This window comes from Rattus norvegicus, chromosome 1, assembly GCF_021556685.1.
Source record: "Rattus norvegicus strain SHRSP/BbbUtx chromosome 1, alternate assembly SHRSP_T2T, whole genome shotgun sequence".
NCBI lineage: Eukaryota > Metazoa > Chordata > Mammalia > Rodentia > Muridae > Rattus > Rattus norvegicus.
The window spans coordinates 59,806,937-59,879,025 of record NC_141534.1 but is presented as its reverse complement, the minus strand read 5'-3'; the positions used below and the strand labels follow the sequence as shown (position 1 = coordinate 59,879,025).

Sequence of the window (72,089 nt, the reverse complement as noted above, 5' to 3'; positions counted from 1 at the left end):
CATCCATCCACCCACCCACCCACCCACCCATCTATCTATCCATCCATCCATCCATCCGCCTGCCCGCCCGCCCATCCATCCATCCATCCATCCATCCATCCATCCATCCATCCATCTATCTATCTATCTATCTATCTATCTATCTATCTATCTATCTATCTATCTATCTTTCTATCTATCTATCTATCTATTCACCCATCTATCCATCCATCCATCCATCCATCCATCCATCCATCCATCCATCCATCCATTTCCCTGAGACAAGTCTCTTTTATGTGTAAGAAGAAGGTCACAGCGGCGCTCCCTTGTGATGACAATGAGGATTGCAAGTAGTGAGATGGATTGTTTGTTTGTTTGTTTATTTCTTTGTTTGTTTATTGCATGAGCTGGGATAGAATGCCAGTAGTGGCCTGTCCCCATCAGCATCCACTGTGCTACAGACCCAGTCTCAGTGTGACACAGAAGAGGACTAACTGGAAAGTTTGTCCTATCTCTAAGGGACACTGTATTGTACAATACTCTGTACTGCAGATCAGCCAATGCCTGTGTTTAGGAGACTTGCGGATAGAATGAATGTCTGTGAGTCTGGACTTAGACTCTGTGGAGGGCTCAGGTCACCTGACTGTCCTGAAGCTTCCCACTGTGATTTATTTCCCTCGTACAGAGCCAGACACCTGAGCAACTGCATTTCCTGGTTATCCCCTAATCCTCTTACACTGTGTAGTGTGTTCAATCTCAGGGAGGGCCTGGGAATCTGAGAGACACCACTGAGCCCTCTGGGCCTGGCTGACTCAACCTGAGGCTACTCTGTGTGTCTTCATTTTGCTCACCCTCCAGAGACCTCAAAAGGCAGCAGTGAGTTTGCTGAGAGGCAAGGAGCCTCCATATTGGCCCAAAAGCAACTGTCCTCTTTTACAGGTTCATCCACAGAGCATGTAATTTTGATTGATGCAACATCGGGAAGAATGAATGACATCATCTCCCAAGGGCAAGTGCTGTGCTAGTGGACACTGAGGAGCTGCAGGGATCAGACCCCTTTTCCAGCCTCTCTTGTTCTTCCTTGTGATGGTTCATGCAGATCTGAAAGATCCAGGCAGTACATGACATGGGTTTGAATATAATCTCATTGCACTTTATTCCCTGCTCTGAATCTAAGACCAGGTAATTCCTACGTTTGTTTGTTTGTTTGTTTATTTATTTATTTATTTATTTATTTATTCATTTGATATATGTGTGTGTGTGTGTGTGTGTGTGTGTGTGTGTGTGTGTGTCTGTATACATATATACAATGTCGCTGTCTTTAGAAATACCAGAGAGGGCATCAAATCTCATCAGAGATATTTGTGAGCCACAATGTGGTTGCTGGCATTTGAACTCAGGACTTCTGGAAGAGCAATCAGTTCTCTTAACACTGAGCAATCTTTCCAATTTCCAGTCTAACTTTCTTAATTCCAGTACTGTATTCTTTATTTAGGTTACATCCTGATCCCAGCCACTCTCCCTCCTCCTTTTCCAGTGCCTCCTTACAAATCCTTCTCACCATAATGCTCTCCCTTCTCTTTGTAGAAGGGCAGACTCCCTAGGTACCACCCCGCCCTGGGGCATCTACTCCCAACAGTATGAGGCACCCCCTGTCCCACAGATTTACAATCAGGCTGCCCAGGTATGGGGAAGGGTTCCCATGGCAGGCAAGAGAGACTGAGACAGTCCTGGATCTACTTGTCAAATGACCCACATGGAGACCAACTGCAGATAGCTACACCTGGCCCTGGGGTTGGTTGCCCAGGCTCTAGCATACTCCATGTTCCAAGGTATCTGACTATAGTGGACTTCTTGTAGTGTTTTTAACCCCTCTAGTCTGCTCACCACTCTCCCCCACTCTTCCACAAGACTTCCCAAGCTCCATCTGAGGACTGACTGTGGCATTCAGCTGCTGAGTGAAGCCTCTCCAGAGACAGGTGTGCTACTTTTCTGTCTGCAAATAAATCAGAGTAACATAAGTACTGTCAGAGGTTGTCTCTGTCACATGAGATGGATCTCACTTTGGGGCAGTCATTGTTTGGTTGTTCCCTCAATATCTGCTATATCTTTATCCCTGCACACTTATTGGCAAAACAGATTTTGAGTTGAAGGTGTTGTGAGTGCATTGATGTCCTCTTCCTCTTCTAGAAGTTCTTTCTTGCTACAGGAGGTGGCCATTTCCATCTTCTGCTCCGGTAGGAATCTAAGCTAGAGTCACCCCCATAGACTCCCCCATCCTCTCACTTACCAGGCATCCAGCAAGTCACCAGAGATCCCTGGACACTCCTGCCCAGACAATTTGTAATCTCACTCCTAGCCCTCTTCCAAACCCCTCTCCCTAGACCTGATCAGCATTTCCATCGCCTTTCCTGCCTCTTCTCTTACCCTGTTCCATCATCCTTCTTAGACTATTTTGCTTCTCCTTCTTATGAGATTCACACCTCCTCACTCAGGCCCTCCTTCTTCCTTCATGCCTATCAACCTGTTATCCTGCACTTTATGGTTAATGTCCACTTATAAATGACATACATTTTTCTGTGGTTCTGGGTTACCTCACTCAGGATAACATTCTCAAGTTCATCCATTTGCCTACAAAATTCATAATGTATTTATTCTTAATAGCTGACGAGTATTCCATTGTGTAGATATACAATATTTCCTGTATCCATTCTTCAGTAGGGGGACATACAGGTTGTTTTCAGTTCTTGGACATTACAGATAAAACCACTATTAACATAGATCATCAAGCGTCCTTGTGGGATGGTGGGTCACCATTTGATTATATGTCCCAGGGTTGTTTTGCTAAGTCCAGATGAAAACTGATTCCCAGTTTTCTGAGAAACTGCCAATATGATTTCGAAAATGGATGTACAAGTTTTCAATCCAAACAGCAATGGAGGAGTGTTCCCACTATTCCACATCCTCAACAGCATGTGCTGGATGTCACTTTAGATTTTTATTTTATCCATACTGATGCACATAAGTTGGAATCCCAGGGTGCTTTTGATTTGGATATACCTGGTGACCAAGGATGGTGACCAGTTCTTTAAGTGGCTCTTGGCCCTTCAAAGTTCTGCTGATGAATTTATCTCTGCACCACATTATTAGGTTAGGATATTTGGTCTCTTGTAGTTTCACTTGTTTTTTATGTAATTTTAATATTATCCTTTTGTGCACTATAGGGTTGGTGAAGTTCCTCTTCCAACCTGTATGCAGACATTTCTATTAAGTGTTTTGTTTTACTTACAGAAGCTTTTCAGTTGCATCAAGTTTCATTTATTAATTGTTGATCTCAATATCTGAGCACCATTGGTGTTCTGCTCAGGAAGTTGTCTCCTGTACCAATGTGCTCAAGCCTATTTCTCACTTTTTCTTGTATCAGATTTGATGTGTCAGGTTTTATTTTGAGGTCTTTGATCCACTTGGACATGTGTTTTGCACAGGTTTATAGATAAGGCTCATTGCATTCTTCCCTATGCCTATATCCAATTAGACCAGCACCACCTGTTCAAGATTCTTTCTTATTTTTTGTCATATGATTTTGCCCACTTTATTGACAATAAGCATCCATACTTGTGTGGGTTTATTTCAGGGTCTTGGATTTCATTTTATTGATCAGCCTGCCTGTTCCTATACCAATACTGTAGTTTTATTGCTATAGCTCTGTAGGACAGCAGTAAATGAGAGATGGTGCCTCCTCCCGAAATTCTGTTCTTGTTCAAGAATGTTTTAGCTATCCTGGGTTTATTAAATCTTTCACTTGAAGTTGAGAATTTCACGTTAAGGTCTGTAAAGACTTGTTTTGGTATTTTAATGGGTATTGCATTCACTTTCTGATATCTTTCAATTGCTATTTTCAGAGATTTAAAATATTTGTCATACAGATCTTTCACTTTCTTAGAGTTACACTAAGACATTTATATTATTTGTTGCTATTGTAAAGAGCAATGTTTTCCTAATTTATTTGTCAGCCCCTTCATTGTTTGTTTAAAAGAATGGTACTGATTTTTTTTAGTTAATGTTGTATCCACCCACTTTACTGAAGGTATTTATCAAATGTAGGAGTTCTGTGATAGAATTTTTGGGGGCTCTTGTACATACTATGATATCATCACAAATGCCAATACGATATCTTCTTCCCTTCCAATGCATATCTCGTTTTTCACATTTAGTTGTCTTATTGCTCTAGCCTGAACTTCAAGAACTATATTGAAATGTTAGGGGGAGGGTGGCCAGCCATGCCCTGCCCCAGAGTTTATGGGAATTATTTTAAGTTTCTCTGTATTTAGTTTGACGTTGGCTAGTGGACTGCTGTATATTACTTTGTGTTCATGTATTCTTCTGTATCCTTCTCTCTCTGTAAGGTTCACATGATGGACTGCACGTTTTGCCAAAGGCCTTTTCAGAATCTACTGAAATGATCATGAGATTTTTTTAAATTAATTTATTCATTTAATTTCAAATGATATCCCCCTTCCTTGTTGCCCCTCCGCAATCACCCATTCCATCCTTCCCATGCCCCTCAGCTTGGCGTCTATGAGGGAGCTCCTCCACTCTCTCCCCTACTCCCACCTGACCACTCTAACATCCCCCTATGCTGGCACATCAAACCTCCACAGGACCAGGGGCATCCTCTCCCATTGATGTCAGTGAAAGCCATGTATCTGGAGCCATGTTTCCCTCCATGTGTATTCTTTAGTTTTTGCTTTGTTCTTCGGAGCTCTGGGTGTCCAGTAAACTGATAATGTTTTTCTTATGGGGCTGAATTCCCTCAGGTCCTTCAGTCCTTCACCTAGCTCTTCCAGTGGGGTCTCCAGGCACAGTATGATTGTTGGCTGTATCTGCAGCTGTATGGGTCAAGTGCTGGTACAACCTCTCAGGGAATAGCAATAGCAGGCTTCTGTCAGTAAGCACATCTTGACATCAGTAACAGTGTCTCAGTTTGGTATCTGCTCATGGGATGGAATCCTAGGTGGAGTAGTTTCTTTATGGCCTTTCCTTTAGTGTCTGTTCCATTTTTTATTGCTGTCTTTACTTTGGACTTGAACATATCTAGGTAAATATTTTGAGATGATTCTGTGGCCCCATCGCCGATTTGGGGCTGTGTCTATCTAGTGGAGGTGTCTATACAGGTTGTAGGTCCCCCTTGTTGCATACTTCAGATAAAGTCATCCGTTTCCATCCTGGGGGACTCTCACTTCCCTAACATCTGGGACTTTGTAGTGGCTACACCCTGTTCATCATTCCCCACTGCTACATACTTTTAATCAATTTCCTGAAACTCTAATTCTCTCATGTCTTTTCTATCACCTGATCCTGTCCTCCCCACAACTCTGCATATTTATTTATCTTCCCCTTCTCTCTTGCTCCCAGGTCCCTGCCTTTCTCTACCTCCTGTGATTATTTTGTTCCCTGTACTATGTGGGAATGAACATACACACTTTGGTCTTCCTTCTTCTTAAGCTCCATATGGTTTGTGAGCTTTATTGTGGCATATTGAGCTTTTGGGGGTAATAACAACTTATCAGTTTGTACACAGCTTGTGTGTTCTTTTGTGTCTGGGTTACCTCTCTCAAGTTGATAGATTCTAGATCTATTCATTTCCCTGAAAATTTTGTGAAGTCATTGTTTATAATAACTTGGTATACTCTAATGTGCAAATGCATCTCAATTTCTATATCCATTCTTCCATTGAGGTACATGTGGCTTAGTTACAACGTGTGGATATTATAAATAAGATTTATATAAACATAAGGGAGCATGGGGCCTTGTTATATGTTGGAGCATCTTTGAGGATTTATGTCTAGTAGTGTTATAGCTAGTTGTTCATGTAGAACTCTTTTTAATTTTCCGAGGAAGCACTGCATTGATTTCTAAAGTGATTTTACCAGCTTGCAGTTCTACCAGCAGTAGAGGAGTGTTGCTCTTTCCCCACATCTTTGCCAGCATCTCCTGTCGCCTGTGGTTTTGATCTTAGTCATTGGTGTGCTGTGGATTGTGAGGGTCATTTTGACTTACACATCCCTGATGAGGAAGGATGTTGAACACTTCTTTAAGTGCCTCTCATCCTTTCAAGGCTCCTTAGTTGAGAATTCTTTGTTTAGCTCTGTACACCATTTGAAAAATATTGTTTTTGGATTTTTGGAGACTAACTTCTGAATTTTTGTCTATTTTTTATATTAGCTCTCTATCAAATGTAGGATCAATAGAGACCTTTTTCCAATCTCAGGATTGCCATTTTCTCCTAATGTCTAAGACCTTTGCCTTACAGATACTTTTCAATTTTATGAGGTCCCATTTGTCGAATGGTGATTTTAGAACATAAGCCATTGGCATTCTAATCAAGAAATTTCCCCTGTGCCAATGTGTTTGAGTCTCTTCCCCATGGTATATTCAGCGTATCTGGTTTTGTATGGAGGTTCTTCATCAACTTGGAATTGAACATTGTACAAGGAGTGGAGAATAGGGAAATTTGCACTCTTTTCATGCTCACCGACAGTTCAACCAACACCTTTGGTTGAAAATGGTGTTTTGTTATGCTGGATGGATTTGGCTTCTTTGTCACAGATTAATTGCCCATCTGTGTGTAGGGTTATTTTCTGGGTTGTACATTGTATTACCTTGATCTACCTTCCTGTCCCTGTATAAATAACTGCGTTTTTTAAAATTATTTCTCTGTAGTACAGGTTGAAGTCAGGCATGCTGATTCTCCCAGATTTCTTTTATGGTTGAGAATATTTTCCCTATCCTGTGTTTTTTGTCATTCTAGATGAATTTGAGAATTGCTCTAATTCTATGATGAATTGAGTTGGAATTTTGATGGGGATTGCATTGAATCTATAGACTGCCTTTGGTAAGATGGCCATTTTACTATGTTTATCCTGCTGATCCAAGAGCATGGGAGATCTTTCCATCTTCTGCGGTCTTCTCCAATTTCTTTCATCAGAGACTTGTCCCTGTTGTACAGATCTTTCACTTGCTTGGTTAGAGTCACGCTGACGTATTTTATAGTATATCTGTCTAATGTGAAGGGTGCTGTTTCCCTAATTTTTCTCAGCCCATTATTTCTTTGAGTAGGGGAATACTGCTGATTTGGTAGAGTGAATTTTCTATCCAGCTACTTTGCTTAAGTTGTTTATCAGCTGGAGGAGTTCTGGTACAGTTTTTTCTGGTCACATGTTTATACTATCATTTCATCCACAAATAGTGATATCTTAACTTCCTCCTTCCCAATTTCTATCCCTTTGCTCTCTTTTTGTTATCTAATTGCTCTGTCTATAAATTCTCATAATATATTGTATAGATAGGGGCAGAGTGGGCAGGCTTGCCTTGTTCCTGATTTTATTGGGATTTCTTCAAGTTTCTCTACATTTTGTTTGGTATTGTCTGTTGGTTGTATTAGGTTACATATATACGTAAGTATAAATGTGTATGAACAAATATATATAAACATATATATATATATATATATATATATATATATATATATATTCAGTTTATATGTCCTCTGCCCTTGTAACACTGAATTACAGTAATCAGGGTTGTTCTGGTTCTCAATATTATATGGGGGAAAGTTTGTGGAAATGGTGTACTTTTAAACTACCCCCATAGTTAAGCTTGTTTACATGGCCAAAACATTTAAATTATGATGCTTAATGAAATTGAGCACCCTTGGTTTGTTATTTTCTTTCTTCCTTATAAGTGTGGGTATGTTGTACCACCATATACATCTGTGTATATAGGTGCGTGTGGAGGCTTGCCCTGATGTTGACAGAAATTATCCTCTAATTACTCTCCCTTGCTCAATGAAAGAGAGTCTCTCAATGGCTAAGCTGGCTCCCTGTTCTTCCTAGCATTTATGTAATCTTCAGTTGATCACTGAGCCATCAGTACAGCACATATTTATTTTTGAAAGTCACAGTCAAGAGTTTATTTTGCCCCTTTTCTGCATGGAATTCTTTATTGGTTTATTACTCTTTTGATATATTTTAAGTTGTACTCATACCTTTTTGGCCAGGTTGCTTATAGGGTTATGCCACAAATCCTGCCCTTTTCTTTGAACTGACATTTAGTTGATGAGCAAAGATTGGATTCTAAAGTTCTGCTCAGACCGTAGAGTAGGTATAGTTTGTTTCAGCCAGAATACATAAAATAACTGAAATAATGTGCAAAAATGAACAGCTCTCACTGAAACATTAAAATTTAGATGAAAATTTAGTTAGGCTAGTTAGTTGTATTTTTATGCATAATCTTTTGTGTTCTCCTCTTGTCCAGCCAAGATGCACACTTATCTGGCAGTTCTGGAGATCATGAAAACCTGATGTTTAAAGAGCGTCCACACAACTTCTCAAAAAGTCATGATATGTCTGACAAAGTGGAAGCTTCTCGTAAAGTAACAGAGCTTGAGAATGAATTGAACACTAAGTGAGAAGAGAGAGGTCACCTGTACTCAAGCAGGTCTGACCTTGGCAGTCGATTTGTGGGGTGGTCCTGAAGAGGAAGGAACAAATGTCCTTCTAAGTGATGTTTAATTTCTTTTTCTGAAATGGTTGCAATTGAGAGATGTTCCACATCCAAGAAATTTTGTCTTACTTTACCAAGAAAAATCCTGCCTATTTCTTAGAGATCTGACAAAGGTGAAGTTACCCGTTCTTGTTAGCATTGGCACTCTTGGACCCAGAAGGCAGAATGAAGGGCTTTAAAGATGACAGGGTGTTTCCTCTACCCTACCTTTTCCATTGTCATTCCAAGGGCAGTAGGCCTAGATATTATCTTTCTGTTCTTTCTAAAACCTCCATTTTCCTACCAGACAGTGATCGCCGAAAATTTCAGAGCACTACTGTGTCTCTGGAATGCTGATTCTCCCAGAATTTCTTTTTTTGTTGAGAATATTTTCCCTATCCTGTGTTTTTTGTCATTCTAGATGAATTTGAGAATTGCTCTTTTCTGCAGGAGACAGGCCTCTCAGCCTAGGGCATTCCTGTGTCATTGGGCACCCTGTATGCAGGAGACAGGTCTCTTAGGGCAGGTGAAATGTTGCGTGTATGTTCTTTAATTTGCATGAGTTGGCTGCAAGGAGTTGTTAATGTAAGGCGCACAACAAATCATTCGTCTAAAATGTGAGCCTCCTGATCCAATGTAAATGTTTGAGATTGAATATCTAATTCATAATTTAATTTCCAAAATTCTAGAGAAAGGTTTCAGATTTGATGCTAGGGATTTTATTTTTATCAATTCAAATCACCAGAACACTAATCATTGGTGGAAAGCAAAGGTGACAGTTCTGTTAGAGTTAACTAATACTTCAGAGGTTCCAAAGGCTGTAGAGCTCTCACAGCATTACACAGCATTCTTGCAAGCAGGAGCAAAGATGTCCGAGATAAATGGGAGCTCATGTGTGGCGGTCAAGCACAGCTATCTCAGAAGTTGTAAATTTAGTAAAGAGATTTATAAACACTGTCAGGAAAGGAAGAAGCGTGTTGCTGTGCCCCCTGTGACTTAAGTGCTATAAGAAAACTTGTGTCAGTTGAGTCTGCATCTCTTTCTCAGCATAACAGATTTATTTAATTTTAATTCCTGAATTTTGCATCCTCACTCCTCAGTTGAGCTATGGGAGAAAGGCCTGTTTGCTTATTTTGTGTGAAAGGTGACTTTATGATTTCAACACATTTTCTTTTTCAGAATCTCTAATATGGTTTCAGAAGAACTTTCTGTTCCATAGAAATCTGTGCATCAGGGAAATAATCACAATTTTAAATAAAACGGAAGCATTTGAAACCCAAAAATTATTTTTAATAAGAGCTGTACGATCAATTGTTGAAATACAACCATTAGTATTTTTTACGTTTATCAAGTTTCCTATTTGAAAGCGTGTCTTTGTTTTTTCCTCTGTAAGAGATTAGAATGTCCCAGAGAGCTGATGAAGGATTTGCACACTTGTCTTGCCCAGGAAGTGCATTCTCCTTGTGTCTGCAGCACATAGGGAGCCTTTGATAGCATAAAAAGAAGCCTTTGATACCTCCCAAAGAAAAGCAGGTACCTGCTGTCCCTAGTGCATGGGAAGACAGATGCACTCAAGAACCTGCAAGCATCTGAAAACACTGCATGTGTGTTTGTGAGACCTGGAGTGAAGTAGACTTGGCCATCCCTGAACAGTGAGGTCAGATGTGAATAAGTGTTGCAAGAGCACATTGAATAGCGTACACTACTGTTGGGAAATATTTTCCTAAGGCCTGGACTCCCCAAACTACTCACTGATAAGCCCATTGCCTTAAAGGTCTTCTGGTCATTCACGTTTCAAATGTAAGTGGCCACTCAGTACTGATGGAAGGAAGGTATGTTTCAGTATCATGGCACAGGATACACTGATCCGTTCCAGCAGGCTGAAGGGTCAGTGGGATGTTGTGTCCCCTCACCCTCATGACTACTGTGCTTTAGCACGGGGAGCAGGACAGTGTCCAAATCTCAGGGTTTGGGTGAAATGTAAGGATGGAGTTGGGAAGTTGCTGGTCAAAGGATGTAAAGTTCAGATGAACAGGGAATGACTTTGAGTACCGTTACCTGTAGCCTATGACACTCAGCAGTGTCCGATAAATAATGCAAAGGAACTTTAAGAAATGGGAAGCATGTTTGAGGGTTTAAAAAGCTTGTGGGGAACTTTTTTGGAAGAACAGAACTTATATGTTGGAATTAGTGTTTGTATTTCTATATTTTAATTTATTTTTTTTAATTCTGTAGAGACATCCCTTAGAAACTAGATTTGGTGCTGACCCAGGACCATGTCTTCTTGTGCTCCCTGTCCTGTGTGGGATTTTTGGCTCAGGCCTACTGTGGCCCCTGGTCTCTGTACCACTTCATTTTCTGCCAAATCCTACATGAGTCTTCCTTTGCCCATTCCCAGGTAATAAAGTGATTTCAGAAACAGTTATACTCATGAATTTATTATACAATTAAGCAGAATAGGGTGGTTGATTGACTTGGCAGAAGAAATTTTCATCTCCTAAAGTGTCAAGTGATTTGTTTGTATAAGAATTTTTTTCAACCTGTTCACTCACAGCGCTGGGAGGTAAGTGCCAGTCTTGAGATTGCCTAAACGTTTTAAACAGTATGTAGATAGTACTGCCCCTACTCGCCCTGTGATCCCAGGCAGTCACATACAGAACAGGATGGGGGATCAGGAGACATCAGCAGACCACAGGTGTGGATAAATGTTAAAGTGTGAGAAATGAACACAGAACCTGCGGGGCCTGATGGAAGGACCCTATAAGACATGTCTGTGTGGTAGACTCTCCTGAGATGGTAGAGTGGAAGGGGAAGGGCCTCCTCCATTACAAGTCTCAGGGGGCAGGATCGCCAGTGGGCTGGGAAAGTGATGCCTCTAGGTGAGATTGGTATTCAATGCCACAGTAAATTGATTTGTATTTTACAAGCACTGTAAATGCGAAGGATATTGAAAGGTAGCCTGGAAAACTTCAGTGTATGGGCATAGACTCATGCGCGCGAATGAGTGGCCAATGAACGATACCCGGCCCTCCTCTCTCAGACTTAGCCACGCCCTTCATTAGTTCCTGAGGGGATTTTTCAGAACAGAGGTTATGGCAGTTTCACCATCCAATTCCAGTGAGTATGAGGGGAGCCCATGGAGTTTGAAACCACTCCTTTCTGCTCTCAGGGATGTGGGGAAAATAAGAGAATTTGGGTTGGCTTAGTAGCACTATTTTGTGAGTCTTAGCTTGAGTTCCCTCGGGATGGAGACCAACTGCTTCTTTTCCGAATCTTAGGGAAGTTGACACGTTTTCTCCCAACTGTCCTTATGGCTCCTTCCTCCATCTCCCGCTTGGGGCTTCTCTGGACTCTCATTTGCTGCATCAACAAATGAAGGTTCCCTGACTTGGCACCTCCTTATGCTGAACATCAGCAGACTCCATACTGAGCAGGATTTGGGAGTACAGCTGTTAATACCAATAATTATGTAACCGTACTCGTTGCCCTCTTAGAGCACACCGCAGAAAAATAGATTGATAAAAGTGAACAAAAATATAAACATCATGTGTGGTAATGGCTCCCAAGCAGAGAATCTGAACCTTACAGCAGCCCCACCTAAGATTTATGAACAGGAAACCGGGAAGGGGAATGACATTTGAAGTGTAAGTAAAGAAATGTATCTAATAAAAAATTAAAAAAAACAAAAACAGACAAATAAACAAAGAAGTCTATGCTGTGAACATAATCAGAAAGATGATCTGATCTGCCTCTTTTGTTTCTGTGTGTGTGTGTGTTTTACCTTGACTTCCGTAGTCAATGGAGTTCAGATAACTGTAGGAATGCATTTTATGGTTTAGAGGCACTGATAGGATCATTCCTTTACTTATGCTCCCCCTACTAGTTTTCTTACAAATATCTCATCAATATTTAAGCTGTTATGCATCCATAAATCTTAATGCTTACTAAATCATTTTAACTTTCCTATTCTTTTCATCTTCTTAATATTCCTGGTACCTAAATAATACAATCCTGTAAAAGGTGTTTCAAATTTAGCTGGTAGACTGATAAGCCTCTTAAAACACATGACTTAGGAAACAAGCTAACCTACATTATGGCTGATTGGTGCATGGAAAAACAGATTAATTCTAAATTAAATATATTAGACTATTTAAAATAGTCCTGCTTTAATATTTGTAATCATATCAAACTTTAAATATAGGATTATAAAGCCTGTGATTTGACTGTACTATACTGCATTCTCCATATAGATTTCTACATAAATTACTGAAAATTTCTTGGCAAAAACTTATTATGTGAGCACCTTTAAAACTAATACCACTGGGGCTTTTCCATTTAATGGGGATATGAACCGTATGTTTAAATACAGGTAAAAGTAGATTTACACTTAGCAGCCAACTAAGTAAACTGGATGTAGTCACTTATATTCAATTGAGTAGTTGCTTGTAGAAGGGAGCGCAAACTGCAGATCAGGTATTTCAAGGAGCTCTCTTGGTATAAACTTAGCCCTAGCTAATTTGGCCATAGGGAATTCATGGTCCTTCTGATACTTGATCAGTCCAAGCCAAACTTCCTACACAAAAGGTCAGGATGCAGTTCCTCCTGTCTCTATGTCTTTTTTTATTAACTTGAGTATTTCTTATTTACATTTCGATTGTTATTCCCTTTCCCGGTTTCCAAGCCAACATCCCCCCAAGCCCTCCCACTCCCCTTATCTATGGGTGTTCCCCTCCCCATCCTCCACCATTACCACCCTCCCCACAACAATCACATTCACTGGGGGGTTTAGTCTTGGCAGGACCAAGGGCTTCCCTTTCCACTGGTGCTCTTACTAGGCTATTCATTGCTACCTATGAGGTTGGAGCCCAGGGTCAGTCCATTTATAGTCTTTGGGAAGTGGCTTAGTCCCTGGAAGCTCTGGTTGCTTGGCATTGTTGTTCATATGGGGTCTCGAGCCCCTTCGAGCTCTTTTAGTCCTTTCTCTGATCTTATCTGCCTCTTAAAATTCAGTTTTTATCTGGTGTGCTTCCTGGCCAAAGAAGTCAGATGAGTGCATGAGCAGCCCCTTTGAGGACAAGGCTTGGATTCCCAGGAGCAGACAAGGAACTCTGTGGGCATACTCCAAGGAAACTGGTGAGAACCACAGCCAGCATTTTGGATCTTTCCAAATTTGCCTAAGTGTACATTGAAAGAAGAAACCTCTATTCTGGCAACTAGTGCTACATTCCTTAAGGAGAGCACAGCTCTGCCTGCTTCAAGCTCAAGCTTAGCTATCTGGAAGCTTCCCCCTGGGACTGGACCTTGGCACCTAACTCAGGACCACTTTACCTCACCTTGAGAGATAGACTTCCATCCACCCCAAGATAGACAAGACTTCCATCCACCCCACGACAGAGCTGGGGTTAGAGCAGCCACTTTCAGGCTCTGGAGCACACCAAGAATGCACACTCTAGTGTTTGTGGGCTGCAGGCAGAACTGAGCAGAGGTTTCTGTTGGCTTCCGTTTGGAGGACTGGGGTCCAAGAGTTGGCTCCAGTTCTCCTCTGTTTGTAGGTAGCTGGTTCCTCTTGGTGCCCTGTGGTCTCTCTCTGCACCCTTCAAGTGTCTGTGACTTTAAGGTCCCTTTCATAAAGACAGCAATGTCATTACAAGAGAGCCCACCTTTCAGGTTTCCTTGAATGGATCACGTGGAAGGCATTGTCACCTACTAAGTGTCAGGGACTTCATCCTTCACCATATTAATTGGGTTACAACTTGTCCAAGTGAAGGTAGTGAAGAGAGACTCATAGGGTCAGAGCAAACATAACAGAACTATCTCACCATGCCCCATTCTAATTGGACCAGACTTTGTAAATGTGTCCCAGGTCTTTCTGGCACTGCTGTCCATCATTGTTCTCACAGTATAGCTCTGTCATTTACGGGGGAAAACTGAAAAAAAGGCATCTCATCAGAAAGGAAGAACAAGGCAGTAGACTTGTAGATGGAATCCTGTTATAAATGGCAGAGACCCTAAGGAATCTGCTAAAGTTTAGCACTGAACAGTGAATTATACAAGACCAATGAATATAAGCTCTGTCAGCAGAAATAAAGCATTTTTATATCCTAGCAGTAAACAAAACAAAATAGGGGAAAATTTTTATGTCGTACACCAACTTTTATAAAAACCAAAAATATTTTGTAAATAATTTGGCCAAACACACTCTAAACTTTTAACTATAGCTTCTATTTTTGTTTGAAATCTAGGAAGTAAGTAAATTTCATCAAAATATTGCAGAATAATTCATAATCAACTGAATACATTTAGAAATCAACAGTATATAACTTGTAGGTTTTCATTACTCAGTATATAACTCAGAGGTTTTCAAACTCATATCGTGGGTTCTCTTTACCAATCAGAGTTTAGAAGTGCAGATAATGCTGTCTCCAGGTAGTCACACATACTCTGTGAGAAGATTTAGAGAGTTAATTCTCTAACAGGAGGGTCCGCATCCCAATCTGGAGACAGAATTCCCTTCAAGAGCATCTAATTCACCTGCAGGTATGAGTAGCCCCCTCAGAGGAAGGACTGGATCTCCTGCAGGAGAGAATGACAAAAATGAGAGGATCCATAGGAGGAGGGACTTAATTTCTTCTCTGATGGGACTGGAGCATCAGCAGGAATTTGACTCTGTAGTCTGTGAGATTATTTTCAGTATGATGTTCTGAGTTCCCTGAATCCACAGCTGGAGCACTGAGCCACCACCAGGAACACTGCACCTGGACCAGTTGTCAAAGGGAATTAAATACGAATTTCACTTCTTTGGCTTATAAAATCCCACCATGCTCTAGCTTCCTTCCAACATCCACCCTTCACTGACCACCATCTCAGCTTCTCAATAAATCCTTCCTCTCCTTGATTTTCCAAGACTACCTACGTCTTATGAGCACCTACACACACACACACACACACACACACACACACACACACACACACACACACACACACGGCTTTGAAGGGATCAGATTTTTATTTTTAAGGCTGAAATGTTTCTATGACTTTCTCTGTAAACCCTCCTTACCAGGTACTTTCCACGGCACCTTACTGACTGAAAGATAAAAGAGTCTCGAGTGTCAAGCTTGCATCCCTGGTAGTCCTCAGGTCTGTTGCTGATGGGCTCAGAGCCATGGGGTGTGTGTGGGTAGCCGGCCATGCCTTGCTGAGGCTGACTTGTCTTGGCTCTGCAGTATGTGAAGGAGTCTTCACAACCTGACTGTTGACTTTCTCCTTGCTGAGACTGTTTCTACCATTTCTTGTTCTCTGTTCATTAATGGTGTTTCAGTGTGGGCAGGTAAATGCTGTTTTGAGGCAATTTTTTGGATCCTGGCTGCAGGTTAAAGAAAAAAAGGTAGTTGAATTGGAAACAGAAAATGCTGTTCTGTCCCTGAGATTGGCATAGGTAATCTCTGTCCTGTAGACTGATTGACTGATGAGACACATGTGAGTGTTTGCTTTGCATAGGCTACTGCAGTTGCAAAAGATTAAAAGAAAGGTAGCTTTCCTTTAATGGTTGGTCCCCGCCAGTGTGGTGCACACTTAGTGAGTCATCCACTAGTGGAACAGAGATTAATACTAAATTTTTCATCCTCGTGATCAGAAGTATTTAAGGAATAATCCATTAATGATACATCCAACAGTTGGGTCTGGACAACTTTGTTGTACTGTTTATGCATGATGAACTCATCCATATTAATTTTAATTAATCTATAGATATAGTAGTCACCTCCAACACCCAAAGACTTGGTCTAAATATGTGCAAACTCAGGTGATGAGATATGGTTTCTCAGACACCCCCACAGCACGCCACACTGCAGTGTGGATGCTGCACAGTTCAGGTGCAGACGTTTCCAGTTTGGCTGGGTGTTCAGTATACCCTTCATCTTCTCACAGGCTCTTCTGACACTCTTCTTACACAACCTCCACTGACACTCCAGTTGTTTATTTTCCTTGTATTTTTGTTTGAAGTGTAGTGCTCTTTTTACAGGGTCCCAATTCTTGAAGGCATTGGATCCCCTGCAGATAAACAGTCTGCCTTGTCTTAAATTGTTACGTGTGTGTGTGTGTGTGTGTGTGTGTGTGTGTGTGTGTGTGTGTGTGTGTGTACAGCCACATATTTCGTGATCCTACCCATAGCTGACCCACTCAGAACACATGCAGGAGGTGGGAACAAGAAATAAAAATAAAGGAGTAAAATGCTGGGTGCAAGGCAGTTGGGAGCAGAGCATCAGGAGGAAGAGTCCAGAGTCCAGGGAGGCAGGGTGTGAAAGTACAGCAGCAGCTTAAAGGGGCTGCCAGTTCTTAGGGTGTGGGGACCAGGTGTGTTAGGAGCACAGGGAGAAGTTGAATGTGATGAGCTTTCAAGTTTAACTACTGTCTGATCTCTGCAGTGCCATCCCTGGAAAAGTGATATAAGTAGTCCCTCGTGCCCTAGTCAAATCACAGACACTTTCACTGTCAGATCCCAGTGTGTTGGGGACCCCTACCCTGGGAAGTCCTCAGGGGTGTAAGGAGCATGCACTGGTTTCCTTTGTGGTGTACTCACCATGAGTGAGGAAATATTTGTCTGCACCTCTTCTGGAAGCAGAGATAGTAAACATGGGTGACACTCCTGATAGCCTGTCTGTATAAAGTTTTGGCTACAGTGGTGTTAGCTCTCTGGCTAAAAGATCTAATCTAACAAGTCCTAAGATTTCACAGATGAGGGAATTATGAAAGCAGTTAACTGAAATACATACTCTGCTATTCTGAATTTGAAACAGGCTTCAACCTGACACTCTTCCTCCTTATCCTCCCCAGACTTCTTACTTTTGTCTACATACATTCCTAGTGGCGTCTCTGAGGACCCAATTCTGACTTGTGACTGGGCCTGGGTCATGCTCATGGGTTGGGGAAGTAACAGATGACTACACTGGGGCCCTTTTATCCATTTAGCAAATGAAGTTCCACAGGTCATGATTATAACTCAGGATACATAACCTATTGCAAGAGATCCTCAGCTGAAATCACAGAACTCAGGAGGGACTAAAGACCACTGACTTGCAACATGATGTTCATCTTTCTAAACCCCTCAACATTTCACCAAATAACCGGTAATCTAGAGTACCCCAGCACACACTGAGAAGTGTAGAGAGAAAGACTTTCATGTCTATGTTCCTCTGCACATGAGAAAGAAGTTTCAGGACAGTAAATAGGTTTTGAGGGTAAGTTTCTCTTTTATAAACACCATTCTCTCTCTCTCTCTCTCTCTCTCTCTCTCTCTCTCTCTCTCTCTCTCTCCCTCTCTCTCTCTCCAGTTAAAATTATTTATTTTTATTTCACATGCATTTGTGTTTTACCTGCATGTGCATCTCTGTGTGGCTGTCAGATATCTTAGGAGTTTTGCGTGTGGGGGCAATTCCAGTTAAAACCGTCAGAACAAAGAGGAAATGCAGCATCAACAGTAGCAATCAGGTCCCTCTCCTTAGTACCCTGTGGATGTACCTGCCCTTGTGGCTACAGTCTTCTTTGTGAATGCATGCCATGCATGCACTGCACTACAGCTGTGATGCTGGTGTCCTATGGCTACCAGAGTACCTGCATCTTGCCTTGTCTACAGAATACTGGCATCCAGCCCTGTCTCCAGGCAAGCATGCTGAGGACGAAACATTAGCCACATGTAAACAACATGGGATTTGTAAGTACACAAAGAATATGATTTCCTATGAAATCTGCATTATAAAAGGAGGGTAGCATGAAGTAGAGAGATGCTATAGACTAGGACTCCAGTTACACAGTGGTTTCCATATGGATTTGTCAGACATGACTAGGAAGGGTGCTGGGAACCTGTGCAGACTTGGACAAACACAAATGCTTTTCTGTAATGGGATCCAAGAGGAAAACAGTATCAGATGAAAGTTCCTTACCCAAGGATGACCTCTCTTCAGTGAGAAGGCCAGAGTTATGTGTGGCTTCCATCTCAAGACCTCGGGTGGAATGTGTGAGTCAGGTGTCCTTGTGCCTGCTGTTCTCCAGTGCTTTTAACAAGAAGGCTCCCTCCTTCAAATTGGCAAGCTTGAGGGTGGCGAGGTCTGTCCCTGCTGTGGTTGGATTATGGTCATCCAACAAGGGTGTACATGAGTATATGTGCACTGTGTGTATTATGCAGTGACAACAAAACACGAAGAGGGTAAGATATTCTAGATCTTGAGTTGCACATGACTGTGAGCTGACTTGGAAGTGTTGAAAAACAAGTGAAGGTCCTCTGCAAAGGCAGCCAGTGCTCTGAAATCCTGAGCTTTCTCTCTAGTTCCTGCTCTGTAGGTTTCTCGTGTCCTGTTGATTACTGTCTTCTCCACTAGCCTGTTCCACAGGGATCAGTCTTATGATTGTGTAGCATCACAACACCAAAAATACTTAAATCTCTGACTGGATGCCCTGACTGATTTTTCCACAGGATAAAAGTCGGCTACATTTGTGTTTGATTATTAACAGTGCCTCTGGAACTAAACTCAGATCATCACCTATTCCTTTCACCTCTGAACCATCTCAAAAGCTCACACTATATATTCTGTTCTGTCCTCAGTGTACCATGTATTGCTATAATCACCAGCATTGTTAAAGCAAGCCAAAGGAGATTTATAAAATCTTCAGATTTTGAAATTTACATTCACACAAAGCTTGTGCTACACATCATTAATCCCACCTTTCATGAGAGAGAAGGTCTCTTTACTGTCCAAACCACCCTTGTGTACAGGGTGAGTTTTAGGACAGCTTCAGTTTGTGGTAACACTCTGTCTCAAATTAAGCACACAACAGCAACAACCCAACCACACTCACACAGAAACACATTCATGGAACACACACACACACACACACACACACACACACACACACACACACACAGAGCACTTTCCAGTTGCTACCCTTCCGATTCCTCAAGTGAGCATTCAGTGTAACTGTACTTTAATCTCACCTACCTCAGTCCTTCCAGTCTGTAGGCATCTCTGAAACCCTCAGGAATTGGCAACTGACATCAGGCCGGTTTCTGCTTGCTGGTGGGGAAATTGGGTTGTGTTGCTTTGTTAATCTGCACTCCCTTAGCCAACCTCCCCAGGCCCTGAGAAGTTTCCATTAACCTCCTTCAGAGTACTTCAGTGTTTTTAAGTCATACTCAACAAAGTAAGAAACCATTTGGTTTGATTGCAGCATTTAGGATTGTGTTGAGTAGGTACCAGCAGAATGTACACTGTTTATGAAGTAGGTCTGTGAGTAAGGGCTAGGTGTAATTTTATCTGCTGAGTGAGTGAGCGTTTGCTCCATATCGTTACCCATTTTGGCTTCTGTGGTATTTTTATTCCTATAGACTAAACGGTTTGAGTTTGTGTTGGCTTCTTCTGTGATTTCAGTATCCAGCACCTCTGGACTTATCCTATAAGTATTACCAGATTAACAGGGCTGTTGATTTTCCATGGAGATGCTTGTTTACATTTTTACTTAATCCACATCTTATGTTCAAGAGGAGGGAGAGCAGCTTTCTGGCTTTGCAGCAACACACATTGACCCAGAGTGAAGGTTCTCTCTGTTACTGATTCGAATTCCTGAATCATCATGACATTTTGCATGATCTATCCTCCACTGTCTCTGGCATTTGAGTACTCCTTTCCCAGTTGCTGACTCTGTTTGGGAAGACTCAGGAGGTGTGCCCTTGCTGGAGAAAGAATGCCAGTGGGGCTGGGCTTTGAGGTTTTAGTGCTCCGCACCACTCCCTGTGCACTCACTGCTTTGTACTTGTGATTCCAGATGTGAGTCCTCTGCTTCTTGCTCCTTCCATCGTGCCCTGTAGTCATGGAACTTAACCTATGGTAACAGGTAGTCTGTGAAATAGGATCACTAATCGCCTACATGTTTTATAGTTTGCTGTGCTCACGGCATTTCTGTCACAGAAATACAAAGGTAACTAATGCAGAAGGGGATGTAATAGAGCAGACTCTTGCTCTGTGATACCTGACCATGCCAGTTTATACTTGTTACTTGTTTTTGAAAATATGCAAGAATTCAGAACTTTGAACTAGAAGTGGCCCAGTGCTCTAAGAAGAGTTTAATGGGGTATACTGGCAGGAGCTTGGGAGTCAGGAGTGCCAAGACCTATCCAGAATGTGGAAGCCCAGGACAAGGGGATTCAGAAGGCAATAATATTTGTAACTGGCCTGGGATAATTTGTATGATGCTTTTACAAAAATGTGGCTTCCTTCAGCCCACATCGTAAAAACCACCTGAGGCTAAATTAAAAAGTAATAAACAAATTTCTTCGATGAAAATTTGAAGAGAGCCCAGTATGGCCTCTGTTATACTGAGGTATAGGACTTCAATGAAAAAGAGCAAATGGGGCAAATAGAAATGTAAAATGTATAGTTTCCAGAGAAAAAGACACTGGGAAGATTAATATTATAGCCAATGCCTAGGCCAGAAGAGAGCCTGCAATTACTTAGGAGATTAGAACCTTAATAAGAGGCCATGTCTCCTCAGGTGATGACATCACTCAATTAACCTCGTAATCTGTGGTAGAAAGTGACTTACTTAGTGTTTTCCTGCTATTAACAGACACCATGACCAATGCAAATCTTATAAGTAGAACACTGCTTTGGATTTGGTTTACAAGTTCAGCAGTTTGGTTCATTATCATCAAGGTGGGAGCATGGCAGCATCTAGGCAGACATGGTACAGGAGGAGCTGGGTGTTCTACATCATCATCTGAAGGCCGCTACTAGAAAACTGATTTTCATGCAGCTAGGACAAGGAACATAAGGGTCAAATCTACAGTGACACACTTCCTCAATCAAGGCTACACCTATCCAATGAGGGCTCATCTGCAAATAGTCCCACTCCCTGGGCTGAGCATATTCAAGTCAACACAGGAACATTAGGCATTTTCAGTTCCTGAAATCACCTGTGATCAGAAGCTGCTGCTACTGTGGGTCATGGGGCCCAGCGCTTTCCAGAAATCAGGCATCTTCTCATGTACTCTCATCAGTCACTGGGAGTAAGGAAGCTCAGCAAAGGACTGCTGTGTGGGCTGAGAAAACTGAGAAAGTCTGCTTGGGAAGGTGTTTCAATCTTCATCTCCACATGGAGATAGCATGGGGGTTACCTGACCTTACCTGACCAGTTTCCATGTTTGGTACCCCTGGATCATATTCATTGTCAGGTAGGAAAGTGTTATTGGCACCCAATGTCATGTTGTGCTTATCATGTACCCAAAGTTGATAGATGACTTAAGAATGTAGGCTTGAAAGTTATCCAGTTTCTAATCTGGGAAGGAGAACAGCAGGCCTGAGAGGAACAGGCCTCATGTGCAGAGGGATGTACCATCTGTACATGTTTGGGAGAAGCTCAGAGAATGTAAGTCAAAGCTGTCTATCCAGTAGAGGTTAGTTAACTGTGGAAACTATCACTAACAATAAAGGTAACTTTGAACTCAGAGGAAGAGAAGGTTTGTTGCCATTGTTTGTGGACCATGCTTCAGAGGTGATGAGACACAGAGAAGCTGTGTCTTGGGTTCATGCCAGGAAGCATGCTAGCTGAGCACTTCACATCTTAAGTTGTGTATGTCCTCAGGGCCCTTACACAAAGGTGATCTAGTGACAGTGTCTTGCTTTGTTTGTAGCAATCACATGAATTTAAATTTCCTACTTGTTTTTGTTCTTAAAATCTCACTGATTAGTTTATCTGAGACTCCTGGGAGACTTTTCTCTCATATGCTGTAAGTTTTAAAGATTTGGTGATTAACATAAATTACTATTCATAGGTGAACACAGGGTCCACACTGACCTCACCTTGCTATCTGGAACTGTTACTCCTGAGCCAAGGGTCTCAAGGGTCTCTGCCTCAGAAAGAAATGTGGTAAAGTGATCTCATAATCTATTCACATTCCTTGTGTCATCCAGAATACCTGCTAGAATGAGAGGATCCTTCCCTGCTCAGGACAATGTAGATACTGCTTCCCCAGGAGGAAAGAAAGGGCCACGTCCTCCCTCCATGGGACAGCCCCTGATGTTCACTGTAATGTCACCCAACAGTCCCACCTTGAATCTGCTGTTCCACTTGAGCCTGGAGCCTCCCTTTTATTCTGGGAGATAAACAGGAATCTCCAGCTAGGAACAGTGGTCCAAACATGAGGTTAAGAGAAGGCAGTGAGAATGATGTATACACACTAAGGGTTTCTGATTGAATGATTCTGAACTTAATGTACTTCCTACTAGAGTCATCTGTAAGTGACATGTAAGCTTTGTATTAAAATGTACCTTTAGGTCCAAGATTTCATGGTAGGACAATGCCCTACTTGCTTTTAAAGATATCCTAAAAACTGGATAGAAAAGAGAAAATACAGAACAGAAAATGTTCCTAGGTGTACAAGACTGGTTTACATGTGCAAGTCTCTGTGCTCAACGCGAAGGGCACACAATATGCCTTAGAAAGTAGATGATAAGCACTCCCTTCTCTCTCTCTCTCTCTCTCTCTCTCTCTCTCTCTCTCTCTCTCTCTCTCTGTTTCTAACTCTCCCCCTCTCATGGGTGGTTGTGTCTCTGTGTGTGTGTGTGTGTGTGTGTGTGTGTGTGCATGTGTGTGTGTTTCTGTGTCTGTGTGTCTGTCTGTCTATCTCTCTCTCTCTGTATGTGTTGTGTGTGTGTGCGTGTGTGTGTGTGTGTGTGTGTGTGTGTGTGTGTATGTGTGTGTGAGAAACAGAAGGTAAGCTCAGGGTCTGCATGACCCAGTTGAAACTAGAATCCCATGTTGATTGACTCCCACCTTGACAAGTATCATGTTGTTGGGATGACCAGCATGTGACTATTGGGACAAGATAGAAGTATTTACAAACCAACAGTTTTGACCAATTGATGTGAATTAGGGCTGATTTGAGAGTACACTTAAGAGTTTTAAACTTTGTTTGAAAAAACAAAAAACAGTGTTCTTGGAATAGTTTCTTTGGAGTAGAGGGCATAAGGCCAAATTTTATCTTATTGTTGGTGAGCACCTGTGGGTTTTTGTGTTCCTTATGTAGTATCCCTTAGGTTTGGGTCAGACAATGTAAACCTTATCATTTCCACTGTTTTTAACATCTCAAATGATGTCCCACGTCCTAGGTGCCAATCCACAAATGCCCACTCCTACATCTTCTCCCTCCTCCCTCCATTTTGCCACTATGATGCTGCTCCTAAACTCACCCAACTTTTCGAAACCCACCACTCCAGCCTCCTCCTATGTTCGAGCATCACATCTCTACAGGACCAAGGGCCTTCCATCCCATTGGTTTCAAATAATGCCATCCTCTGATATATATTGGTTGGTGGTCTATTTTCTGGAAGCTCTGGGTCATCAGCCAGCATATATTGTTCTTCCTCTATTGCAGGACCTCCTCCTACAGGACATCCACTGTTTAAGCACCACCACTACCTCAGGAAGTCAACTGTCTGTGTGTCAACTGTTACACAATCATAAGTGTCTCAGCACTTCAACTATCACAGCACTTCTACTGTTCAGGAGCTCCAGAATCTCAGCATCTCAAGTGTCACAGGACCTCCTTTGTCCAAGAACTGGACTGTCCAAGCAACACTACTATTGCGGGACCTCAACTGTCACAGGACTTCCACTGTAGGAGCACTACAACTGTCTCAGGACACCCACTGTCCTATAACCTCCACTATCCCAGGAATTCCTCTGTCGTAGCACCACCTGTAGCAACTAAAGTGTTTCAGGACATCAACTGAAGCAAGATCTCCCATGATTCTGCAACTTCACTGCCACAGGATCTCTACAGTGACAGGAATACCCCTGTATCATCAATTCCAATTTTGCAGGACCTCCACTGTAGCAGAACCTTCAATTGCGCAGCAGATCCCCTGTAGGTAGATTGACCTCCACGATCTCAGTGCAACCACTTTCAAAGGACCTTCACTGTCACAGAACCGGCGCTATTTCAGTGCCTCCACTCTCGCAGGACCTACCTCTTCACAGGATCTGCACTGTTGCAGCAACTGTAATTTCAATTTTTCAAAGTCATTGCTGGTTATTATATTTGAGGCTGAATGAAATGTGATTCTACTTTTGAAAGCCTACGAATTTGTTCTATAGCTCTTGTGATAAATTCCGTGTGTGCTAGGACCAGTAACCTATGGAAGACTTCATGAGCTCATACCACTCTCCACCTCACTTTGTGGAAGCTGGTGTTTTTAGAGTGTGATAAACGTCAGTTGAATGGATGCATTCAGCTGCACCACGCTCTAGAGTGGGCTACACAGCAATCATATTGAGTCCTTGCTGCGAAGAGAAGAAATCCAGAAGAGGGAGAAGGCTTGGGTTGGGGGAAGAATCATAAAATACTTAGAGGATATTAGAAGGTAAGAATTATGGGGCAATGGAAAACAGAGCCAGAGGAAGAATGAGCACAGAGCAAACTGGGAAGGACAAAGTACAAAGGCACTTGGGTTTTGCCATCTGCGTGTTCTCTGGAGAATCTCCCTGGGCCACAGTTCTGGGAGAAAACTCTTCCCCCACCCCCTTGTAAGGTTTCATTCTTGAAGGAAAGCAGCAACACAACTTCATCAGTGAATTTCCCCATTGAAATTGGTTCATCCTTTAATGCCTCTGGGAAATCCCCAGCTGGGGAATGTCCTGCTCTCTGCTGAGAGACAGCAGGAAAGTAGGTCGTCCTCTGTTTTCTCGTTGCTACAGCTCTTCTAAGTATGGCTGATTGTTGAGTGAAGACACAGGATACTTCTGGTGTGTATGTATGCTTTGTTCACTGTGGGTGTTGTCGGGAGTGTCCTGAAAAGAAGGGCATGCCCAATGGCACTTCTGCTTCCTCTTTGACTAGCCTTATGATCATAGGGAGACACTAGGCCATTGGAAGATGAGGAGAGTAATGTGTCTAAGTTGTGTTCACTTCTATTCCTATTTAGTCCTAGAGGGAAATCAGCAAGGGTGTGAGGAATGCTGATGTGCACTGACTGTGTGGTGTGAGTAATGCTGCTTTGCACTGACTGTGTGGTGTGAGGAATGCTGCTGTGCACTGACTGCGTGGTGTGAGGAATGCTGCTGTGCACTGACTGTGTGGTGTGAGGAATGCTGCTGTGCACTGACTGTGTGGTGTGAGGAATGCTGCTGTGCACTGACCGTGTGGTGTGAGGAATGCTGGTGTGCATTGAAGCTGCCTTTTTTCTTTTCTCCCTACACCTGCATCCTTCTGGTGGCTAAGGTTGGACAACTAGGTGCCCATGACCAACTCCTCATTGTGGATGGATTTAGTCTGGTTGGACTTTCTCGGGAAACGTATGACTAATTGGTTACTTTAAAGCTGATTGGTTAGTCTTACTGTATTGAAGTGATATTTTGCTTTTAATTTTGAAATTTGAATTCAAAAAGAAGTGATGTAAAAGTTCTTTGTGTTTACTCATCTTCCCCTATAATCCTAGTTGTTAGAGCACATGAATCTCATTTGTGTTCACTCATAAGAATGTATATTCTTTAGAGTATTTCCTTAAATAATTATATAAATATGTACACTTATACTTAGAGCTTGTAAAATGTTTAAATATCTTAATGTTAATGTTATAGAATAGAATATATTTACCTGTTTTATAATTAATTATCATAAGTGATGTGGACAGGACATAATCTTCTGAAAGCCTAGTTTATTTCCCACACAGCAACTGGGTTGAGGTACCTAAGCACAAGTATTCTGAACATAGACTCTACTGTGACAGTGACCGCTGTTTCTTTTCTACCTAAGGCAGCTGAACTCATGACTAGTACCAGTTCCATGGTTACCCTGGAAGTTGCAAATCAAGACATCCTCTCTCACTGCCTGTCCACCTTTCTTACCCAACCATTGTCCTCCATGGTGCAGAGAGGTAAGAGCTAGTGACTCAAGCCAGGTTAGGCAACATATAGTAATCCTGTATTGAGATATGGCTCCTCGTAAAAGTTATCAAAATCTGGGGCTGGAAAGATGGTTCAGTATTTTACAACACCAGTGTTAGCTCACAATTGCCCCTAATTTCAGGGGATTTGAAACCTTCTTCTAAGTTCTTTGGACACCAGTCAAACATTCATGTGCACACATGCTGGGCAAACACTCATACACATAAATTATATTTATAACGAGAGGCCCTAAAAGTCCCATGTAGTAGCTCCTACCACAGCTCTTGCTCAGCTCTTCAAGGAAGAAGTTAGTTGAGACTGAGTGCATGATGCTGAGAAATACTTCTGGATCATGATCCAGATCAGATCTGATGGTACAGTTTCCTAGATACATTCAGAGTCTGTTAAGTGCAGTATTGTGAACTCTCCTCTGACACTGACTCAGCTGTGGAACCTGCACACCCTAGTCCTGATCTTTGTAGCTGGAGTATCAACAACAGTATCAGCATCTTACAGCCTAGAATCCTGTTTACTAAAGCGTAGGACAGGAAACAATCCTGGCTAGACCATGTGTTGGCATGTTAAAGCAGAACACCATTTACTAACTCAAAGAGGGACGTGGGTAACAAATGAGTCCCAGGTGAGCAGACAGGAAGACTAAACTGTGAACAGGTGTGGATAATCACACCAGGTGACAGCACCATGTGATGCTGTGATTCTGATGGATAATAACATGTGTGTTATCAGGTGAGAGAAGAGAAGTTGAGTGCTTTTTTAAAAAATACTCTAAAAAAGGTTACTTTGTTATTTACAAATTACAATTCAGGTGTTGAGAAAAAAAAAAAAAAGGTCAGTTTCCCCCATAGATACGTATTAAGTAAATGAAATGTTTTTCTAGACACAATATATGTAAAACCTTTTGAAAATGTTCATATAAAGCTATTTGTTGTGGCATGTACCTTTAATGCCAGCTCTAAGAATGCAGAAAGAGGCAGATTTCTGTTAGTTTCCAGTGCCCCTGTCTGTGTAGTGAATTCCAGGCCAGCCTCAAATATATAGTGAGACCCTAGGCTATGGTTTCTTCTGATTGCTTGGTTGGTTTTGCATTTTTACGCTAGTCAAAGAATGCATATAAAGATCACCCTATTGTACCAAGAGCAGTTATTAAATATAAGAGTTTTAGACGCATACTTTGAAGCTCTTCAAGTCTTAGAACCAGTAAGAGGGAGAGAATGAATGAATTGCCTTTGGTTTCAGTTTCAGATCGTTATGGCTCAGGTAAACACAGAGCACAGAGTGAAGTTTTTATGAGTTTTATTTTTCCTGGATATTTTATGTATTCACATTTCAAACGTTATCCCCTTCCCATGCTCTCCCAACCCCCTGCCTCTGCTTCTATGTGGATGCTCCCGCTCCCACACACCCATTCCCATCTCAGTGCTCTGGAATGAGGATGCTTGCATGTAACCATTGCACTGAATAGGGGGACCACAATGGAGGAGTTAGAGAAAGGACTGAAGGTGCTGAAGGGGTTTGCAACCCCACAGGAAGAACAACAAAATCAACCAACCACAACCCACCAGAACTACCAGGTAGCAAACTATCAACTAATGAGTTCACATGGAGGGATCCATGGCTCCAGCCACATGTGTAGCAGACGATGGCATTGTCCATCATCGATAGGTGGAAGAGTAAAGGTTTTGAGCTCTATAATAATTCAGCTCAAAACGGCTCCCCAGAGAGTCCTCAAACACCTTGAACAGAGCACAATGATCCAACGAAACTGCCTGGTAAAGACAGGCTGATGAAAAACAGAGCAGATCACCTTTTCAGCCCCAATGTGACAAGAGGAGGCACTCTCTAAGTCACCTTGTAACCCAGAAGCCAGTGAGGCACATTGTACTTCGATCATTGTTGTTTTCATAGATTTCTCAAATTAGTCCAAAATTAGGATTTTACTTGAAAAACCCTTGACCTTATAGATCAAAATGCACTGTAAATGTGTCTTCAAAAAAGTGTCAGGTTTCCACGGTAGTGGAGATCATTTTTACACTTAAAAGGCTGGCTAACAAAGAAGTGAGGATGGAGTATCCTGAATAGGGACCCCAACCTCCAAAAGGCTTCAACCTCCAAAAGGCTTCACGTATTTACTCTCATGTCTCTAGCACATATCTCATCTGGTCCTGGAGAAAGTCCTTATCCTGGTCTGTGGTGTCAGGAGACTTGTAGGGGTGCGTGAAGCCGACTTCTGGTACATCTTTGTCTCTGGCTCAGTGCTAAACATCCTGCCCTCAGTGTAGGATGGGTATGACATGGCTCCTGCATTTAAAGGAACATTGTTATGTTTATCTTACTTGTCATTTAATGTGACACTTGGGTTTTTAACACTATTTCTAATAGATCAGCCTCCTATTCCTGGAGAGAAGTGTGCATATACCACTAGAACAGCAGCTAACATCTGTCTCCACTGGAGACCTCTGCACTGAGGTCTGAGATGAGCTGGAACACTTTCTTACTTGTGAAATATCTGACTTCTTTGATACAGTTCTCAACATATTACATTAAGTATCATTCCTGAATTTTGTTCACTGAAGTTTTATTTTTATTACACTGCTCAAGTAAACTAATACTAAATTTTTGAATCTGGGAAAATGAGAATTAGTGTAAATGAGTAAATAAGAAAATGTGAAATGTTTTTTATTGAAAGCATAGGGTCAACATTACATTTTTAGCACAGCATTTAAAATACATGCTTTTTAGAAAACCATTTATTTATTTCCTTTATAATCCAATATTAGCCCTTCCTGTCTTCCCAGTAACCCACCATACAAATCTTCCCTCCATCGCCCTTTCCTGAAATGGCAAAGCTCCTTTCGGGGTTTCAACCCCCTTGAATGCTTTTTAAAAGATTGTAAAACTGATCCCTGAGGAAAAAGTACGCCTTTTATGCAGGTTTAAGCATCTGATTGTTTATTTCTTTACATTTCACAAGAGCAGACCCCTCAACCTAGACCTGGTTAGGAGCTAAATTGCAGGAGTGACAATGCCACAAACAGCATGCATCAGTGTATAGAAAAATCTTTTTATTCCTTCATAGACACAGGAACAGCTGGCTACTTGGCGGATGAGCCATAAAGCAGTGTCAGGTCTGGTTATTCACCCATTCCCCAGTTTTTGTTACCTCTTCTGTGAGGAAGAAACATGCATGAAATTTTGCTAAAATCTCTGGTGAGTCCCTGAAGTAGTAGAGCTTCCTCTTTTCTTTTCTCAGCCTCTTACCACTTCCAAGGAAGAACTTCAGGAAGAGTTTTACCTACTTGAGCTCCATTGAGTAGAGGCTGGCAAGGGTCTCTAGTGTGACAGTAATATGTGGATCCAGAGCTCCTCATTGGAATCTATGACATCCATACAGGAGCACCTGAACCCTTCCTCCAAGTTAGTTACCCCTGCTTCCACTCTGACTAAGAGTGTTCCTGGCCATTGGGAAACCCCAGCAGAGGTGCTGCCCACCACTGTCACTGTCTCCCAGCCCATATGAACAGAACTCCCTCCACCACCTCCTCTACCACAGGTCCACTACACCAGATTATGGCGGCATTTTAGTGGATTTGCCCCTCCCACCACCTTCTGCAAACAAGGCAGGATCCCAGTCTGTTCAGGTGGCTGCTGGCTAGCAAAGAGAGTGAGGAGCAGCAGCGGTGGTCTGAGATATAGAAGGCCTGCCTGGACAAGGAAGCAGAGAGGAAGCACAGGGAGCAGGAGAGGAATGGGTGACAGATGCACTCTCATTCCCTGAACCTGCTTCCTTCTCTTCTTTGACCACACCGACCAAACCAGGAAAACCTTCCACACTGCAGAGGCCCCAAGAAACAGTCATTCTGGTGTTGTAGTCCCCGCAGCAGCCCCCCACTATTGAGCACAGGGATCTGCAGTTCATAACTATCAGTAAAGAGGAGTTGTCCTCTGGGGAGTCTGTCTCCAGACCCATGGAAACAAGATGTCAGGGAGAAGCTGGAGAAGCAACAGCAAATGCACCTTGTGGATATGCTAAGCAAGGAGATCCATGAGCTGCAAAACAAGGGGGACGGTAGTGCAGAGGAGACTGACTGCCTGTGGACGCTTATGCTGGAGTGGCAGTTCCAGAAGAGACTTCAGACCATATTTCTTGTGTTTCTCCCAGGTTCATTTCAGAATACTGTTCAAGAAGCTCAACATTTGACGTTTACATAGTAGAAATTTATAACAACAATGTTTTTGCCCTTCTGGCCTTAGACAGTTCTACAGTGGTGTATATGGTTAAGTGCCAGGCAGTGAGAACCCAGGAGTGACATTCAGAGGTACAAAGGATGACCTGCAGGTAAGGTGCTCCTGGGGCCCAGTGTCCTGAATGCAGGTCCTCAACCTTACAGCTGCCCACTCCAGCTGTGCCTGGGATGGAGCCAGTGCTACCAACCTAGGAAGCAGCTCAGGGAGTGTGCTTAGTATGTGCCCCATTGCTTCAGTGCATGACAAGGTTAATCTGCAAGAGCAGCAAGGATTTTAGCCAGCTCGCATTCTGTATCTGAGAAAGAACATGTCTTTAAGAACATCAATATGGTCACCTCTAGCACATATCAGCTTTATATGTCAAAGATATCATAATAAAGCTGTTTAAAACATAAAAAGTTATAGGGTAGCTCAAGTGTAGGATGTACTGACCCTGAGTATTATATCTAATTACACACACAAACCCACAGAGAGAGAGAGAGAGAGAGAGAGAGAGAGAGAGAGAGAGAGCGCTAAAAAAAGTTGGAAAAATAAACAAATCTTAAAAATATATAAATAACTGTGTAATTATTAAAAGTCTGTATGAGAGTCAATGTTTTTCGCCTCGCATTGAGGAAGGGGCTTAGAGAAATGAATTATCCCCCTCCAACCTCCAAAAACATACGCACACACACAATCAATGACATGTGTAATTGTACCAGGAAATACCCGTATTTTATAGAATGCCATAATCGAAAGTAAGAACCATCTTTTTCGTTAAGGGTTGCCAATATATTCTTTTTTCAAGGTGTGTGCAGCCGTGCCAGTCTTGTTCACCATGGGATGGAAGAGGTCCCTGACCTGTGAGCCTAGATATGACCAGGTGCTCCATTCTGAGACTGAGAGAGGCAGGATGCCCACTCAAGGATCCATAGCAGGGAAGGTTTTCAAGCTATGTACAGTGCTGGAAAAGCCTACACAGGGCATACAGTTAGCAGTGATGTGTTTGCAGGGAGTCCAAGGAACCAGCTTTGTACTGATGCAGGTGGGCAAGCATTTATCATCCACCTGCCACTCCGACAGCAATAAGAGTATTGCTTAAGTTTTATTTCATAGATTTGATCCCTGACCAAAATACCAAAAACTGCACCCTTAACGATGTAGCAAATAGAATAGTGGATACTAGGCCAAGAACCTTTGACTCTTCTAATACCATTGTGTATTTCAGAGGAAGGAAGGAGAGGTATCAATGGACAGCAGTCTGCTTTCCCCACGAGTGCTCTACCACTGAGTTAGTAGCCTTAGCCCTCCTCACCTTTAGAAAAAGGGTGTGACTAAGTTGTCCATGGTGACCTTGAACTCATGCTGTAGACCAGGCTAGCCTTGAACTTCTGATCCCCCTTCATACTGTGTGTCTTGATTGTCTGGTATTACAGGCCCATTTCTCTACAGCTGACCAGCTTGCTTGCTTCCTCCTTTCTTTTCTTCTCCTTTCTATCTCTCTCTTTGTTTCGTTCTTCCTTCCTTTATCTCTGTCTCTGTCTCTGTCTCTGTCTCTCTCTCTCTCTCTCTCTCTCTCTCTTTCTCTCTCTCTCTGCCTTTCTTGATTTTTCATTCTTTCTTTCGTTCGTTCTTTCATACTTTCCTTCCTTTCCTTCATTCTTTAACTTTCTTTTCTTCCTTCGTTCATTCCTTTGTTCCTTTCTTTTAAGATTCAATTATTTGAGTGGTCTATCTGCATGTACATCTGTGTGTCCCAAGAGGGCATCAAATCTGATTATAGTTAGTTAGTATCCATAATATGGTGACTGGAATCAAACTCAGGACCTTTGAAAGTGCAGCCAGGCTCTGAACCACTGAGCCTGCTCTCCAGCCCCAGCCCATTTTCTTAAATTTAGCACACTTGGTTCACATGAGAATTGTCTGTCCATGAGCAAGATAAGGTTAATCATAGCAAAGAGTGCTTATCCCTTGCCAGATCAACATGGGGTCTCCTGTGACTTATGCTGTCCTTTTCCAGGCCTGTCACCAGTGCCTTGGCGTTTGTGGGACTCATCCACAGAGGCATGCAACTCAGAGAACTGCACCCCAACTTGGTGCACAGGAACTCTTTCAGGTGTCACTTGATTGTCACAGGTTTCTGCTCTGTCAGCAAGGAAGGGAAGCCTAGCCCTGTGCCAGGTCAGTTCCCAGTACAGAAGTTCATTCATGGCAAACCCAAGTGACCATTGCAGTGAGCGTTGGCAGTCTAGAGCCCACATCAAGGATTCTTTCCAGACTTTGGAAGTGGAGAGGGAGGGAAGAAAACAAAAGTATGGTACACTCACACTTTGGAAGGACACACATCCATCCTAAGTGAAACACAAGTTCTGTTTTCCAGTTGACAAGTATATAACATGGCTCTTAAGGCTACACCCACATTGTAAAAGCCGGTGATGTCAATCACAGCAGGTAAGATGTCAGCCACCTGAGTCATGCAGAGTTTGACCACATGAGACTCACCCCAGGACTTAAATGCAGTGAGTTCAAGGTCTCACATGCTATGCTGCGTGGGCTCCTCCTTATGCCACACCTTGACCCCATTGCACCCTGGGCCTCCACACCATAAGCCAGAGTGCAGATCCCTGGGCACAGTAGGACACACCTAGGCTAGTTTCCACTCCCATGGATGTTCTTGTGGCCTTGTCAGAGCACTGTGACCATATCCCACATCTGAACAGCAAGCTAATCAACAGGATGCTCTAGGAGTCCATCCGTTTGTCTTCTTCAGAGACCCCATAATAGAGGGGGCAGAAATCCAGGCTTTAGGGAGCTACCTCAGCCATGATTGTTCATTTGTCCCAGCCACTCCACCTTTGGCCAAGTTACAGCTCTGCCAGGCCCTGCCATGTTGTCTTCAACATATTTGTGTGTCAGTGATACTTGTATGAACTATGCTACACGTTGGCCTAGAGGCTGGGCTTTCCTCTTGCATTGCCAGCAAGACTACAGAGTTCCCGGGGGAGACTCTCATGGCTCTTCATGTTCTGGCAGCACAGTCTGCAGATGTCTCTAAGGTATTGGACATCAGACCCCACTGAGGAGTGAGAGGCTTTCAGTGCCTTATAGACCCAGGGCCTGGGCATGATGGCCTTTATTGTGTGTGTGATAGCATGTATGCTCTGCTCCAAGTGTAGACAGACACTCCCCATGCCTGTAGTCTGTGCTTGGAGTGTGGGTACACACTCTCCATGCAAACAGCTGTCTACGCACACACAGATGCCATTTTCATGATTTACACCTGTTATCTTTGATGTTTCTTTTAAAAGACAATCATATAAAGTTACTGTGATTTTGTGCTGGCTTTCTTTACCCAGCCCACCGATGAATATTGGAAGGAGACTCGAATCTGCGTGTGGTCCTCCTTATGCCCATACCCTGACAGGAAAAATAGAGCCCATCCAAAGCCCTATGATTAAGTCAGAGCTAGTCCCATCTCCTACAAGTGGGCAGGGAAAGGCGACTGATGTGGTGGGCAGAAGTGGTAAGGGCCAGCAACTGACTTGCTTGGAAAAGGCTGGAGACTGGTCATGCTGGAATGATCTCAAGCAACCTTCAAGGCTGGCTGGCACAGAAAGGGCTGCTGTATATCTCTTGCCCAGACCACAATGTCCTCCAGGGTTCTGTCTTCACCAGGCCAGTATAGGAAGAGGTAGCGCCTGAACTTCATGCCATTGAGAGAGCTAACCTCTTGAGGAACCAACTGGTCCACCAGTGTGCAGTCTCAAGTTTCGCTGGGTGAGAGAGTCGTGGGCTGTCTGTATGATTGAGCAGACACTTGTTGTCCAGGCTGAGGACATACTGGGCACCTCTGCGGTTGTTCTCTGCCTCTTCAACCTACAGGGAGATAGAAAACATGGAGGTAGTCTGCACCCTGACTTTTGGCACTTTCTATGCTCCTACAATCCCAGGACTGAAGGTCTACATAGACCATCTAATTCTGGCAGAGTCGATCTGTCATGGGCCAGATAAGCCATATTGTTGGTTGCTCTGTCTTAGCTTTCATGACACACTGCCCTCTATTTTACCTCAGGCTGTCTCCTCCAAGCATCCCAGCATGCATCAGCTCCATATCCTGTCCAACATACCTTAGGGTCCCTGATAATTCCAGATACTTTAATGTTCTCCCAGGCTGCACTGTGGGCTCTTGTGTGCCTCACATTCATCCTAGAAGTTCTTGGGAGCCTCCATGCCATGGCATAGGATATCTTTGTGTCCACACAGAGCCGAGTGATTCCATCCAGTACAGGATTCTCTCCCTATTGTTGAATTTTGGCACTTATGTCTTTAGGAATGGCTCTGCGTGTGGTCAACACACACTACCCTGGAAGACCCGAGAGTTCAAGGACGGCCAACTCTCACTTAAGCAAACTTGTCCACAGACTGCGTGGGTCCCATCAGCTGAGAGTAGCCTCCACATTGCAGTGATGTGCAAACTTCTGCTTTTAAGTCATGATGGACTTTAGGATCTAACCTGAGGACCCTACACAAGGCACAGGTAGGTGATGTGTAAATGAGGCATGTTACTGGGTCAGGTCTTCAGTGCAGTGTCTTAAGCTGACAGGCTTTTGGGAGGGCATATGCTTCTCTATTAAATGAGCTGGCTCCTCTGAAGGCCTCAACTCTGCTGTGTCTGCGGCTCATGCTCCCTCCTCCAAGAATCTAACTGTCCCTAGCTCTCTGTGACTGGCTGGTCAGTCAGCCTTCATGCCACTCCACAGCCACTCTACAACACAGAGCCCACACTGTCGTCTGCAGAAGTTTCACAGGGCTGCTGCTTTAGTCTCTCTGTTGCGCTATGGGGGCCCAAAGTCAAGTTTCTTAGGTCCCTAGGGGTCCCTGAAAAGGCTTTAGAACAAGATAGAGGTGAAGAAATCAGGAAATAAACTCCTGCAGTACTTCATGACTTTCACTGGAGGGCTCTACACCTTTCTGGTCCTAGTGTGCCACTCAGCAAGCCCTCTCACTCACTCTAAGGTTCTGAGCCTGATGGAGAGGACTCCTGCTAAACCCAGTGTTCCCAAGAAACTGGCTGTATCAGCAGGGCTAAGTGTAGAGGATTCTCCACGACCCTGAGAACACAATTTGGAAATCTCAGGTAGGCAGGGTGTGTGGGGGAGCAACCAGGGCTGGATGGAGCCTTACCCAGAATTTGATCTCCAGCCCTGCATTCTGATTAGCATGAACTACACTCCTTTGAAGGTCTCTGGGTGGTTCCTGAAATTAGGTGGAGGAAGAGGAGGAGAAGGAGGAGGAGGAGGAGGAGAAGGAGAAGGAGGAAGAAGAGGAGGAGAAGAAGGAGGGGGAGGAGGAGGAGGAAGAGGAAAAAACAAGTAAGCAAGGACAAGACAGGCACATGGCCCGTACTCACTGCAGTGGCCCAGTGTATCCTAGGTGTTTTCCTGCCCTAACTGTGAAGCAGGAACCAAACACCACTCCTCATGGGACTGTCTGAGATGAGGCCAGCTGTGGGTCTGAACTGTCAGCAAGGAAAGGAGCTGTCTGTGCCATACATCGAAGCATAGTGTCCCACATAAGCCCATCTCACAAATGATGCCATCTCCTCCCCAGAGTGGCTCAAGTAAGGGTTAGGAGTGCCTCATGAATGCCAAGACCTCCCCTACTCCTGCAGACCCATGAATGGTGCCTTCTCAGGGCCCATCTATCCTGAGCCCAGGGAGCAGCCAGAGGGCATATTCATGCGATTTCATACTCAGGACAATCTGCTATCCTGTACCCCATGAGTAGGGACTGAAACTCAGTGCTCAAGACCACTTGTTTTTTTCTGGACAAGACTTTCAGAATGTGGTCACACACAGTGTTAGTGACACATTGCATGCCCATGACTGGCATTCTTTGTAGCCCTGAGCACCCAGGGATTCAGATCAGCATTGGCCAGATCAGACTCTTTGCTACCTGGTCCTATAGCTCACCTCCACTGTAGTTCCATGTGTCCTGACTGCTGCAGCTGCACCAGAAGCTACCAGATGTCTTCCCACAGAATCGTACTGTAATGTGGGCTCATCCACAGACATCTCACACTCTCCCTGCTGGGAGTTAGGTTGGATGCCTCCTTGTGAGAGCTGCCTTGCCTTGTGGAGCAGAGAGAGAAGCAGTGGAGGAGATGTTGTCTGCTGCTCTTATTGTCCTCAGTGCCCAGGGCTTCCCTGTGGTTTGGGTTCAGATCCAGCTCCAGTGAATCACTGATTAAATTCAGCCCATAGAAGCTGCAAACACCAAGGGGCACAGGGTAGACCAGGAATGAGGGGCAACCAAGCAATCCAGGACCCTGTGTGGACCAGGGAAGCCAATAATCCAGGTCACCTCTCAGGCAGGATGCAAGGCCAGGAGCTCTGTGTGCCCAGACAGAGGTAGATGGGACCCTGACTCCCACAAAATGCTCCTTCAGAACTATTACATCCTCAGCTTTGAGAAAGTCGTCCTCATTAAGGACTTTCTGCACAGCTTGCACTGCCATCTAACTCTGTCTTCCAGGGGTGATCCTCTTCAGGAATATTGACATGTCTTCTATGAATGGTTAATATTCTGATAATTTGTTTCATAAACATTGCTCAGCATAGTATCTGTCTCCAAAAGAAGTCATTCAGCAATTATCCCAGGACAGGGAAGCAAAGTCCTCCTCCTCTTCCTCCTCCTCCTACCCCTCCTCCTCCTTCTCCTCCTCCTTCTTCTCCTCCTATTCCACTTTTCCTATTCCTTCTCCTCCAGATTTTTCTCCTCCTCCTCCTGCTCTGCCTCCTCCTCCTGCTCTGCCTCCTCCTCCTCCTTTTCCTCCTCTTCCTCCTCTTCCTCCTTCTGCTACTGCTAATGCTGCTGGTGCTATTGCTGTTACTCCTGTTGGTGCTGTAGCTTCTGCTGGTGTCTTTTCATTGGCCATGTGTCTGAAATCACCAACTGTTTATACACAGGATATGACAGAATTTCAAGATGGCACTGTGAAAGAAAAAAAGAATTTATTCTAAGCAAAAAAAATATGAGGTAGAATACTTAGATTACCATTTGGAGCTTTGATTGCTTTATTATTTTATTACTTCTTCTCTTCTACTTCTCAGTTAAGATTTTTGAAAGAAATCATTTAGAAATGTTACCAATCAGTAGGCCTTAGGAACAAAAAAAATCAGTATGCAAAAAACTATGCATGCATGCAGGATTCTGACCATCAACAATAACCCACAAACTAGGTTGTTGATACTTATTCAATGACAAACCTTGTTATTAATTTTAAGGCTTAATGGAATGGGACGTCACGTTTGAAAAGATAAGACTCTTTTCTGCAGCACTTGGAATTGATGACCACATGTGCTAGGACCAGTAGCCCATAGAAGAGTCCAAGATCCCATGAACCTCTAGTCCTCACCTTGTGGGAGCTATTGGCCTAAGGGGGGATGGAGTCCATCTGAAGGGATGGGTCAACAAGACAACTCTGTAGAGTGGGGAACTCATCATTCATATTGGGTCCCTGCTGGGAAGAGGAGAAATCAAGAAGAGGCAGGAGGCTTGGTGTTGGGGAAACGTCATAAAGAACTTAGAGAAGATACAAGGTAAGAATTGTGGCGAAAATGGAAACCAGAGACAAGAGGAAGGAGGAGCATAGAGCAAACTGGAAAGGACAAAGCACAAAGGTACCTGGGCTATGCCTGCTGCTTGTTCTCTGGACTCTCCCTGTGGCTCATTTCTCAGGTGAGATGCTGTTCTGCCCCAGGCGAGGTTTCTTTCTCCTTGGCAAGCAGCAACAAAGATTAATCAGGGCATTTGCTATATTCATGGTCCACACCTTAAAACCTCTGTGCCGGACCGTGCTGGAGATGGGCTTATCCTCTAATGGGGCTCTGTGGGAGAGTAGATTATCTTCTTTTATTTCCTTTTTGCTACTCTTCTCACTAAAGATGTTTGTTGTTTGAATGCATGGGACACTCACGGCACATTTGTGATAGTGGTAGTGCCCTGAGAGGACCAGGCACAGTTGACCTTCTTCCTCCTTTTGGATGAGCCTTCTGGCCATACTAAGATACTTGACCATGGGAGAATGACACCTGCAAGGTGCCAAGGACTGGCAGGCTTCCACTCCTATTTCTTTGTAATCTAAAAGCACCTGCAGGATCAAGGCTAGGAAATGGGGCTGCAATGGGACGCACTTGCTGTGCCTGGGCTGTGCAGCCATACCCCAGGAGAGCCTGCTGTTGTAGGAAGTAATAAGTTGCCATTTCCTCATTATATTTTCTTTTTATTAGGGAGTATTTTATTACAGAGGCTTGAAATCCCATGCATTTCATCGCACCCAAAATTTCAGGGTCTGGCCTGAGGGGAAGCAGTTCTTCACAACGAACTGTGAACCCCTTCCCGTGTTCTTTGAACCAGGCATGTTTCATCACCTCGCTGGCTGTTGGTCTATACATTGGATTTACTGTTAGTAATTGACTAAGGAGGTTCTCCAGTTCTTCTGAAACTCCACAGGGGGCAGGATACACCCCTGCAACAACTTGTATTTGTAATTCTTGGATGATCACTGAATCAAATGGGAGCTTTCCCACTACCATATAATACAAGACCACTCCTATTGTCCACATGTCATTCTTCATCCCGTCATACAGAAGTCCAAGGAAGAGTTCCGGGGAACCAAAAGAGTACTCACCGCAGTGCTGGTTTAGCATATGTCCAGGTTGTGTTTCGGTGCTAAGCCGAAAGTAGATGACTTTGACCTCTTTGTTTTTATCGATCATTATATTGTCCAGTTTCAGGTCTCGGTGAATAATACCGTTTCCATGGCAGTAGCTCACAGCTGACAATATCTGTTCAAATATTTGCCGGGCCTCATCCTCCTCTATGTGCCCTGACTCTCTGATGTACTGGTGGAGTTTTTGGCCTTCCACCAGCTCCATTATGAGGTATATTCTAGTTTTGTTTTCAATGACTTGTAAGAGAGAAACAATGTTGGGGTGGTTGATCTTTCTCATTATGTTTGCTTCTGTCATGGCTGGCCGGAACCACTGCTTGTTCTTTCGGAGAACTTTGACCGCCACTGGGGTTCCTGTGAGCTGGTGGTGGGCCAGGAGGACCTTGGCATGGCTTCCTTTTCCAATAGTCTTCAGTAATTTATATTGGGAATGAAAGGTTCCCTCCTGAGAGATACTGGGATCGGGCCTAGGAGGGGGTAAAACCTTCTCAATCTCTGTAGGCATTTTATCAGTACTAATGCTAACTAAAAATAACAAAAAAAATGGAATCAAATAATGAAAAAGATGGAGCAATTCAGGAACTAAAATTACACATGTGGAACCTGAAAGAAACAAACGAAACAAAAAGAAAAAAAATAAATACAAAGAAAAGACAAGACTAGAAAAATAGAATAAAATTATGAAAAGGGGGAAAATATGAAGAATCATAAGTAAAAGCCACCCAAATAACCAACCCCAAAAGAGAAAGCCAAGAGCACACACATACTAAATGCAATGATGAAAATAAAAATCGTCATACTACAATAGGATTGGGCAGCCAAAGCTGATCAATACTGTGAATGGATGTAGTTTGAAGAAAAAGGTCAGATGAAAGAAACGAGAGGAGAAACAATTAGTATAAGACAAAACAAAGAAATGTAAAAAGCCAACACTTAAGGGAAACTACATTGAATTTCAGGACCTAGTGATCCACAAAACTCCACAACTCTCCAGAGCAAAATACTGAAAATTAAAATTAACCAACCACAAGGAATATGGCAGTTTAATATCAGTGAACAGTAAACCTTAAACAAAGGCCGAAGAGTCAAAGTGTCACAAAGGGCAAATTTGTATCAAGACTAAGCCAATGATTGCTTGTACTCAATAAATAGAGAAACAGGAATAATGTAAAAGGATGAAACCGCAGGACATTGAAAATGGAGATAGAGTGAATCATCCAAATGCACAAATGTATATAATCAAAGCAATAATATAGCATGTGAGAACATAAAAACCACCACCAAAAAATGAAACCAGCAATCCATAAGAAAGAAAGAAAGAAAGAAAGAAAGAAAGAAGGAAAGAAAGAAAGAAAAATCAAAACCACAATAAGGAAATAGCCAGTGGTCTTGAGAATATATGGCCTAATTCTATCTCATAAACACAGAAAAAAAAATCAAACCATAAATGAGCAGGCAGCCGTCTACGTAGGCCTTTAATCTGATATTATGGGGTTGGCATATCAAAATCCTGGGAGACACTGGTCAGCCAACACAGGTACTTGGGCAGCTGCAGGCCAGTGAGAGAGCCTGTCTTGAAAATGAGGTTGATGACCTACCTTAGGAACAGGAGCCCGGGCTGACTTTTGGCCTCTAAACTCTCTTGCACTGAGGTGAAGGTAATATAGATACAAGAAGGGGCAAAAGGGGATGGGAACGTGTGTGTACACACACACACACACACACACACACACACACACACACACACATACACACACACACAGAAGCACACACAGAAATACACAAAAGTGTACTTATATTCACACAGACAAACTCTTACAAACACCGAGATTCACACAAAACCCAATCACATATGAACAGGTACACACATACTTACACACATGCACACCAATAAAAACGCACATCACAGACACACACAAACGTACACACAGGGACACACACATGCACAAGAAAACGTACACACATACAAACACATACACACAAACAAACCTGTAACCTCACACACTCCTACATATACTGACAAACACGGGCGAAAGTGTACACACAGTCACACACAAGCAAATCTGTCAACACACATCATCCTACACACATAGACACATACAAATATACACAGTACAGTAAAATCCGATACAACCACACACAGCTCACTAGATACAACCAAGTCGCAGAGGGCTCTACTCCACACCTCCTCTCAAAGCACTCAAAGAAATCCAGGCCTGGCTATAGCTTAACATCTGTTGGCTGGACCTCCTCACAGTCGCTCCTCATGAGGTCACAATAGGACCTGTCATGACATGGTTGGGAAGGGCTTCAAGGCTCTGGCTTCTGTGGGCTATGGAGAGACTTTAGGCTTTTAGAAATCAAAGCCTGTAAGATGTTTACCTCTCCTCAGTTCTCTGTTTTGAATATTTGCTGTGCCTCCTGCTTTAAAGTCCTCATGTCTATGCTCGCTGTGTCACTTTTTCTTTGAATTCTGAATGATTAGCCTCAAACTGATGGTACAGATTTTAAAAAATGAAAAAAGACAAAGCTGTGTTTCTAAACTGACCCATCAAGAGGACACTGTTCTCATAAATCCTCAGAAAGGCTCTAGGTTATCATCAAACACCTGAGACAAAGCTGCAGGGATAGGCAGAGCACTTGCCTCCCACGGGTGAGGACTTTAGTTTGAATCCCCAAAACCCCCATCAATGTTGGATGCATCAGCAAAGCCCACAAGCTCAGCATCTGTGCAGTGGGGAGGGGTTGGGGCTTGAAGACAGGTGCTCTGACATGCAGGCGTGAGGACCTGTCCAGAGGATTGCCCCTGACAGGACATGGGGTAGTGGTATGCATGGACACCTAGGCTCATAAGGGGGTATGCATACACATGCAGACACTTCCTCTCACACAGAGGTTGGCATGATGTATAGAAAACCAAGTCCATCCTGAGAGTAGGGCTCACTTTAAATATTAAGGTCCAGTGATGGAACAGGCGTGTATGAGGACAAGGAGCTCTGTGCAACCTGGGAACAGAAGGAACAGAGTGGCTGTGCTGACACAGTTGAAATAAATTCTCAATCACAGTCTGTGAGAGCCAGGTCACAGAACCCAAGCAGCTGTATTATTTGTGAGCAGCCAGTGCAGCCAGAAGCTAACTATTGAGCACTGACTGGCCCAAGCCCAGAAAGGGTCTCTGTTTTTCAGAGTGCTGGGGGCAGAGCAATGTGTAGCGCTTTCCTTCTGAAGACTCTTCTGGGGTTTTGAATCCCCTGGAGATGACCCTCATGGCTGCAGACACTCAGCCTGGGAGGAAAGATCCTCATCTGTGGAGTTCATTGAAAGACCTGAGAGCAGAAAAGGAAAGAAACAGGAAAATGTGCCACCTCTGCTCACTGTGGTTCAGCTTCTGCCTTTGCAGCTGAGCTCAGGTGCCCTGGAGTCCTCCCTAGCCTGAGTCAGTGATCTAAAGTTCAAGTCCCTACTTCCTGGTATGTAGTATCAAACACATCACAGTTTCAGGCAAGAAAAGCTGTGAACACCATCTAGACATTGCTGTCTACATTTGAGGGGGACTGTTGAGCCCCAAAGGGAGCAAGGGTTACAAGGTCAGGTATTACAATAATGGCCAAGGTTGGAATCCAAGTCCCAATCTCCCTTTGCTCTGGGCAGAGGGTAGGCCTGGCAATTGGTTCTTGCTGTGTACATGGGGAGAATCAAAGGGTCTTATGGGATCGCTGGCACAGACTGGCCCAAGCATGGCTTAGGGACCCTCACACCAACTCAATATTTGATGTGTTCCCAGCTTTGTCTACCACCCTCAGCTGTGTGCCATTTTCCCTGCCTCGTGCAAGGGACTCTAAATATCTTCCTATAGAAGGCGATCAAGGAGGAGTTGCACAAGGAGAGGTGGCACTCTGTGGGGAGGTTCACGTGGGCTAACATATTAGAGGGCCACAGTCCCAGGACTGATACTGGGTGGACACTCTCCTCTGACATCCAACACAGATCTTTGACAGAGATCAAGAGAAGGCTTCTCTGAATAGCTGTGCAGAGCACCTCCGATTCATGGACTCAGGACTGACACCCATAGGATGCTTTTGAGGAGCCGATTGTGATTCAAGGGCTCATCTGCCTGGGTCCCTGTGCCTCTAGAGATGAGCCCAGGACTTGGCTGTGGCTGGTTATGGGGTCAGATCAGAGGATGGGAGGGGGCTTGTCCTTGGCTCCTGGAGTAGTGCAATTTTTCTTTCCGTGCTCCTGCTTTTTTTTTGATTTTCTTTCCCTTGGCATAAGGAGGGACTGGAAGAAGTCTGTCTATGGGGAGTGAGGCTGTCTGGGAAACTGCTCGCTATTCTACATTGTCATGCAGCTGGGGGCTTGGGGTTGTTTGCAGGATAACCTCTGCACCATTCCAGTCTGCTTCTCTCCACTTTATCCATGCATCCCTGTCCCAGGGCTGGGAGACCTGGATACAAAAGTCCCACCTGTAGCTTCCAGTCCAGGGATGGAGTCCCTCAGTGAATGGATTACAGATGGTTCTGTGTAAAGCAGCATCGAACAGGGTAGTTACTGAACATATAGGTACATGCAGGAGGATACTGCACTGCACCCACCCACATTTCATATAAAACCAATCCTCATGCTCAGGTACTAATTGGTTCTATTTACACCTTTCACCATTTTTGCTATTCACTGTTCTGTGAAGGGTGAATTTTTATTGTTTCACTTCTGCAAAGATACAGAGTTTAGCATTGGAGACTCCCTACAGCCTGGCTGGAAGGGAGGCCTTAACACCCATGTGTCCTTCAAGGAAAAAGCTCTTTCATAGGATGCCTCCCTGAGTCCCAGGATGTGTGGAGGGCTCTGGGCCCTACCCAGGGTTGACCTCAGTATATTAACGGGAGCAGAGGCTTCTCTGATAGAACAGTACCACCCTCCTGCAAGATGTCTATGATGGTTTGTATATGCTTAGCTCAGGGAGTGGAAATATTAGGAGGCGTGGTCTTCTTAAAGTAGGTGTGTCACTGTGGGCATGGGCTTTAAAACCCTTTTCCTATCCACATGCATGCCAATCTTCCCCAAGCAGCCTTCAGATGAATATGTAGACCTCTCACTTACTCTGGCACCATGACTGCCTGGATGCTGCCATGCTCCCAGCTTGATGATACTGGACTGAGTCTCTGAACCTGCAATCCTGTGTCCATTAATATTGTCCTCATAAGAGCTGCATTGGTCATGGTGTGACTGTTCTCAGCAGTAAACCCCTAACTGAGACAATGTCAATGTTCCCTGCTCCAGCTTCCTGGCTATAGAAGCTTCACACATGACCGGTATTCTCTTGGGATATGGGCCTAATAGGCTCTAGGCTGTCTGCTTGATCTGAGAGTGTTAGGACATCCTGCTCCTAAGGGCATTGTTACTGTTCCCATGCAATACTGTGAAAACATCAGCAGGCTCATGCTTTCTTACCCCCCTGAACACAATGCTGCCTTTTCCAGGAGTGGATCCAACAGCTCTCAGAACCTCCTCAGGAACTATGTGTTACCCAAGGCTTACCTGCACTTGCTTACACACCCATATCCTGTGTTCTGAAAACTTTTCAAAGCCCATTCACCTGAGACTGGTGAGTTCAGGACAGTAGTCCCAAGTGTCTTGTCCTACCCTGACAGTTCATTCTCATGAGGCATCACTTACCCTTGACAGAGGATTTTTCCAAGGGGCATTGGATGTGCAGGAGAATTGTGTGTGCTGACTCCTGTCAGATCAGCACAGGATACCATCAAGGCCCCATTTGCTCTTGATTTTGGAACTCATGGTCCTGGCACTGTCTTGTTGGTATTTAGGTCCCTGTCCGTCCCTAATTGAATTTTAGCATGGGAACCAGGGCAGTTGTCTACAAAGATATTCCTAGTATGGCCACATCTTCACCGTGCCAGACGTAAAGCACAACAAAACACCAGGCAGGCAGAGAACCCTCAGGGGCTGGAACTGGCATGTTCAAACACTCTGACTTGACCTTGGCCAGCACAGATTCAGAGGACAGCTTCTATGTAGGAAGATCTCCTTCCTCCTCTCAGAGTTTAGGACATCTAGAGTTAGGCTAAGGTGCTGGCACACATGTGAGCAGAGGCAACACCCTGGGCTTGTTCAGTGTCAAAGCCTACCTGCCACCACTGTATCACATGTCAGAGCAGTCCATCTCATGAGAATTCTAGGGGTGCTGATATCCTGGATGAATAATCCATGTTCTGCTGCTAGTTTCTTTGCTTCCACATGGACAACTGAGAGAAGGGATTGATTAAGTGTAGGTGAGGAAGCCCAGCTAATATCTACTTGGTGTTACCATAGACAATGGGTTCTGACTGGCAAGATCTTTGAATTAGATTTTGAAAAATGCCACCTAGGAACAGTTAGTAGGTACTCTCAGGAAGGTGCAGCATGGCGGGTACAATGGGACAGGATCCCTGAGGCTGGTGCAGTGGGCCAGGGTCGTTGGGGCAGGTAAAACTGAGTAGGAACCCTGAGCCAGGAACAACAGGGCAGGAACCCTGGTTCAGTTACAACAGAGAAGGGATCCTGGGGGAGATGCAATGGGGCAGGAGTCCTGGGGAAGGGATCTTGTAGTAGTGGCCCTGTGGCATGTGCAACTGGCAGGGACCCTGGGGCAGGTGCACTGTGACGTGCCCCCAAGCTGGAATGTTCAGACAGGTGTGTGTTTGCTTCATGCAGCTGCTGTCTGAAGTAGAGAACACTGGCAACTGCCCCAAAGGGGATGTTGGGAACTCCTTCCAAGAATGCCTCAGCTCCTAACTGAGAAGCTATACATTCCACAGATGGGCCTTTATTGAGATGAGCAGATTCTAAGGGGGCTCCCTTCAATGAACAGCCAAAGAAAGCAGAAATGAAGAACAAGCAATTGCAGCAGCCATGTCCAAGATGTTTAGCTCAGAAAAGTAGGACTGGAAGAAGCAGATTAAGTCAAATCACTTCTCTATCCATCCATCCATCCATCCATCCATCCATCCATCCATCCATCCATCCATCCATCCATTTCCCTGAGGGAAGTCAGCTTTTCTTTCTGAGAAGGTCAAAGCAGCGCTCCCTTGTGGTGACAATGAGGATTGCAGGCAGTGAGATAAGTGGGTATTTATTTATTTATTTATTTATTTATTTATTTATTTATTTAATGATCTGCGATAGACTGCCACTTGTGCCAGTCCCCATCTGCATCGGCTGTACCACAAACCCAGTCTCAGTGTTACACAGAAAAGGCCTAATTGGAAAGTATGTCCTCTCTCTAAGCGACACTGTATAATAACATACTCTGGACTGCAGGTCAGTCAAGGCCTGTGTTTAGGAGACTTGTGGACAGATGAATGTCTGTGAGTCTGGACTTAGACTCTGTGGAGGGCTCAGGTCACCTGACTCTCCTGAAGCTTCCCACTGTGATTTATTTCCCTCCTACAGAGTCAGCCACCTGAGCAACTGCATTTCCTGGTTATCCCCTAATCCTCTTACACTGTGTAGAGTGTTCAATCTCAGGGAGGGCCTGGGAATCTGAGAGACACCACTGAGCCCCGTGGGCCTGGCTGACTCAACCTGAGGCTACTCTGTGTGTCTTCATTTTGCTCACCCTCCAGAGACCTCAAAAGTCAGCAGTGAGCTTGCTGAGAGGTCAGGAACCTCCATATTGGCCCAAGAGCAACTGTCCTCTTTTACAGGTTAATCCACAGAGCTTGTAATTCTGATTGGTGAGACAGTCTGGAAGAGTGAAAGATGTCACCTCCCAAGGACAAGTGCTGTGCTAGTGGACACTGAGGAATTTCAGGGATCAAACCCTTCCCCATTCTTCTCCAGGCTCTCTTGTTCTTCCTCGAGATGTTTCCTGCAGATCTAAAAGATCCAGGCAATGCATGACATGGGTTTGAACATTTTCTCGACATTTTATTCATTGCCTGATAACTAAGACAGGGTAAAATTTATTTATTCATTTATTTATTTATTTATTTATTTATTTATTTATTTATTTATTTATTCATTCATTCATTCGTTATACATACGTACAGGGTAGCTGTATATAGAAAGACCAGAGAGGGCATCAGATGTCATTAGAGACATTTGTGAGCCTCCATGTGTTTGCTGGGATTTGAACTCAGGACCTCTGGAAGAGCATTCAGTGCTCTTAGCCACTTACCAATCTTTCCATTTTCCAGGCTAACTTTTTTACTTCCAATAATGTCTTCTTTATTCAGGATACATCCTGATCCCAGTCACTCTCCCTCTTCCCTTCCCAGTCCCACCTTACAAATCCTTTCTACCATAATGCTCTCCCTTCTCTTAAGACAAGGGGAGAGTCCCTTGGGTACCACACCACCCCGGGACATCTAGTCCCAGGTGGACCGAGCACATTCTGCCCCACAGATTGACAATCAGGCAGTCCGGGTTTGGGGAACAGATCCAATGGCAGGCAACACAGACTGAGACAGTCCTGGATCTACTTGTCAGATGACCCACGTGGAGAATAACGGCAGATAGCTATCCCGGCTCTGGGGTTGGTTGCACAGGCTCTAGCATACTCCATGGTCCAAGGTATCTGACGGTAGGGGGCTTCTTGTAGTGTTTTAACCCAACCAGTTTGCTTGGCACTCTCCCCCACTCTTCCACAAGACTTCCCGAGCTCCATCTGAGGATTGGCTGTGGCTTTCAGCTGCTGAGTGAAGCCTCTGGAGACAGGTGTGCTACTTTTCTGTCTGCAAGTAAATCAGAAAGAATATCATAAATAGCATCAGAGGTTGTGTCTGTCACATGAGACAGATCTCACTTTGTGTCAGTCATTGACTGGTTGTTCCCTCAATATCTGCTTTACCTTTATCCCTGCACACTTATTGGCAAGACAGATTTCGAGTTGAAGGTTTTGTGAATGTATTGATGTCTCCTTCCTCTTCTAGAAGTCTTTCTTGTTACAGGAGGTGGCCATTTCATTTTCATGCTCTGGTAAGCCTGCAAGGGAGGCTTTGTGTTGGGTCCAGTTGTTAAAAGCAAGACCTGGGAAGAGGAACTGCAGAGTTGTGATCTAGGACTTCCTGCAGCAGCCAGCTCTGGGTCCTTGTAGCCTAGGCAGGCTTTGCAGTCATAGAGCTCCATCCACTGCCCAAGTCCCATCCTGACACCTTCTCCATCTCTATTACAGACCATTGTAATGCTGGCATAGTCGCTCTGTCCTGGGCACGATAGGCCATCCTACCCTGGAAGAACAGAGAGTTCAAGGACGGCCAAATTTCACTTAAGCAAACTTGTTCTCAGACTGTGTGGTTGCTCTGCCTTAGCTCTCATAACACACTTTCCTCTACGTTGCCTTAGGCTGTATCCTCCAAGCATCCCACCATGCATCAGCTCCATATCCTGATGAACCGACCTTAGGGTCCCTGATAATTACAGATAATTTATGTTCTCCCAGGATGGACTGTGGGCACTTGTGTGGCTCACATTGATCCTAGAAGTCCTTGGGAGCCTCCATGCCATGGCATAGGATGTCTCTGAACCCGCACTGGCCTGAGGGATTCCATCTGGCACAGGATTCACTCCCTATTGTTGTATTTTGGCACTTATGTTTTTCAGGAATGGCTCTGCATGTGGTCAACAGACACTACCCTGGAAGTCCAGAGAGTTCAAGGACGGCCAACTTTCACTTAAGCAAACTTTTTCACACACTGTGTGGGTCCCATCAGCAGAGAGTAGCCTCCACATTGCAATGATGTGCAAACTTCTGCCTTTCAGCCATGATGGACTTTAGGATCTACCCTGAGGACCCTCCACAAGCCACAGGTGGGTGATGTGTAAATTGGGCATGTTATTGGGTCAGGTCTTCAGTGCAGTGCCTAAAGCTGACAGACTTTTGGGAAGGCATATGCGTCTCTATTAAATGAACTGGTTCCACTGTTGGCCTGGACTCTGCTGTGTCTGCCGCTCATGCTCTCCTCCAAGTCTCTAACTGTCCCTAACTCTCCTTGACTGGCTGGTCAATCAGTCTTCATACCAGTCTAGAGCCATTCTATGAACACAGAGCCCAGACTGTCCTCTGCCGACGTTTAACAGGGCTGCTGGTTTAGTGTCCTGGGTTCCATATGGGGGTGCAAGCTCAAGTTTCTTAGGTCCCTATGTGTCTGACAAAAAGCCTTTAGAAAAGGTAGATGTGAAGAAATCAGGAAATAAACTCCTGCAGTACTTCATGTCTACCACTGGAGGGCTATACACTTTTCTGGTCCTGGTGTGCTACTCAGCAAACCCTCTCACTGGAAGGCTCTGTGCCTGAAGCAGAGAACCTCTGCTAAACACAATGTTACCAAGAAACTGGCTGTATCTTCACGGCAGCCTGTAGAAGATTCTCCACGACCCTGAGGACCCAATTGGGAAAACTTAGGTAGGCAGGGTGTGGGAGCCACCAGGGCTGTATGGAGACCTTACCCAGAATTTAATCTCCAGCTGTGCATTCCGATTAACATGACCCACACTCCTATGAAGGTCTCTGGGTGGCTCCTGATATGAGTTGGGGGAGGGGGGAGGACAAGGAAGCTGGGTCAAGACAGAAGCACTGTCCTTACTCACTGCGTCTGGGCTTGTTCCTGCCCTAACTGGGAAGCAGGAAACAAACACCCCCTCCTCATGGGACTGTCCGTGATGAGGCCAGCTGAGGATCTGAACTGTCAGCAAGAAAGACAGGAGCTGTATGTGCCAAAAACCAGAGCACAGTGTCCCGCATAAGCCCATCTCTCAAATGATGCCATCTCCTCCCCAGAGTGGCTCCAGTCTGGGTTAGGAGCGGATCATGTATTCCGAGCTCTCTGCTACTCCTGCAAACACAGCAATGGTGCCTTCTCATGCTCATCTATACTGAGCCTAGGGAGCAGCCAGAGGTCATACTCATGTGAATTCAGACTCAGTTCAATCTGCTATCCTGTAGCCCATGAGTCTGGACTCAATTTTAGTGGTCAAGGCCAGTGGTTTTTTTCCTGGACAAGACTTTGAGAATGTTAGTGACACATTGTATGCCCTTGGCTGGCCTTCACTCTAATAGCCCTGAGTGACCATTCCAGCCTGCACTCAGGGATTCAGATCAGCATTGGCCAGATCAGGCTCTTTGCTACCTGTTCCTATAGCTCACCTCCACTGTAGTTCATGTGTCCTGGCTGTTGCAGCTGCTCCAGAAGCTACCAGATGTCTTCCCACAGAATCCTGTAGTCCCTGTGGGCTCATCCACAGACATCTCACACTCTCCCTGCTGGGAGTTAGGCTGGATGCCTGCTGTGTGGGAGCTGCCTTGGCTTGTGGAGCAGAGTCAGAAGCAGTGGAGGAGATGTTGTTTGCTGCTCTTAATGTCCTCAGTGCCCAGGGCTTGCCTGTGGTGTGGTTGTGGTCCAGCTCCAGTTAATCACTGATATAAATTCAGCCCGTAGAAACTGCGTATCCCATGAGGCACAGGGAGGAGCATGACTGAGGGGGAACCATGCAATCCAGGACCCTGTGGGGATCAGGGAATATTCCAGGTCCCCTCTCACGCAGGATGCAAGGCTAGGAGCTCTATGTGCCCTGACACAGGGGCATGGGACCGTGACTCCCATGAAATGCTCCTTCATACCTATTACATCATCAGCTTTGAGAAGGTCTTCCTCAGTAAGAACATTCCACACTGCTTGCCTCTGCCATCTGGCTCTCTTTTCCAGGGCTGCATGCCCTCAGGAACATTGACATGTCTTCTATGAAAATTAATATTCTGTTAAATCATTTTGATAAACAGTTCTCAGCATGATATCTGTGTCCAGAAGTAGTCATCAGCAATTCTCACTGGGACAGGGAAGCAAAATCTTCCCCCTGCTCTTCCTCCTCCTCTTTCTCCTCCTCTTCCTTCTCTTCCTCCTCCTCCTCTTTTTTCTCCTCCTCTCTTCCTCTTCCTCCTCCTCCTCCTCCTCATACCCTCCTCGTTCTCCTCCTCCTGCTGCTAATGTGCCTAATTCTGCTTCTGCTATTGTTGCTACTCCTGTTGCTGCTGTAGTTTCTGCTGGTGTCTTTTCCATTGCCATGTGTCTGAAATCACCTACTGTTTATACTGAGGACATGAAAGAATTTCCAGATGACACTGTGAAATAGACAAGACAATTTATTCCAAGCAAAAAAGACAGTGAGGTAGAATTCTTAGCTTACCATTTGGGGCTTTGATTTGCCTTACTATATTATAACTTCTTTTTTCTACTTCTCAGTTGAGATCTTTGAAAGAAACCATTTAGAACTACTACCTATAAAATTCAATAGATCACTAGGTCTTAGGAACAAAAAAAAAACCAGTATGCAAAACAATATGCATGCATGCAGGATTCTGACAATCAACAATAACCCACAAACTAGGTTGTTGATAATTATTCAATGACAAACCTTGTTAATTAGTTTTGAGGCTTAATGGAATGGGATGTTACATTAGAAAACATCAGACTCTGTTCTGCAGCACTTGTGATTGATGTCCACATGTGAAAAGATCAGTAGCCCCTGGAGGAGTCCATGAGCCCATGAACCTCTAGTCCTCACCCTGTGGGTGCTATTGGCCTAAGGGGGAGCTGGAGTCCATCTGAAGGGATGGGCCAACTAGAAAACTCTGTAGAGTGTGGAACTCATCAATCCTATTGGGTCCCTGCTGGGAAGAGGAGAAATCAAGATGAGGGAGAAGGCTTGGTGTTGGGGAAACCTCATAAAGAACTTAGAGCAGATACAAGGTAAGAATTGTGGGGAAAATGGAAACCAGAGACAGAGGAAGGAGCAGCATATAGCAAACTGAAAAGGACAAAGCACAAAGGTACCTGGGCTATGCCTGCTGCTTGTTCTCTGGACTCTCCCTGTGGCTCATTTCTGGGGGGAGATTCTGTTCTGCCCCAGGCGAGGTTTCTTTCTCCTTGGCAAGCAGCAACACAGCTTTATCAGGGCATTTGCTATATTCCTGGTCCACCCCTTAAAACCTCTGTGCAGGACCCTGCTGGGGATGGGCTTATCCTCTAATGGGGCTTGTGGGAGAGTGGGTTGTCTTCTTTGATTCCCTTATTGCTACTCTTCTCACTGAAGATGCTTGTTGTTTGAATGCATGGGACACTCACGGCACATTTGTGATAGTGGTCCTGTGTAGGTGTCATCGGTAGTGGCCTGAGACGACCAGCCACAGTCGATCTTTTGCCTCCTTTTGGATGAGCATTCTGGCCATAGTGAGATACGTGACCATGGGAGGATGACACCCGCAAGGTGCCAAGGACTGGCAGGCTTCCACTCCTCTTTGGTTCTAATCTAAAAGCAGCAGCAGGATCAAGGCTAGGGAATGGGGCTGCAACGGGACTCACATGCTGTGCCTGGGCTGTGCAGCCATCCCCCTGGAGAGCCTGCTTTTGTAGAAAGAAATAAGTTGCCATTTCCTCATTATATTTTCTTTGTTTTAAAGAGTGTTTTACTACAGAGGCTTGGAATCCAATGCTTTTCATGGCATCCAAAATGGCCGGGTCTGGTGTGAGGGGAAGCAGTTCTTCATAGGGACCTATCAATCCGTTCCAGTGTTCTTTGAACCAAGGGTGTTTCATCGCCTTTCTTGCTGTTGGTCTATAGTTGGGATTTACTTTCAGTAATTTACTAAGTAGGTCCTCCAGTTCTTTTGAAACCCCACAGGGAGCAGGATATACCCCTGCCACTACTTGTCTTTGCAGTTCTTGGATGATCACTGAATCAAATGGGAGCTTTCCCACTACCATACAGTACAAGACCACTCCTATAATCCACATATCATTCTTCGGCCCGTCATACCGATGGCCAAGGAGGAGTTCAGGGGAACCAAAAGAGTACGTGCCACAGTGGTGGTTTAGCATTTTTCCAGGTTGAAATTGGGTGCTAAGCCCAAAGTCGATGACTTTGACCTTTTTGTTTTTATCAATCATTATATTGTCCACTTTCAGGTCTCGGTGAACAATCCCCTTTCCATGGCAGTAGCTCACTGCTGACAATATCTGTTCTAATATTTGCCGGGCCTCATCCTCCTCTATGTGCCCTGACTCTCTGATGTACTGGTAGAGTTCTTGGCCTTCCACCAGCTCCATTATGAGGTATATTCTCGTTTCCTTTTCAATAACTTGTATGAGAGACACTATGTTGGGGTGGTTGTTCTTTCTCATTATGTTTGCTTCCATCATGGCTGGCTGGAACCAATGCTTGTCCTTTCGCAGAACGTTGACAGCCACCGGGGTTCCTGTGAGCTGGTGGTGGGCCAGGAGGACTTTGGCGTTGCCCCCTTGCCCAATTGCCCCCAATACTTGGTATTGGGAATGGAAGTTGCCCTCCTCAGAGATACTGGGCTCGGGTGTAGGGGTTGGTAACTCCTCCTCAGTCTCAGTAGGCATTTTATCAGTACTAATGCTACCTAAAAATAACAAAAATGGAATCAAATAATGAAAAAGATGGAGCAATATAGGAGCTAAAATTACACTTGTGGTACCTAAAAGAAACAAACAAAAGAAAAAGAAAAAAAAACAAACAAAGACAAAGTAAAAACTTGACTAGAAAAATAGAGTAAAATTATGAAAAAGTTAAGGGGAAAATATGAAGAGTCATAAGTAAAAGCCACCCAAATAACCAACCCCAAAAGAGAAAGCCAAGAGCACACACATACTAAATGCAATGATGAAAATAAAAATCGTCATACTACAATAGGATTGGGCAGCCAAAGATGGTCAATACTATGAATAGATGTTCATTGAAGAAAAAAAAAACTGATGAAAGAAATGAGAGGAGAAAGACTGAGTATAAGACAAAACAAACAAATATAAAAAGCCAACACTTAAGGGGAAACTCCATTGAGTTTCAGGACCTAGTGATCCACAAAAATCCACAACTCTCCAGAGCAAAATACTGAAAATTAAAATTAACCAACCACAAGGAATAAGGCAGTTAAATATCAGTGAACAGTAAACCTTAAACAAAGGCCGAAGAGTCAAAGTGTCACAAAGGGCAAATTTCTATCAAGTCTAAGCCAATGATTGCTTGTACTCAATAAATAGAGAAACAGGAATAAGGTAAAAGGATGAAAACGCAGGACATTGAAAATGGAGATAGAGTGAATCATGCGACTGCAGACCCGTAAATAGTCAAAGCAGTAATATAGCATGTGAGAACATAAAAACCACCAAAAAATGAAAGCAGCAATCCATAATAAATAAATAAATAAATAAATAAATAAATAAATAAAACAAAAAACAAAATCCCAATAAGGAAATAGCCAGTGGCGTGGCAATATGTGACCTAATTCTTTCTCTTGAAGTCATCCAAAAATCAATCAATCAAGAAATAGGCAGCCAGTCATCTACATAGGCCTTTAAACTGATATTATGGGGTTGGCATACCAAATGCCTGGGAGCGACTGGACAACCAGCCCAGATACTTGGGCAGCTGCAGGCCAGTGAGAGAGCCTGTCTTGAAAATAAGGTTGAGAACCTACCTCAGGAACAGCAGCCGGGGTGACTTCTGGCCTCTACACTCTCTTGCACTGAGGTAATATAGATACAAGGGGAAAAGGGGGATGGGCACGTGCACACACAGACACAGACACACACACACACAGACACACACAGGCACACACACAGGCACACACACAGAAATACACAGAAGTGAACTTATACTCACACAAACTCTTACAAACACCCAGATTCACACAAAAACGCATACTTACACACAAGCAAACCTGGAAAAACACACGTCAGACACATACACACATACACACAGGGATACACATACGCACAAGAAGACATACACACATACAAACACATACACACATACAAACCTGTAAACTCACACACTCCTACATATACTTATAAACACACAAGCAAAAGTGTACACGCACTCACACACAGGACAATCTGTCAACACACACTCTCTTACACACACTGATACATACACATATACACAGTACAGTAAAATACGATACAACCACGCACAGCTCACTAGATACAACCAAGTCGCAGAGGGCTCCACTCCACACCTCCTCTCAAAGCACTCAAAGAATTCCAGGCCTGGCAACAGCTTAATATGTGTTTGCTGGGCCGCCTCACAATCGCTCCTCATGAGGTTACATTAGGACCTTTCATGAAATGGTTCGGAAGGATTTTGAGACTGTGGCTTCTATGGGCTATGGAACGACTTTAGGCTGTTAGAAATAAAACCCTGTAAGATGTTTAGCTGTCCATAGTTCTCTGTTTTGAATGTTTACTCTGCATCCTGCTTTAAAGTCCTCATGTCTACACTCAGGGTGTCACGTTTTCTTTGAATTCTGAAGGATTAGCATCAAACTGATGGTATAGTTTTCTTTTTTTAAAGACAAAGCTGTTTCTAAACTGAACCATCAAGAGGACACTGTTCTCATAAGTCCTCAGAAAGGCTCTAGGTTATCATCAAACACTTGAGACAAAGCTGCAGGACTAGGCAGAGACTTGAGTTTGAATCCCCCAAACGCCTAATGGATGCATCAGCAAAGCTCATAAGCTTTCTCTGTGGAGAAGTTAACATGGACCACAGATTAGAGGGCCAGAGCACCAACCCCTGCTGGGTGGACACTCTCCTCTGACGTCCAACACAGAGATCTTTGTACAGAGATCAGGAGAAGGCTTCTCTTAATAGCTTTGCAGAGCACCTCAGGCTCAGGGACTCAGGACTGACACCCATAGAATGCTGTAGAGGAACCCTTTGTGATTCAAGGGCTCATCTGCCTGGGTCCCTGAGCCTCTAGAGATGATCCCAGGACTGGGCTGTCTCTGCTTATGGGCTCAGACAGGGAGGTGCCAGGGGGTTTGCCCTTGGCTCCTGGGAGTAGAGCAGTTTTTTTTTTCCCTGTCCCTGTTTTTTGAACTTTTCTTCCTTGGGAAAATGGAAGGACTGGAAGAAGTCTGTCTATGGAGAGTGAGGCTGGCTGGGAAACTGCTCGCTGTTCTCCATTGTCATCCTGCTGGGGGTTTGGAGTTGTTGGCAGGTTAGCCTCTCCACCATTCCAATCTGCTTCTCTCCATTTAATCCATGCATCTCTGTCTCTTCGATTCGTGACATGGTTGCACAAGTCCTACCTGTAGCTGCCACTCCAGGGCATAAGTCCCTCAGGGAGTGAATTCCAGATGGTTCTGTCTAGAGAGAAATTGTACAGGGTCGTTACTCAGTATGTAGGTACATGGAAGAGGATACTGCACGGAATCACACACATTTCATATAACATCAATCCACATACTCTGGTACTAATCGGTTCTATTTACACCTTTCGCGATTACTGCTATTCACTGTACTGTGAAGTGTGAATTTTTATTATGTTTCACTTCTGCAAAGGAAGAGACAGTGTTTAGCACTGGAGATTCCAAAGGCCTAGCTGGAAGGGAGGCCTTGACACACAGGTGTGCTCCTGGGAAATAGCTCTTTCATAAAACGCCCCGTTGAATCCCATGATGTGTGGATTGCTCTATGCCCTATCTAGGGATGATCTCAGTATGTATATATATATATATATATATATATATATATATATATATATATATAAACTTGAGTATTTGAGTATTTTTTATATACATTTCCAGTGTTCCCTTTCCAGGTTTCCATGCAAACATCCCCTTCCCTCCTCCCCATCCTCCCCCCCTTGTCGCCCTCCTCCCAACAATCTAGTTCACTGGGCGTTCAGTCTTAGCAGGACCCAGGGCTTCCCCTTCCACTGGTGCTCTTACTAGGATATTCATTTTCCATGATCCCTTCCCCAGCTTCCAGACTTTAGATGACTGGATGCCCTGACTGATTTTTACACAGGATAAAAGTCAGCTACATTTGTGTTTGATTATTAACAGTGCCTCTGGAACTAAACTCAGATCATCAGCTATTCCTTTCACCTCTGAACCATCTCAAAAGCTCACACTATATATTCTGTTCTGTCCTCAGTGTACCATGTATTGCTATAATCACCAGTATTGTTAAAGCAAGCCAAAGGAGATTTATAAAATCTCCAGATTTTGAAATTTACATTCACACATAGCTTGTGCTACACATCATTAATCCCACCTTTCAGGAGAGAGAAGGTCTCTTTACTGTCCAAACAACCCTTGTGTACAGGGTGAGTTTTAGGACAGCTTCAGTTTGTGGTAACACTCTGTCTCAAATTAAGCACACAACAGCAACAACCCAACCACACTCACACAGAAACACATGCATGGAACACACACACACACACACACACACACACACGCACACACACACACACACACACACACACACACACACACACACACACACACACACACACACACACACCGAGCACTTTCCAGTTTCTACCCTTCCCATTCCTCAAGTGAGCATTCAGTGTAACTGTACTTTAACCTCACCTACCTCAGTCCTTCCAGTCTGTAGGCTTCTCTTAAACCCTCAGGAATTGGCAACTGACATCAGGCCGGTTTCTGCTTGCTGGTGGGGAAATTGGGTTGTGTTGCTTTGTTAATCTGCACTCCCTTAGCCAACCTCCCCAGGCCCTGAGAAGTTTCCATTAACCTCCTTCAGAGTACTTCAGTGTTTTTAAGTCATACTCAACAAAATAAGAAACCATTTGGTTTGATTGCAGCATTTAGGATTGTGTTGAGTAGGTACCAGCAGAATGTACACTGTTTATGTAGTAGGTCTGTGAGTAAGGGCTAGGTGTAATTTTATCTGCTGAGTGAGTGAGCGTTTGCTCCATATCGTTACCCATTTTGGCTTCTGTGGTATTTTTATTCCTATAGACTAAACGGTTTGAGTTTGTGTTGGCTTCTTCTGTGATTTCAGTATCCAGCACCTCTGGACTTATCCTATAAGTATTACCAGATTAACAGGGCTGTTGATTTTCCATGGAGATGCTTGTTTACATTTTTACTTAATCCACATCTTATGTTCAAGAGGAGGGAGAGCAGCTTGCTGGCTTTGCAGCAACACACATTGACCCAGAGTGAAGGTTCTCTCTGTTACTGATTCGAATTCCTGAATCACCATGACATTTTGCATGAGCTATCCTCCACTGTCTCGGGCATTTGAGTACTCCTTTCCCAGTTGCTGACTCTGTTTGGGAAGACTCAGGAGGTGTGCCCTTGCTGGAGAAAGAATGCCAGTGGGGCTGGGCTTTGAGGTTTTAGTGCTCTGCACCACTCCCTGTGCACTCTCTGCTTTGTACTTGTGATTCCAGATGTGAGTCCTCTGCTTCCTGCTCCTTCCACTGTGCCCTGTAGTCATGGAACTTAACCTGTGGTAACAGGTGGTCTGTGAAATAGGATCACTAATCGCCTACATGTTTTATAGTTTGCTGTGCTCATGGCATTTCTGTCACAGAAATACAAAGGTAACTAATGCAGAAGGGGATGTAATGGAGCGGACTCTTGCTGTATGATACCTGACCATGTCAGTTTGTGCTTGTTACTTGATTTGGAAAATATGCAAGAATTCAGAACTTTGAACTAGAAGTGGCCCAGTGCTCTAAGAAGAGTTTAATGGGGTATACTGGCAGGAGCTTGGGAGTCAGGAGTGCCAAGACCTATTCAGAATGTGGAAGCCCAGGACAAGGGGATTCAGAAGGCAATAATATTTGTAACTGGTCTGGGATAATTTTATGATGCTTTTACAAAAATGTGGCTTCCTTCAGCCCACATCGTAAAAACCTACCTGAGGCTAAATTAAAAAGTAATAAACAAATTTCTTCGATGAAAATTTGAAGAGAGCCCAGTATGGCCATGTTATACTGAGGTATAGGACTTCAATGAAAAAGAGCAAATGGGGCAAATAGAAATGCAAAATGTATAGTTTACAGAGAAAAAGACACTAGGAAGATTAATATTATAGCCAATGCCTAGGCCAGAAGAGAGCCTGCAATTACTTAGGACATTAGAACCTTAATAAGAGGCCATGTCTCCTCAGGTGATGACATCACTCAATTAACCTCGTAATCTGTGGTAGAAAGTGACTTACTTAGGGTTTTCCTGCTATTAACAGACACCATGACCAATGCAAATCTTATAAGAAAAACAGTGCTTTGGGTTTGGCTTACAAGTTCAGCAGTTTGGTTCATTATCATCAAGGTGGGAGCATGGCAGCATCTAGGCAGACATGGTACAGGAGTAGCTGGGTGTTCTACATATTCATCTGAAGGCCGCTACTAGAAAACTGATTTTCATGCAGCTAGGACAAGAAACATAAGGGTCACATCAACCGTGACACACTTCCTCAATCAAGGCTACACCTATCCAATGAGGGCTCATCTGCAAATAGTCCCACTCCCTGGGCTGAGCATATTCAAATCAACACAGGAACATTAGGCATTTTCAGTTCCTGAAATCACCTGTGATCAGAAGCTGCTGCTCCTGTGGGTCATGGGGCCCAGGGCTTTCCAGAAATCAGGCATCTTCTCATGTACTCTCATCGGTCACTGGGAGTAAGGAAGCTCAGCAAAGGACTGCTGTGTGGGCTGAGAAAACTGAGAAAGTCTGCTTGGGAAGGTGTGTCTATCTTCATCTCCACATGGAGATAGCATGGGGGTTACCTGACCTTACCTGACCAGTTTCCTTGTTTGGTACCCCTGGATCATATTCATTGTCAGGTAGGAAAGTGTTATTGGCACCCAATGTCATGTTGTGCTTATCATGTACCCAAAGTTGATAGATGACTTAAGAATGTAGGCTTGAAAGTTATCCAGTTTCTAATCTGGGAAGGAGAACAGCAGGCCTGAGAGGAACAGGCCTCATGTGCAGAGGGATGTACCATCTGTACATGGTTGGGAGAAGCTCAGAGAAGGTTAATCAAAGCTGTCTATCCAATAGAGGTTAGTTAACTGTGAAACTATCACTAACAGTAAAGGTAACTTTGAACTCAGAGGAAGAGAAGGTTTGTTGCCATTGTTTGTGGACCATGCTTCAGAGGTGATGAGACACGGAGAAACTGTGTCTTGGGTTCATGCCACGAAGCGTGCTAGCTGAGCACTTCACATCTTAAGTTGTGTATGTCTTCAGGGCCCTTACACAAAGGTGATCTAGTGACAGTGTCTTGCTTTATTTGTAGCAATCACATGAATTTAAATTTCCTACTTGTTCTTGTTCTTAAAAACTCACTGATTAGTTTTAGCTGAGACTCCTGGGAGACTTTTCTCTCACATGCTGTAAGTTTTAAAGATTGGTGATTAACATAAATAACTATTCATAGGTGAACAAAGGGCCCACACTGACCTCACCTTGCTATCTGGAACTGTTACTCCTTTGCCAAGGGTCTCAAGGGTCTCTGCCTCAGAAAGAAATGTGGTAAAGTGATTTCATAATCTATTCACATTCCTTGTGTCATCCAGAACATCTGCTAGAATGAGAGGATCCTTCTCTGCTCAGGACAATGTATCTAATGATTCCCCAGGAGGAAAGAAAGGGCCACTACCTGCCTCTGTGGTGCAGTCCCTGGTGTTCACGGTAATGTCACCCAACAGTCCCACCTTGAATCTGCTGTTCCACTTGAGCATGGAGCCTCCCTTTTATTCTGGGAGATAAACAGGAATCTCCAGCTAGGAACAGTGGTCCAAATATGAGGTTAAGTGAAGGCAGTTAGAATGGGGTATATACATTAAGGGTTTCTGATTGAATGATTCTGAACTTAATGTACTTCCTACTAGAGTCATCTGTAAGTGATATGTAAGCTTTGTATTAAAATGTACCTTTAGGTCCAAGATTTCATGGTAGGTCAATGCCCTACACTCTCTTAAAGATAATTTAAGAACTGCATAAAGAAGAGTAAATACTGATCAGAAAATGTTCCTAGGTGTACAGGACTGGTTTACATGTGCAAGTCTCTGTGCTCAACTCCGAGAGCACACAATATGCATTAAAAGTAGATGATAAGAACTCTCTTTCTTTTTCTCTCTCTCTCTCTCTCTCTCTCTCACTCTCTCTCTCTCTCTCTCTCTCTCTCTCTCTCTCTACCTCACTTTCGATCTATCACTCTCTCATGGGTGTGTGTGTCTGTGTGTGTGTGTGTGCATGTGTTTGTGAATCTGTGTCTGTGTGTCTGTGTGTCTGTGTGTCTGTCTGTCTGTCTGTCTCTCTTTCTCTCACTCTCTCTCTCTCTCTCTCTCTCTGTGTGTGTGTGTGTGTGTGTGTGTGTGTGTGTGTGTGTGTGTGTGTGTGAAGGTGAGCTGAGGGTCTGCATGCCGAGTTGGAAAAAGGATCCCATGTTGATTGACTCCCACCTTGACAAGTATCTTGTTGTTGGGATGACCAGCATGTGAGCATGTGACTATTGGGACAAGATAGAAGTGTTTACAAAGCCAACAGTTTTGACCGATTTATGCAAATTAGGGCAGATTTGAGAGTACACTTAAGAGTTTTAAACTTTGTTTGAAAAAACTAAACAGTGTTCTTGGAAGCATTTCTTTGGAGTAGACCGCCAAAGGCCAAATTTTATCTGATTGTTGGTGAGCACCTGTGGGTTTTTGTGTTCCTTATGTAGTACCCCTTAGGTTTTGGTCAGACAATGTAAACCTTATCATTTCCACTGTTTTTAACATCTCAAATGATGTCCAACTTCGTATGTGCTAATCCACAAATGCCCACTCCTACATCTTCTCCCTCCTCCCTCCATTTTGCCATTATGATGCTGCTCCTAAACTCACCCAACTTTTCGAAACCCACCACTCCAGCCTCCTCCTATGTTCGAGCATCACATCTACACAGGACCAAGGGCCTTCCATCCCATTGGTTTCAAATAATGCCATCCACTGATATATATTGGTTGGTGGTCTATTTTCTGGAAGCTCTGGGTCATCAGCCAGCATATATTGTTCTTCCTCTATTGCAGGACCTCCTCTGTCACAGGACATCCACTGTTTAAGCACCACCACTACCTCAGGAAGTCCACTGTCTGTGTGTCAACTCCACTGTTACAGGACCACAAGTGTCTCAGCACTTCAACTATCACAGCACTTCTACTGTTCAGGAGCTCAAGAGTCTCAGCATCTCAAGTGCCACAGGACCTCCTTTGTCCAAGAACTGGACTGTCCAAGCAACACTACTATTGCAGGACTTCCACTGTAGGAGCACTACAACTGTCTCAGGACACCCACTGTCCTATAACCTCCACTATCCCAGGAATTCTACTGTCGTAGCACCACCTGTAGCAACTAAAGTGTTTCAGGACATCAACTGAAGCAAGATCTCCCATGATTCTGCAACTTCACTGCCACAGGATCTCTACAGTGACAGGAATACCCCTGTATCAGCAATTCCAATTTTGCAGGACCTCCACTGTAGCAGAACCTTCAATTGTGCAGCAGCTCCCCTGTAAGTAGATTGACCGCCACGATCTCAGTGCCTCCACTTTCAAAGGACCTTCACTGTCACAGAACCGGCGCTATTTCAGTGCCTCCACTGTCGCAGGACCTACCTCTTCACAGAATCTGCACTGTTGCAGCAACTGTAATTTCAATTTTTCAAAGTCATTGCTGGTTATTAGATTTAAGGCTGAATGAAATGTGATGCTACTTTTGACAGCATAATAATTTGTTCTATAGCTCTTGTGATAAATGCCGTGTGTGCTAGGACCAGTAACCTATGGAAGACTTCATGAGCTCATACCACTCTCCACCTCACTTTGTGGAAGGTGGTGTTTTTAGAGTGTGATAAACTTCAGGTGAATGGATGCATTCAGCTGCACCACGCTCTAGAGTGGGCTACACAGCAGTCATATTGAGTCCTTGCTGGGAAGAGAAGAAATCCAGAAGAGGGAGATGGTTGGGTTGGGGGAAGAATCATAAAATACTTAGAGGATATAAGAAGGTAAGAATTATGGGGCACTGGAAAACAGAGCCAGAGGAAGAATGAGCACAGAGCAAACTGGGAAGGACAAAGTACAAAGGCACGTGGGTTTTGCCATCTGCGTGTTCTCTGGACAATCTCCCTTGGCCTTATTTCTGGGAGAAAACTCTTCCTCCACCCCCTTGTAATGTTTCATTCTTGAAGGAAAGCAGCAACACAACTTCATCAGTGAATTTCCCCATTGGAATTGGTTCATCCTTTAATGCCTCTGGGAAATCCCCAGCTGGGGAATGTCCTGCTCTCTGCTGAGAGACAGCAGGAAAGTAGGTTGTCCTCTGTTTTCTCGTTGCTACAGCTCTTTTAAGTGTGGCTGATTGTTGAGTGAAGACACAGGACACTTCTGGTGTGTATGTATGCTTTGTTCACTGTGGGTGTTGTCGGGAGTGTCCTGAAAAGAAGAAGGGCATGCCCAATGGCTCTTTGCTTCCTCTTTGACTAGCCTTATGATCATAGAGATACACTAGGCCATTGGAAGATGAGGAGAACAATGTGTCTATGTTGTGTTCACTTCTATTCCTATTTAGTCCTAGAGGGAAATCAGCAAGGGTAGAGAATGGGACCGTAACTGGACAAAGCTGCTGAGCCTGTGTTGTGAAGCAATTCCTGTGTATAACTTGCTGTTACATTAAGCAATAGGATGCCATGTTCTGGTTATACCTTTTTGATGCAATGAATCTATAATATTTTACCTCAAACCTCAATATATTACGTTTCTTCCTCTTTTGGAGTATCTGGCATGGGAGGGATCACTTCTTCATAAGGATTTGTGAACCTCTTCCAGTTTTCATTGACCAGGGGTACATCATCACCTCTGAGACTGTCAGCCCATAGTTCGGATTGACTTTTATTAAGAGGCTAAGCTGCCTCTTCTGACATCCCACAGTGAGCAGGGTACACACCTGCTACAACCTGTCTTCTGAACTGTTGTATGACAACAGAGTCAAATACAACAGTGAAATATAAGCCTACTCCTAAGATCCATACGTTGTTGTTTTTTTTTTTTTTTTTTTTTTGCACCATCATAAAGTTGTCCTAGGAAGAGATCAGGTGCACCAATAGGGTAAGCACCATGCTGCCAGTTCAGCATTTGCCCAGGTTTGTCTTGAGTTGAAGGCCAAAGTCGATGCTTTTGACTTTTCCGTTCTTCTCTAACAAAATATAATCTGGTTTCGGGTCACTGTGAACTTATACAGTGCCCATAGCCATAGATAAAGCCTGCTAATATTTGCCTAAATATTTCCTTGGCTCCTTCCTCCTCTCAGTGGAAAGACTTTCAGATGTATTTGTAAAGCTGTAAAATTTCAACCAGTTTCACGATAAGTTATTAGAATTGTCTCAGACTCAATTGGAGAAGCAAGATGATGTTGGGGTGGATGAAAAACTTCATTATATTTGCCATGGTCATGTTTGGCTGGCACCATTGCTTCTTCTTTGCATGCACTTTGATAACCCCTGTAGCAGAACTTCCACTGTCCCAGCACCTGAACTATCCCAAGACCTCCACAGTCAAAGGACCAATATTGTGGTAGGGCGTCTGTGGTCAGGCAACTCCTCTGTCTCAACCCTCCAAATTGCAAGACCTTTACGGGCACTGGAAGTCACTGTCCCTAAACTTCCACTGTTGGAACACCTCAGCTATAACAAGGACCTCTACTATTGTACAACCCCCTTGTCATAGCACGTCTATTGTTACAAAGTAGTCCACTGTCAAAGGACCTCCAGGGTCTCAGCCTCTCCACTGTTACAGGATCTCTACTGTCTTAGGACCACTGCTGTTGGAGGACCTCCTGTCTCTCAGCAACTTCAGTTTGTTGGAGCTCTCCTATCAGAGGACATTTACATTTGCTGTACTTCCAGTGTCACAGCTGTTATAAGAACCTCCATTCTCACAGGACCTCCAGTGCGTCAGTACCTCCACTGTCCAAGGACTTTTATATTGTAGGACCTCTACTGTCCTACAGAATGTCCACTGTCGCTAGATTTCCACTGTCACAACACCGCAACCATTACAAGAACTGCAATTTTGGCATGACCTCCAGTGTTCCAGCCGCTCCAGTGTCATAGGACCTCCACTATCCCAGGACGTCCACTGTCTCACCAAGGCCAATTTAAAGGACCTCTACTATAACAGGATATCCACTGTAGCTGGACTTACACTGTTGCAGTACCTCAACTGTTGCAGGACCAACAAGGTTGCAGGACATAGACCCTCTCAGCAGCTAGAATTTGCAGGACCTCTACTGGCACAAAAATTCCACAGTTGCTGGAGCTCCACTGTCACTGCAAATGCACTGTCTCATGATATTCACTGATGCTGGACCAGTAGTGTGGCAGCACATCCATTTTTGCCAAGCCCCTCCACTGACGCAAGACTTCCACTTTTGTAGCACCTTCACTGTCCAAGCAAACCAACTCCTGCAGGATCTCCATTGTCTCAGGGCATTCACTAATGCCAGCTCTCCAATGTTGTAGGATATCCACTTTCACAACAGCTAGAATCTTGCAGGACCTCTACTGGCAAAGACAGTCCACTGCTGCTGCCTCTCTATGGTCAGTGCCAATGCACCGATTCATGACCTCCATTGTCACAGGACCTCCACTTTTGTTGGACCTTCACTGTCCAGGCAAACTGCAGGATCTCCAGTGTCTCAGGACATTTACTGGTGCAGAGCCTCCCTTTATTCCAGACTTCACCTATTCCAAGGTCATCTACACTGTCTTAGGACCTCCAATATTGCAGGACCTCAATGTCCCAGGACCTCAGGTGACATAGCACCTCCATTGTCCCAACACCCTTACTGTCCCAGAACCTCAATTTTCCCACGATCTATTCAGTTGCATGACCTCCAAAGTTGGAAGAACTGCACGGTATGAGAGCCTCAACTGTTGCAGGACCTCCAATGTTGTAGGAACACAATATTCCTACACTGGACCTACACTGTCCATCACATTCACTTTCCTAGCACCTCCACTCTCACAGGACCTACACTGTTGCAGGAACTCCATTGTCTGAGCACCTGCATGTCTCAGGACCTCGAATGATCCAGAACCTCTAATGGTGCAGGACCTCCACTGTCACCAGACTTCCACTGTCTCAGGACATCCACTCTATCACCAACTAGACTTTTGCAGAACTTCTACTGGAACAGGATCTCCATTGTGGCTGGTCTTACATTGTCTAAGGCCTCCACTATCACAGACTTTCAGATGAATTTGTAAAGCTGTAGAACTTCAAAGAGCTCCATGAGAAGGTATAGACGTGTCTCAGACTCAATTCCTTGGTGAAGCAATATGATGTTGGGGTGGATTAATATCTTCATTATATTTGCCATGGTCTGGTCTGGATGGCATCCTTGCTGCTTCTTTCCATGCATTTTGATAACCATTGTAGCAGTACTTCCACTGTCCCAGAACCTGCACTACCCTAAGAACTCCCTTGTCACAGGACATCCACTGTGGTAGTACCTCGGCTGTCAGGAAACTCCACAGACTCAGTACCTCCAAACTGCAAGATCTCTACTGGCACAGGAATTCTACTGTCCCTGAACATCCACTGTCACAGCACTTCAACTGTTTCAAGGACCTCTATTGTCGCAAGACCTCCTATATCACGGTTATAAGGACCTGCATTGTCAAAAGACTTCCATTGTCTCAGCCCTTCCACTTTCTCAGGACCTCCAAGCTGCAGGAACTCTACTGGCACAGGTTATCCATTGACACTGCTTTTCCACTGTTGCAGGACCTCAACTGTTATAAGGACCTCCACTGTGGCAGGACCTTCAGTGTCTCATCAACTTCACGGTGAGCAACACCAATGTGCAAGACCTCTACTAGCACAGGATATGCACAGTATCTATACTTAGACTGTTGCAGTACCTTAACTGTTGCAGGACCTCCAATTTAGAACATGCACTCTTTTAGCAGCCAGACATTTGCAGGACCTCTACTGGCACAATAATTCCTCTGTTGTTGGACCTCCACCGTCAGTTCAATGGCACTGACTCATGACATCCACTGTTGCAGGACCTCCAATGTTGAAGGATGTTCACTGTTGCAGGGCATTCCCTGTCAAAGGACCTCTGTTGATGCGGGATCTCCACTTTCACTGTTCTAGCAAACCAACTATTGCAGAACCTACAGTGTTGGAACAACTGCATTGTATCAGGACATTTACTGTTGCATGACCTGTAGTGTGGAAACACCCCCATTTTTACCAGATCTCAGCTGTCCCAGGCCCATCTCCACTGACTGAGGACCTCCAATAATGCAGGACATCCAATATTTCAGGACCTCAAATGTGCCAGGACCTCAACTGATGAAGGATCTCCAATATCGCAGCACCAAAACAGTCACAGGACCTCCATTGTCCCATCACGTTTACTGTCCCAGCACCTCCACTCTCACATGACCTACAATGGTGCATAAACTCCAATGTCCGAGCAACTGCACTGTCTCAGGACCTCGATTGTTCCAGAACCTCCAATGGTGCAGGACCTCCACTGTCACCAGATCTCCACTGTCTTAGAACATCCACTCTATCACCAACTCGACTTGTGTAGAACCTCTCCTGGCACAGCATCTCCATTGTGCCTGGTCTGACATTGTCTCAAAACTTCAGCTATCACATGAATTCCACTGTAGCAGGACCTCCTCTGTCTAAAGACAACCCCTATTGCAGGACCTTTACTGTGCAAGGAACTCCACTGTTGCAGGACATCCATTCTTGCAACACCTGCATTGTCTCAGGACCTCCACTGTACCAATCCCATCTCCAATGTCTCAGGACGCCCACTCTTTCAGGACCTCCACTGTTGCATGATCTTGAATGTAAAAGGACCTTCGCTATCTCAGTGCCTCCACTGTTGCACGAACTACAATGTCTCTCAGTGCCTCCACTGTTGAAGGACCTACAATGTCACGGGTGCTGCACTGTTTTATCAACACCACTATCACTTATTACAAGGCTTTGCTGGTTATTTATTTTGAAGCTTAATGGAGAATGATGTTACTTTTGACAAAATAAGAATTTGTTCCAAACCGCTTGTGATTAATTGCCATATGTGCAAGGATCAGTTGCCCCTAGAAGATTGCATGAATCCATAGGCCTCTAGACCTCACCTTGTGGGAACCGTTTCCTTTTGGTGGTGATACCGTCCTGGTAGAGGCATGGGGTAACAGGACAAATCTGAAGTCTGGGGTACACATCAGTCATATTGAGTCCTTGTTCGGAAGAGGAGAAATCTAGAAGAGGGAGAAAATTGGCGGAAGAATCATACAGTACTTAAAAAGTTAAGACAGAAACGATTTTGCAGAAATGGATACCAGAGACAGAGCTAAGCAACACAGAGCAAACTGGGTAGAACAAAGCACAAAGGTACCTGTCCTTGCCTGCCTGCCGCTTATTTTTTGGATGCTGTCTCCAGCCCTCATTTCTCAGGAGAGATACTGTCCTGTCCCCGGAGAGTTTTCTTGCTTGATTGAGCACAGGAACACTGCTTCATTTGGATATTCCTAATTTCTTGGACCATCCCTTGAATCCTCTTAGCCAGCCACTGATGGGGACAGACTCGCCCTCTCCTCATGCACAGAGAGATAATAGGTTGTGTTCTGTGTTCTCATTGATGCTTCTGTTCGGCCTGAGGCTGCTTGTTGAATGAAGGAAGAAGACACTCTGGCATGTATGTTTTGTCCAGGTCATCTGTAGTGGCCTGAGAAGAAAGCCAGTCCCAGTGGTTCTTCTGAAAGCTCTATGACTAGAATATGGACAAAGGCATAAATGAGGCCATGGGTTTTGACAAGTCCAATGTGTCAATGGTGGGTTGGTTTCCACTCCTCTGCAGTCCAGTCCTAGAGGGACAGCAGCATAATCATTAAGGGTAGGGAATGGAGCCATTACTAGACTCACTGTCTGAACCTGGGTATGAAGCCAGGCATCAGAATTGCCTGTCCTTCCAGTAAGCAGTTGGATGCCATGATCCGCTTAGACTTTCTTTGATGTAAAGAATCTTTGTCTTTTGTTTTGAATGGAACATGTTGTACTACTTCCAAAATTCCAGGGTGTGGCCTGAGAGGTATCATTTCTTCATAGGGATTTGGGAAACGCTCCCAATCTTCTTTGAAACAGGGGTGCATTATCATGTCTATGACTGATATTTCTGGGTTTGACTGTTATTAAATGCTAAGCAGGTCATCTAGCTCTCTTGACACCCCACAGTGGTCAAGATGCACACCTGCCACAACCTGTCTTTTCAGCTCTTATATTAAAACAGAGGTAACTTTTTCAGCTACCATAAAATGTAAGACTAACATTCATATGTGGTTCTTTGGACCATCATAAGTATAACCCAGGAAGAGTTCAGGGGCATCAAAAGTGTTAGCACCGTAGTACAGGTTCAGCATTTGCTCTGGTTTGTCTTGGTACTAAGGCCAATGTCGATGATTTTGACTTTATTGTTCTTATCCACCATTTTATTTGTTTTGAAGTCCTGTATTTATTCTGTGCCCCTGACAGTAGATCCAGGCTGCTAATATCTGCATAAGTATTTCCCATGCCTTGTCTTTCACTATGTAGCCATACTTTCAGATACATTTATGAAGACATTGAACCTCACACAGCTCCATGACAAGGTATCTATCTACTTGTTTTCGTCTCAATTATTGAAGATGATGTTGGAGTGGTTAACCAAAATTGTCATCATTGCCATGGTCATTATTGGATGGCATAAGTGCTTCTTCCTCACAAGGACTTGGAGGCCACTGTAGCAGGACATCCACTGTCTTAGCACCTGCTTTTTCCCCACACCTCCACTGTGATGACTGTCCAAGCCTATTTTGTGCTGTCTTGCCTGTGAACTTCCTGCCTTTGCAGAAGGAAGTAGGATGCCGTGGTCTGGTTATAATTTTGTTCAGTTGAAGTGTCCTTAGTTTCCAGCACTTGGAATCCTATATAGTCCATTGCTCTTATACTTACAGGTTCTGGCCTGAGGGGAATCAGTTGCTCATAGGGATTTGGGAACTGCGTCTAGCCTTAGTTTAACTAGGGTTGCATCATGACCACAGTGACTTTTGGCCTATATCTAGGGTTGACTGTCATTAGGAGGCTAAGTAGGTCCTTCTGACACCAAACCAGAGGCACCACACACTCCTGCTACAACCTGTCTTCTCAACTCTAGAATGAATACAGAGTCAAATGGAAACTTTCTGACTGCCATGAAATATAAAACTCCACCTAAGCGTCAAATTTAGTTCTTTGGAACGTCATAAAATTTGCCAAAGAAGAGTTCAGGAACACAAAAAGTATAAGTACTGCAGTGCTGGTTCATCATTTACCCTGATTGGAATGGGATACTAAGGCCAAAGTTGGTAATTTTGACTTTCCCATTAATGTACAACACAATATTCTTTGGCTTTAGGTGCCTGTGAATTATTGTGTGCCCATAGCAGTAGCTCATCACAGCTATTATTTACACAATATTTTGCTGGCCTTGCCTTGCTCTAGGTAGCCATACTTTTGGGTGTATTTGTAAAGCTGTTGCCCTTCAACCAGCTCCATGAATAGATGTATTGTTTTGGTCTAAATTACTTGAAGAATCGAGATGATGTTGGGGTGATCAACCATCATCATCACTTCCATGGTCATTGCTGGCTGGCATTATTTCTTCTCTAATACAAGGACTTTGTTGGACACTGTCACAGGAACACCAGTGTGGTAGAAACTCTGTTGTCAAATCAACTCCACATTCTCAGGGCCTCCAAATTGCAGGGCCTCTCCTGGCACAGGACATAAACTTTCCCTGTACTTCTACTCTCACAGAGTCTCAACTTTTCAGGACCTGAACTATTGTAGGACCTTCACTGTTGCAGAAAATTGATTCTCTCAGCAACTAGTATGTTGCAGGACCTCAGCTCGCAGAGAAATTCCACTGCCGCAGGACCTGCAATGTCAATGTAAATCTAGAGTCTCAAGAACTCCACTGTTGCAGGAGCTCCAGTGTTGTAGGATGTCCAATTTTGCAGGGCCATCACTGTCAAAGGACCTCCTCTGTCACAGCCTAGACCTTCAGACTTAACTGTAAAACTAGTGGCATTCAAGTAGCACCATGACAAGGTATTATCTTGTCTCGGACTCAATTACTTGCATAGTGAAATGAAGTTAGAGTGGTCAAAAATCATCATCGTTACAAGCACTTTGATGTGCACTGTAGCAGGACATCCACTGTTCCAGTGTGGCTTCTGTCCCAGTACCTCCACTATCACTGGACCTCCAGTGTCATAGGACCTTCTCACTAACAGTGGCTGCATTGTCAGGACCCTCAATTTTCAGGACATCTACTGTCACAGTATGTGTACTGTTGCTGGACTTTCATTGTCACTGCACCTAAACTGTCACAAGGTCATCCAGTGTCACAGAGCAGTGTCTCAACACCTCTACTCTCCCAGGACCCCACAGTCACAGGACCTCCAATAACTCAGGAAATCCAAGTTCCATTACCTCAACTGGCACAGCGTGTCCACCCACTGATTTTGGACTTTCACTGTGGTAGCACCTCAACTATCACATGAAGCCCACTATTGAACGACCTCCACTTTTCAGGACATCTATTTCCTCTGAAACTAGAATTGGCAGGACCACCTCTGTCACAGTACGTCTACTGTCGAAGCACTTCCACTATCACAGGACCTCTAGTGCTGCAAGGCTTTCACTATTATAGCATTTCTATTGTCTCCACACCTCTACTGGCTCTCCTACACCTGTACTGTCCCATCACCTCCTAGGT

General features: G+C 44.2%; 1 protein-coding gene, 1 long non-coding RNA gene and 1 pseudogene across 2 annotated transcripts; 1 reads left to right on the top strand and 2 right to left on the bottom strand.

The window, feature by feature from the left end:
• The first annotated feature begins 11,485 nt into the window (after positions 1-11,485).
• On the top strand, positions 11,486-31,289 carry LOC148007042 (uncharacterized). The gene is made up of 4 exons (XR_015646131.1): positions 11,486-11,640; positions 23,945-24,932; positions 26,324-26,444; positions 29,726-31,289. It is a non-coding gene; the product is annotated as an uncharacterized LOC148007042 (long non-coding RNA).
• Positions 31,290-34,404: 3,115 nt separating this feature from the next.
• On the bottom strand, positions 34,405-39,938 carry LOC148007041 (sperm motility kinase Y-like). Its single transcript, XM_087602397.1, has 4 exons — positions 38,895-39,938; positions 36,672-36,830; positions 34,827-34,997; positions 34,405-34,575 (listed from the first exon to the last, which is right to left on the bottom strand). The coding sequence occupies exons 1-4, from the start codon at positions 39,936-39,938 to the stop codon at positions 34,405-34,407; spliced, it is 1,545 nt and encodes a 514-aa protein (XP_087458523.1).
• Positions 39,939-52,452: 12,514 nt separating this feature from the next.
• Positions 52,453-72,089, bottom strand: part of LOC148007040 (sperm motility kinase Y pseudogene) — a 21,224-nt pseudogene continuing 1,587 nt past the window's right edge.

What these genes read in the sequence shown, in the direction of transcription:
- LOC148007041 (XM_087602397.1), bottom strand. Translation starts at nt 39,938, where the DNA reads ATGCCTACAGAGATTGAGAAGGTTTTACCCCCTCCTAGGCCCGATCCC. An exon ending in CACATGGAACTACAGTGGAG is followed by an intron (nt 34,998 to 36,671) that starts GTGAGCTATAGG and finishes ATTCAACAATAG; the next exon opens with GGAGAGAATCCTGTACTGGA. An exon ending in GAATTATCAGGGACCCTAAG is followed by an intron (nt 34,576 to 34,826) that starts GTATGTTGGACA and finishes ATCTCCCTGTAG; the next exon opens with GTTGAAGAGGCAGAGAACAA.